The sequence below is a fragment of the Pteropus alecto genome, unplaced genomic scaffold (assembly GCF_000325575.1).
Source record: "Pteropus alecto unplaced genomic scaffold, ASM32557v1 scaffold146, whole genome shotgun sequence".
NCBI lineage: Eukaryota > Metazoa > Chordata > Mammalia > Chiroptera > Pteropodidae > Pteropus > Pteropus alecto.
Window position 1 is genome coordinate 676,037 of NW_006442107.1, and position 72,089 is coordinate 748,125.

Below are 72,089 nucleotides of genomic sequence, written 5' to 3' on the forward strand. Positions count from 1 at the left end.
TGATTTATTTTTTAATACATGAGATCATACTATATATTTCTATACTATAATATATCATAGCTATATATATTTTCTCATTCACATATGCGTTTTGGTACAAAGAGAGCTACCTCTTTTATGACGGCTGCCTCGCTTTCCACAGTGTAGATTAGGACTCGCTAAACTACTGCCTGTGGGCTGAATCTTGCCTGCCACCTGTTTTTGTAGATAAAGTATTATTGGAACACAGCCATGCACATATGTTTACATATTGTCTATAGTTGTTTTTATGATACAATAGCAGAATTGAGTAGTTACAACAGGCGCCATCTGGCTTGCAAAACCTAAAGTAATGACCATTTGACCTTCCATATAGTTTGCTGACCCCTGTAGAAGAATCATATTTAATTTAAACATTCTACTTTAACATTTCAATTTTTCACTACTATAAACAATGCTTCAGTGAACATATTTGCACATAAATGATTGTATCAGTGGTCACGTATTTCTGTCAAATTCCTAGGAATAGAATCGCTATGTCAAAAATATGTACTTTTAACATTCTTAATAAACACTATGATTTTCTCTTTAAAAGGTTCACTGATTTCATTTTCAAAAACAGTGTGTAAAAATGTGTCTTTACATTCTCAACAATAGATGTTGCAATCCTTTCAGTCATTTTCCAAATTGAAGAGTGATTTAGTTTTTCCATGGCTTGCCTTCCTGTATCTATTGCCCATTTAAAAAATTACTCTTGGATCTATTAAATTACCAAGGCCTTCAAGTCTTTGTGACTTGTGTTGCAAATATTTTAGTCTGACTTTTAGGTACTTTTTAAAAAATTTTTGCTGTATAGAAGTTTAAAGATTTAAGTGGTCAATTTCTCAATATTTTCCTTCAGGAATTTTGAATTTCCTGAATGGCTTAGATTATAAAATTATCCCAAGATCATAAATTATTATATTTTAAAATTTTAGATATCTAATCATATATAATTCATTTTTATGTTAGGTATAAGAAAATGGCCAAATATAGATTTTCTAAGTAGAAAATTATGTCATTAAAGATTTAAGTGGTCAATTTGTCAATATTTTCCTTCAGGAATTTTGAATTTCCTGAATGGCTTAGATTATAAAATTATCCCAAGATCATAAATTATTATATTTTAAAATTTTAGATATCTAATCATATATAATTCATTTTTATGTTAGGTATAAGAAAATGGCCAAATATAGATTTTCTAAGTAGAAAATTATGTCATCTGCAAAGAAAGTTTTCTTTCTTTCTTTTTTTTTTTCAATAATTCATATCTCTTATTTCCTTTACATGTCTTATAGCATTGGCTGTGTCTTTCAGAACAATGTTGAATAATTCTGGTTATTCTGATCATGTTTGTTCTGACTTTAATAGAAATGCTTTTACAATTTCAGCATATGAAATTTACTGTAGAATGATAGCTTTTATTAAGAAAGTTATCTTCATTTTTTACCTCATTAAAGGATTTTTAAAAAATAAGAAATATTGAATTTTATCAAATATTTTTCTACCATCTGTTGAGAAGATGGTTTTTCTTCTTAATTCTGTGTTAGAAATAATATTAATAAATTCCCTAATGTTGAATTATTCCTGCACTCCTAGAACAAAATCTACTTGCTTGAGCTTTATCATACTTTTAATGCAAATAATTTACTATTTTATTTAGAACCAGTTATCTATATTATTATATAAGATGGCTCTGTACTCTTGTTCTGCTATTCTTTTATTTTGGTTTCAGGAAACTGTTAGCCTTCAGAATTCCTTGGAAAAGTGTCTATCTTTTTTTTTTTTATGTTCTGTAAAAAATTAAGTAGCATATAATCAGCCTTAAAATCATCTATGCCTGATGTCATTTTGGAGGTCAAAGTATGTCCCAAATATGTTTGAACTCATTGTTCAAACACGTTGCTCTTTCTCTACTTATAATTTCCCACCCAATATTTAGTATTTCTCCAAATTTTTCCAAAGGCAATTACACTGAGAATAAGTTTGCATTTAGCAACTCCTCCAGGTATTAGGACCCGCCTTCTGCAGAAGGAAGTGGGGAATTATAAGTAACAAAAACTGTTTTTTCTGTAACATAGTGAAATTTAAACCAAGGCATTTATTCATGCATCACACAAGAGTAAACATGTGTTTGAATGCAATTTACCTTTAGCATATACAGAGTCACATCTGGAATCTGGAGTTAAATAGCACCATATTTCCAGTCTGTTACAGGGAGATGTGAGCCTTCCTTTAGAGATTAATGCTCTAGCCAGCTTCCTAGCTAATACACGCATTAACTTGTCTCTGTTGAGAATAGATCTTTGTCTCTATTTATTTATCTAGTTTCTTACCTCTTCTGAGAGAAAAAAGAGGTCATTTCTTTCTTTCTTTTTTTGTTTGGTTGGAGAATGGGGCTATATAATTTTCTTTTCATTTTGGATTAATCTATATACAATTTTATTTATTATTCCATGGATAGTTGAAAAATGAACAAGGCTTGTTTATACTAGCCAGCTATGTGTGTATGACTTATCATCGTGATTTCAGCAACTTTAAGGGAGAGTCTGGTGACTAAAGACGCCATGTCTCATTCCAGTACGGCATTTTCTTAGGGATCCACAGGCCTCCGGATAGGATTCTCCTGTTTTTTCCTACTGAGCCTGTTATCCAGCTGTCCACTGGACCTTGCTTCCCTCTGCGACTCTCCCCCACTGCTATCTTGTTATCAGCACCATGTTTATCGGTATTCTTCAGAATTCTTATCACCGATTGAACAGTCAAATTTATCTGTGTGTATACCTATTAATTATCTGTCTCTCCATTGAAATGTAAGTGCCACAAAACCAAGGACTTTGTCAATCTTATACTCCACTGTATTCTCAATGCCCAAATCAATGCAGCACGTGATAAAAAAAATAGAGGGCAAATGGAAGGATCTGGAGGCCCAGCACCAGCTGTCCCCCAGAGGGGCCCTCATAAGGCAGCAGGGTCCCGAGATCTGTCGCTTGACAAGGCAGATCATTAACTCCTCCAAGCCTTGCCTGGTGATGGTGCTATGGGACTCCCCAGGTAAAATATGGGGGATGTTACCTGCCAAAGTTCTTGAGGGTGAGTGGGAGCTTTCCTAAGGAGTTTACTCTAAAGAGGAAGAATGACATCTGCAGTCAGCCTACGGATCCTTGAAAAAGGGGCCTGCCTGTCATCTTTACCTATCTCTTCATTCACTGTGCTAAGCTTTTCATATATGAAAGTGTGGCTTAAGAGTGCAGGAATAGTTGTTGGTGTCATAGAACCAGAGGTGTGATTACGACAGGGAACATTCCATATCTGTCTTTGATTACTTGGGTTTGCTTAACCTCAATTAAGGAAATGGAGCATTAACCTGATGAATTCAAGGTGGGCAGATGGAGCTGCCACAGCTGTCTGGTATGCCAGGTGGAGGGAAGGAATTTAGACCTAAGTGAGAGCAACATCTTCTCAGTTAGTAAATGTGCCATCTGCTCCTCTATGACTGTTTAAAAGGAGGCATTTTAACTCTTTCGGGAACTGCTTTCCAGGACAGCCACTGGTAGGCAAGTCACATGAAGGAGTGTGAACAAATTTAAAGGGGACAGTTGACTCTCTTTACACTGACAAGAGCAAGAAAAGAACATGGCTCAGTGTGTGCGTATGGAACATTATCCAGGCTCGCTTGACACCTGTGAAGAGGCAGTAAGAGTTGTCTCATTTTGAGATGGGAAGCTAAGGCAGCTAAGCCAACGACGTAGGCTATGTGATGCAAGACAGAATGTTGGGGAGGGAGGGAAAAAATAACCAGGTGGTTTCAGTTAACCATGAAGAATCTTAATGAACACATAGTAGTATAATTTTCATTTTGCTCTGTTGCTGTGTGTTGCTGCTCAGTCGTGTAGAGTGGAATTTTCCACCTGAACCAATAGATGAACACATGTTTGTTCAGCTAATCCATTTTGCTTTTTTTTTTCTCTGTGTGTCACCTGCTATTCCATTTAACACACTGTTTATTTAAATAAAGCTTTGTGCCAGGTACTATACAGGTTACAAGGACAAATAAGATGAAGTTCCTGTTTATCACATGTTTAACCTAGTGGAGGAATCAGATACATGCATAAATAATTCTAATACACAGGTAGATTTTGGTAAATTCTATGAGAAGTCCTGCTCTTCATGTGCTTTCGGGTTGTCTGAATCTGGGCTAAAGAGTGAGGTGTGAACTCTATCCTTTCCTCATTTAACTTATTTCTGCCAATCCATATTCAATTCTTTAACAGACTTCAACTTAAACTCCCAAATTCTTTGCTTTAACATCTAGAAGAGAAAACAGGAAAATTCTAGGAGAAAGGAAGATGGTTGGCTTTGTTGGCGGGGAAGGGAGGAACAAATTGGGAAGAGGGGGAGCTGCTTATATAGAAAGATCTGCTAATATAAATGAAGAAAAGGGAATTTAAAGCCATTTAGTCCTCAAGTAGATTCTGAGGGAACAATGATGATTGTGCTATGGAGGAGACATACGGGGCGAGCCAGGAGGTGTGTGGCTCAGAGAGATGATGAGTCACAGAGAAGAGTCGGGGAACTCTGATCAGCTCTCTGTCTGGGCACAGGGTCTGGCTCATTTTAATCTCTATTTCTGTCTACTGGCTCACAAAGTAGTGTAGAGTTGACCAATATATGCACTAAAGTCTGATGAGCTCCGCTTTGAAATTTGGGAAGGGCAGTGGGCATGGTGAGTCCTGTTCCTTGGTGATCACTGCCCATAGGAAATCCAGTAACACATTATACTGTAAAGGGTTCTGTCACCAGCCTTCCTTCCCCAGGCAGGATCTTCTGTTCCAGTTGTACAGTCCTCACGTTCTGTCCATGTTTGCTGTGTTTGCTTTGTGCTCTGTGTGTGTTATGGCCTTTGCTTTGGTCATGGAGGTAGTTTTTAAAAACTTGTTTGTGTTGTCAGACTGAAGTCTGAGCTGAAAATGAATCCCCCTTTAGGCTTATATGTGGATGCCATGTTACCTTCTATGTGGCATTTCTACGTCATTCTCTTGTCAACAACTGATCCAGAGTTTACTATTTATCCTATTTTCTTGCCGCTGTCATCAGAGCCACATTTTAAAATGTTTATAGATACAGGAGAGAGGCAATAATAGCAGAGATCTACACTCACTTTCCCCATTGTTATAACTATGCTTCGTACTCAGTTTCTGATGTGGAAAGCTCCAGAGAACAATGATGACATAGATACAACCCACGTGACTGGTTAAGCTGTAGTGTACCAGGGTGTATGTGTTAGCGTCTCAGGATTGTGTCTCTTGAAACATGGGGCTAGGTCCCCCTTAGCCCTTACCTTGCTCATCAGAGTGTGGCTGATTGGTTGTTCTGAGCTGGACAGCTGGCCAAAGTTCAGGAAATATGAACCTTTGTCTTGGAAACCAAAGTTTATAATCTAAGAGAGGATTATTGTTAACAGATGAGTAATCTTTACAGTTCCTGGGGAAGTCCAAGAAATCCTGCTCCCGAGGTCCCATAGGGGACAGATGATTGAGGGGATGAATGATAAAGAAGGGAAGGAAAGGAAGAGGGGAAAATAGAAAAGGAAAAAGAGATCCGAGCTTCTGTTTTTGTTTCCTCTTTCTCCTTCCTCCTCTGCCACCTCTTTTGTAGTCATCTTTCCCCTCTCACCTCTTTCTTTTTAGATGACTTCCTCAGCTTCGATCATATACATACCTTTGGCTTCTCCTGACGTCTCCAGTTTGCCAGCTCTGCCAAACCGAAGTAGACTGCGCTCTCAGCATGATCTCCCAGTCCTCTTCGTCTGGTTCTTTGCTCTTCTTCCTTTCCCTTTGTACTCCAGCCCAAAGCCTGGAAATTAAATTTCTCAAGCTTCTAATCAGCAAGATTCCAGTTAGAAGCTGCAAACGAGAGTCATTTTGGTGTGGTCTGGAAGGCAGACGGAAGAGACAAGCCATTCTCCCTAGCACCTGCTGTGGAAAGGTGTGTGAGTGTCAGCAGATGTGGGGTATGGTGAGTCGTTTCTGGGGTCCTCCTTCAGGACTGCAGGCAGCCGACATCATTATTGGCAGCGTCCAGCTGCTTCTAGGCATGCTCCCGAGGTCCAGCTTTTGGAGCTCCAGGCGGCTGAAACTGTTGGCAGCAGCTCCCCTCTGACTCCTGACTTTTCTGATTTCCTGGAAGCCAGCAGCCCTCCCAGTGTTTACCCAAGCCTCCAACTTCTTGCATTTAATCTCTTCTTAATCCAGATACCTAGAGTGGCTTCTGTTTTTCTGACAAAACCCTGATGGAATCAATTTAGTTTGAATCATGGTATGGAGACTCAGTTACTTACAGAGAGACCAAGAAAGATTGATTACATGGTAATAGTCAAAATTATCATCCTTTAACTCTGAAAATTGTGAAGCCACTACTGTCTCTTTTACTGATAGAGTGAAAGTTTTTATTAAATCCAATCCACTCTGAGAGGCCGTGAGGGGAAATGATGTGTTCCATCATATACTCAGAAGACTAAGCCTCTTTAGAAGGAGGTCTTATTCTGAGTGTCACATGTCCGGAACTCATTGTGCTTGTCTACCGAATTCTAGTTGCAAAGGAAGGAGTAAGAGGGCTTTTGGCTGAAATTGCTATTTAAAAAGACAGTGCTCCAGCTCTGGAAATTTGATTGGTCCAATTGCTTAGAAAAGTGGAATCTTCTGGCTTGTCTTGGTTTTCCTGAATCTTGCCCTTGAATGTCATAACATGGCGTTGCCATCTCCTGGTTATTTCTAGAGTATTTAGTCAGAGTACGTTGTATTCTGTGGTGCCACATAGCTCCAAAATCTCAGGAGCTTAGTTTTTCACAGCTGCTCCTGATCTACTTTTGCCTAGGTAGCTCGCCTGGGCAGTGTTCCTTCAAGCAGTGGCGTGAGGATCAAGGCTTTCCGTGATGTGATGATGTCACTCTCAAAGCTTCCACGGTCAGTGCAGAGGGGCAAGAGAGGGCCGGCATCACACAAATCACACAGTGGGTTTGTTTTCAGGCCTGGATGTCGCAAATACCCTGAAATCTACATTATGTTGGCTTCACACCAGTCATTAGTTCCCACACTAACCTGAAGGAAGGCCTGGAAGTATGGCCTTCCTGTTATTAGCAAGCATCTAGCTATCTCCAGCCAGATTCTGCCAGTCATCACCTTTTGTGTTACGTTTTGCTCTCTTTCTCACAAACTTGACCATACCGTAACATTTTTTTTTGTTCTCCAAAGGGTTCTTTCACTTATGTTTTTTTCTCTATCTAGATCAACTGCACCCACATTTTTCTTATTTGAATGATGTCAGAATGGACCCAGACCATGTGTTTTAATGCTTATTCATGCTGATTATAACAATTAGTGATTTAGGTCCTTTGATCATTTTAACTTTAATTGTATTGTGAGAATAGGAAATCTGATTCTGATGCCTTCTTGTACCTACTGTGTGTGAGATTTTATGACACCTAGTATTAGAGGGCATCAGGTATATTTTAAAAAAACATAGTTTCTATATTTATTTTTTGATTCCTGTATCATGTTAGTGGGCAATCAGGTCATACTTATTAATTGTTTGGTGTAAGCCAAAACAATTGACTCCTACTGTCTCATAAACAATAAACTTTAAATAATAAATGATTGTCAGAATGAGCATAGACCATGGATAAACATGGTGATTGGGACTAATTATGAAAACCTGTGATATAATCTTTTGACCTCTTGCATTGTCTTGTGAGAATAGACAGTCTTACCCTCTGTCACATTAACATCATTCTTAAGCAATTTAATAAACATGGCATGTAAATTGTTCAATTTCATGTCCTTGGACATCTTCAGTCAAAGGTATCTCAAAAGCATTATAGGTAATTAGATTTGGCTCTTAATTAAAAGACATTTTGACTTTACATAGATATTAAAGGAAGAAAACTGCATGCCCTCCAGACTACATTTCAATAACTAGATAAAGAGGCTCTGATATTTTAATTCTACCTTGATACTTCTTGCTCAAAGGTGAATTTTACTCAAGGGTATTGATTCTATTTTATTTCAATGTTCAGTATGTTTGCCATAGAATATTTTGGCTCCACAAAGGACTCATGAGTTGGAAGTCATGTAATAATGTTCTACAACAATGTCAGCTACCTAGAAACAATTATTGTTCTGGTAACATTTCAGGTTTGGGTTCAGTTTTTTGAAATATTTTACAACTATTTTCTTATAAAATTTGGAGTTTTCTTCATGTCAATATTAAAAAATCAAATCTTATTTTCAGTATGGGTAGATAATGAATGTAATAATCTAAAAATGATTTTAAGTTCTTTCAAAAACATTTTTCAAGATGAGGCGTGAAACTTTTCGTATTTACACAATAAAATCATTCTGCTCTTATCTGAGACAGAGTAAGTACCACTCTGTTCTTACTGTGTTTTTCCTCTGACCCCCCATTTTTTTTCATGTTTAACGTGTTCAAACACATTTCTGGTTCAAGTTGTAAAGAAATATCCGGAGTTGCTGGGAACATGTCATGGGAAGAAACTTTCTATTTAATTTTATTCCACTTTCATTTTTAGCTCAGTGGAGGAACCGCTTCTGGCTCTTTCTTCAGCAGTGCAATATTTCCCTCCACCCCCACCCCCCTTCAAATGGGGACTGCTTTTTGATCTTCTAGAGCTCTACAAGGGAATAAATATGCATGGAGATAAAAGGGAATATATGGATAAAATATATTCAGACTTCCTAAAACCTTTGACAATATTTGCATAAAAAGCTTATTAGAAGTTGAGTCACTGTAGCATTGCCTGTATTATTTTTGTCAGTGGTATTAACCAGTTTAAAGTATAGAAAGAAAATAGACTAATAATGAGGTACTTCTCTGAGAGAGAGTGAATTCATAGGAATCAATTCTAGGATAAATTAAAATAATCTCAAAATTAAGTGTAAGCTTTAAAAGTAACACGTTGCTCTTACAGATTCCAAGTTGGTTTGGGTATTTTGAGGCTACGTGAATACTAAGTAAAATTGGCAAATGAGTATGTGTGGATACTTATAAGGGAATATGTTTGGGGCTAAATTCTCACATCTCATTCTGAGGAAATCCTTAGTTAAATGAAATTAAATTGATGTCTATTTTATAGAGTCTTGTGAATATCTGAGTATGGATGGAGTATGCTATGTTTCCCAAATTTATTTGAGCATGGAACTCTTTTGCTTCTGAGCACTTCTAACAATTCAAGGGACGCTAGCAATCTATAGGTCAGAGTTTTGAAAATGCCGATCTAAGTCATTGCCATTGGGTGATCATGATTCTTAGGAGTCATTATAGTAGGTTAATTAAAACAGTTGTCTTGAGCATCTCAACTAGTGTCGAGAGGATATTAAAAGCAAAGTAGTAATTATTATATATTATATGTAACTAAAAATCATGTTTTTTCTGTATCTACTATATCAGGCAAAAGACTTCTAATGGCCATTACTTCCTTAGATTTAATCTTTTTTCCCCCTCCAAGAACTTTGGTTCTTCAGTTTTCTCCTTTCTCCCCATCATTGATCTTGTGCTCACTAGAGGACTATTACCATCTTTATATAGCTGAAACATATGGAAAAAAACCTTCTGTGTCACCAGAGCATCTTCCAGTGGCCTCAACTTTTGATTCCTTTCATATTATATTCAAACTTTTCAAAATACTTGTCTACATAAGCTGACTTAGTTTTCTCACTTTCTATTTATACTTCTCTCAAGAATCCATCTCTAGCCCTAATTGAAACTGCTTTTTTCAAAGTTGCCAGTGAACTACTGACAATGAAAAGAAGCACTATTTATAATCCCGCATGGGTAGCAGGTTACCTGCACTACTCTACTGCTGTCCATCAATCAGTGACTGAGGGCTACTCCCAGAGATGTTGATTCCCTAGAACTTCTGGTCTACCTTGCTCAATTCATGAAAGCCTTAGGTTGCTGGAGTTTGCACTTGGGAACCTGTGTTAGATGTACACAGAACGGTGAGTTCAGAAGTCATGTGGATGGGCATCAACAACATTTGTGACAGCCATGCATCAGGATAAGCCTGCATAATCTTACAATATGAATGACTTTGAACTTCTTGCTTTTAGTCAACTCTCGTTTGCTCAGAAATTAAGTCACACTAATGACTGAACATGATCTGGCTATAGAGACTCAATGAATGCATCTGAGGAAGAAGTTGGAAAATCCTAAAATTTTAAAATGCTTGGATGCCTTTAAATAAGGCACATGACTATAGCATGGTAAATCCTGATGGGGAGAGAAGTTTATATGAGGTTCAAGATAGAACCATCATAATAGTACCAGCATCTGACTGGCTGATTATAATGGGGAATTTAATGTACAAGGTGGTACTGGATATAGCCACTGTAGGCACTAGTACCTGGGTGTGGTTGCCAACATCTCCTCTATCTATTGTCAGAAAAAATTCTACATGGCTGTTTTTTTCTAATTAATGATGTGGAGCAAGTGCTCTGATTGGTGGAGCCTAGGTTAAATGGCCAGGCCCTTGCCGTGAAGGAGTCTGAGAAAGTGATATCTTGCTGCTGCTGCTTCTGAAAGGGGAGGAGGGCTTCGCCTTCCACCAAGACTCAGTAGATAATTTTCCAAATGGAGAAGTAGTTCAGATGTTAGAAAAATGACAGAATGTTCAGAAAATATTCAGAAAGAATGACAATTATCCACTTCTCATTCCATATCGCGACAGGAACTATTTACCATGAAGCAAAAACTGTCCTTCTGCCACTGAATTTTATTCTCTTTGCATGCAACCATTAGAATGTCAGAAATAGGAATTCTGAGGAGAAATAATTTTCCATTTTGTCTATTGCATGTCTATTTTTTAGTTGTTTAAAAAATGTTAGGTCAATCAAAATATGCACCAACATTTTTCTTATAAAACTGAAATCTTATAGGAAATAAGGTGCAGTCTCTGCAGTTATGACTGCAAATATTATATTCATTAAGAGGACGTGGTCAATGATTAAGCAATTAAATAACTTAAAATCTGACAAGGAAGATCATTTTGTGCTTATGGGATGTGGATCCTCTGAAAAAATATCACCGAGACTATCCTTTGGTAAATGTGGAATAAGGAAGGTTTTAGGGCCCTCATTTTCCATTTCCTTCACCTCTATGATAATCACTCTCAGGAAATGATTTCATGAAACTTAATTTATACTAAGCAGACATTTATGTAAATGACCGTTAAAACATAATGGGTACCTTTTAGTCTTTTATGTCTGATTCTGTCCCTAAAGGAGAACAGAACGTTACGAGGAACCATTACTGGTTCTTGACAGTGTGGCTGTGGGAAGTAGATCATGTTGAGTGGGAGAGAACAGGTGACATTATCTGTAGGTACTAAAGAAAGTGAGCTCTGTGTGTCAGACAAATAACTGAATCGCTATGAGTTTTAAAAATGCCTAAAATATGCTACTCTCTTTCATAGTGATGTGTTATAATCCCTATTTTATAGATAAAGAAACCAAGTCTCAGTGGGATTAGATAACTCGTTCTAGGGTATTGTGTTAGACAAAATAATGGCCTCTCAAAGATGTCCACTTCCTAATCGCTACAACCTGTGAGTGTGTTATGTTACATGGCAAAGGAGAATTTGGGTTGTGGATGGAATTATGGTTGCCAATCAACTGATCTTAAAAAAAGAAGGTTATCTTGGGTTATCTGGGTGGACACAAGGTCCCTAGGGTTCTTTAAAGAGGAAGAAGAAGACAGAGAGGGTATGTCAGAGTAACAGAGAGATTTGAAGCTGCTGTGCTGCTGGCTTTGAAGATGGAGGAAGAGGCCATGAACCAAAAAATGCAGGTGGCCCCTAGAAGGTGGGAAAGGAAAATTAATGGATCCTTCTCTAGACCATCCAGAAGGAATCAGCCCTGCTGACACCTTGGTTTTCATTTAGTGAGACCCATTTTGGACTATTGACCTTTAGAACTGAAAGTTAGTAGATTTGTGCTGTTTTCAGCCATGAATGTGTGGTAATTCGTTAAAGCAGCAAGAGAAAACTAATACAGCAACACAACAATTAAATGGATTCAAAGTCCAAATCCTGAATTCTTTTGTTATAATTCGCAGACAAATATTTAAAAGGCACTGTTAAAAGAGGCTCCAGTTTAGTTAAAAAGTCAGTAAAAGAGGCCAAGAACAAGGTGGAAGGGGTCTGAAGAGGTGGAGAATGAAAATCATGATGAGATTATTAGGGTGCTATTAGAAGATTGTATTGAAAGATATTTGGTTCAGAAGCCCTGGGCTAACTGAACCTTGCTTTTGACCTCTCTTTTTAGGGAGTGAACCAAGGTAAAGCAAGCAGACATGCACTACTATGAGCAAGAACATGAGGTCCAGGAAGGCAAGACCTCTGCCTTATTCCCTACTACACCCTAAGAACCAACAATGGGGCCAGAAACAAAATACATGCACAGTGAACGTGGACTATTAATGATTAAGTGAATGGTGCTTTGACCTCAAGCCCTCATATCCAGTGAGATGACCTGGGTGATCTGGATAGGAAATGCTAGGAAAGCCCTAAGCAGCTTTGGATCCTTTCAGGCCATAAGGCCTGCTCTATTTTCATCCAAAAGACCAAGATTGAATTTCATAATAATGTTGGTAGCGAATAGTTAAATCTCATTTGATGTATATTGGCACAGTTTAAAGGGATTTACATTTATTAATTCACATATTATGTATTCATATTTTCATTCATAACCACCATATAATTTAAGTACTATGTTATCCTTGCTCTACAGATGAGGAAAATTTAGGCACAGAAAGTTTAGGATCTTATTCGGAGCTGGGTCTGAATCCCGGCAGCCTGGCTCCAATTTCCTGCTCTTAACTACTTTGCAATGAAATAGGAAAGAGCTGGCTGGCCACTGGGATCAGGTAGGTGAGCGCTGAGCTCTCATATGCCTCCTGGTGATTTTACCTGGCTGTGTGGAGGGGACAGAGCAAAGTGTTGTGGGGGAGGGGGTGACATTCCCTAGAATTGTGCAAGGATTGTCCTCCTACCATTTGACCAAGGGCAGTAAAGAGGAGAAGGATGGTGGTAGAGTAGAGGCAGGATGTAGGTCACATCCCGCCTGGAGTGTGTGTGTGTGTGTGTATGTATTGAGAGAGAGAGAGAGAGAGAGAGAGAGAGAGAGAGAGATGTGGGGGAGAGCAGTAAGAGAATACAAACGAGGGGGCCCACACAAAGGAGAGAGAGCCAGCTGTGCAGAGATGGGCCGGAGAGAGAGCTTCCCATGACTGGAGCAGTGTCTGGCTTTTAAACAACCCTGGCCTCGGGGAGGCAGGAGGGAACCGAAGACTAAAACCTTAGGATCTTGACCTTGCAACATGCAGTCAAAGCTTCGCTCATGAAGGGAGCCGCAACTACCCTTCTAGCGAGCGAATCACAGAAACAAGGCTGGCCTTCACCGGTAGGCCTGGGGAAGGTGCAGATGGAAGCCTCTTCATTTCTCTCACCCCTCCAGCCCCATCCTGCACTCCAAGCGACCCCTGCCTGGGCACGTGGGCAGTGCCACTCCCGAGTCCTTGCTTCACTCTCACCTTCTCAAAGAGCTGCCCCAAGGTCATCCTTCTAGTGGCCTTGCCAGCCTCAGAAGAATGGACTAGGACAGAGGTCTTTGCAGGTCGTGGAAGTGGACATTTGGGCATGGATTTTTCTCTGTCCCAGGAGGGGGAGTGGGTATTGGGAACTCGACCCGGAAGCAGGGCACAGACTCCAAGTGGGCACTTCCCTCTACTCCGTGGACTTGGCCTTTTGTGGGGAGGGGCATGGTCACAGTTGTCTCATAAAGAAATGCTTTCCACACTGAATATGTACACACACTACCTGGAACTTGTTAAAACGAGATTCCTAGGCTCACCAGGAGATGTGGACATTCATTACTAGGAGATATGAGTATGCAGTTATAATAAGCACCCAGGAAATGTGATGCCGCAGGTGCGGCATGCCTGCAGTTTGAAGAGGAAAGCCAAGGACAGGAGCCCTGGATGCCTAGGTCTAAGGACTGCACAGAAATCGCACTAATCTCTGGCCTCAGAGTGGTCCTCTATCTTAGGTCAGCAGTCTAGCTGTAATTTTAGCAAGGAGTCTAGGGCACTTGATGGACTCTTGAAAAATATGTTGGGGTAGACACTCAGCTGTATGTACTGGGCAAAAGGTCACACTTGGAATTAGCCACACAGGTGACTTCATGCTGAATTTTATAGTGAAGGGACCAAGGTGACCAAATGAAACCTGCTTCTTGAGGATCACTGCTGGCTTTGGGAGTGGAAAGGGAGCAAGGTGGAGACCAGAGCTGGCCCTGGTTTTGTGTAGAAGAGATGATGGAAAAGTCTAGAGCAAGATGGCATGTGATGTTTAGAGATACATCTAGATTGTAATAAAGAAAGATCCCTAGAGCTAAAGCCAAAGGAAAGAAGCATTAACTGTTAATTTTGTGGAATTAATCAAGATGAGAAGAGAAACATTTGGGAAAAATTGAGGGCAGGGCAGTGCAGTCCTAGACAGTTGCCATCTGCTTCCATATGGTTGAAACTAGTCGTTCTGGACACTGTAAGAAGTTGCTAAAAAGATTTGTTTGTTTGCCTAAAGACTGACATGTAGCTAAAAGCTGCCACATGGAAGAACTCATATCCGTAGTTATATGTTTTATTCTCTTTAGAAAAATATTAAGAACAAGTAACGCTTTCTCCCCAAAGGAATCACCACTTGAGCTCTGGGTGAGATGGGTTTCCTAGGAAACCCATCTCACGCATAATTCTAGGGCTCAGTTACTTATCTCCTGAAAATGAGTCAGTGGAGCATTTCATCATGGCAACTCCTCCATCCATGCCATTCTCAATTAAGCATGTGCTAAGAATTTGAAAGAAACATTTACTAGTTTATCACAACTTAGAAAGCCTTCGCTTATTAGGAATCTGGCCATAATATGAGGCCAGGAGAATTTTTTCCCAAGCTCCTTTGATCTTACAAGATAGCATATTGATTAAACCTATTGATTCACTTCTAGGATAAATTAAATCTATTGATCAAGATTTCCCTGGATCTTTTACGCTTTTAAAATGGTATTATGATATTATACATATGTATAAAAAGATAACGCTAAAATTAATTTGGCTATGAGAATACTTGGAGGATTTTGGACATCTCTTAACAAGTGCAAAGCAGTATTTTCAGTGGCTCCTTTTTTTAAAATGAACTTTTAAAATGCATAAACCACAAATGTACATATTAATAAATTATTGTAAAATAAACATCTATGTACTTGCCATACGAGTCAACGATATAACCTCCGAAGCCAGCCTCCATTTTTGTTTGGTTTTAGTCAGCATTAAGATATAATTACATAAAGTAAAATTGGCCCATTTTAGGTATATAACGAGTTTTGACAAGTGTACAACAATCATGATATAAAACAAATCTACCATTGCAAAATGTTCCTTTTAATTCCTGAAGCATGTTTTCACTAGATATGGAATTTTGAGTTGACAGGATTTTTCTTTCAGTTCTTGAAAACATATGTTACTTCTTTTTGGCTTCATGGTTTCTGATCAGAAATATAGCTTTTCCTTTATAGATGAAGTTTCATTTTTCCCTGGCTGCTTTCCAGATTATTTTTCTTTATCTTTAATTTTCATGCATTTGACTATGATGTATCTTGATGAATATTTTTTAAGATTTATTCTATTTGGGGTTTGCTTAGCTTATTGAATCTTTAGGTTTATTATTTTTCCAAATTTGTGGAGTTTTTAGCTATCGTTTCTTTGGATCCATTTTTTAATCCTGCCCTCTTTCTCCTTTTCTTTTGAGACTTTGATGATACAAATGTTAGGATCTGTTCATTTTTTCCCCAATCTGTTTTCTCTCTTGTTTATATTGAGTAATTTCTAGTGTTTTATTTTCAAGTCCACTGGTTCTTTCCTCTGTTCCCTCCATTCTGTAGTTGAGCCCATCTATTGAGTTTTTTTAAATTTGTTATCGTATTTTTTAGTTCTAAAACTTCCATTTTGTTCTTCTTTATATTATCTATGTCTTTGCTGAGATTTTCTATTTGTTCATTTGTTTCATGTGTGTTTGTAATTTTCGCCAAGGCATTTTTATGATGACTACTTGTTAATTTTTGTCAATTCTAATATTGCTATTATTTTGGTGTCGGCATCTATTGATTATCTTTTTTTTTTTTTAATTCAAAGTGAGACTTTTCTGGTTCTTGGTATGACAAATTATTTTCAGTTGAAACCTGAACATTTTGGGTATCACATTTTGAGACTCTTGAACTTATTTAAACCTTTTGTTTTACCTGGCTTCTCTTGGCACTGCTCCAGTGGGATAATAGGGGGGTGGGTGGGTACCACCTTGTTAATGGCAATGGCAGGTGGATGTAGAACTCCAAGATTGCCACTTGACTCTTGTTGATAGCAAGTGGTAATATGGGCTTTTGTACTGCCAGGCAGGCATGAGCATTCCATTTCACCACTAGGTCTCTGCTGATACCACCCTGGCTGACTAGGGCAGGAGTACCTCATCACTGCTCCCCCTCGTGGCCCCCAGGGAGTGGTCTCATCACCGCTGGATAGTGGTGAAAGTCCAGGGTCTTTATTCAGCCTCCTCTAGCATTGCCCAGCAGGAGGGGGAGAAGTGCTTTGTTATTAACCAGCCACAGTGAAAGTTGCAGCTTCCTACTCACCTTTTCTGACATCACTCACATGGGGAAAGAGGATGAGGGGGAATTGGAACATGGCATTATAATCTGATGAGTGTTGAAGTCTAGGTTCCCTACTCAGCCTTTGTTGACATGAGTTGGAGAAAGGCCATGATTTTTTTCCCCCCCGTAGTAGTATTTGGCTGCAGTAAGTGGTTATAGCCTAAAAGGGTTTCTTTTCTTTCTTTTTTTTCTTATCGCTAGACTGTCCTCCTGTCCTTTGGCTAAAGAGAGTAAGTAAGCTTTTGTTGCCTTTCTCTGTCTATATTTGACATTTCTAGGTTGCTGGCTTCCTCAGCTCCAAGTCTGGAATGTATGAGGCAAAAAAGAAAGTCCTGGCCACTTGCCCTTATGTCATTCCTTGGGTCCTAAGTTTCCTTACTTGTTTGCTGTCTTCTCTCTACTTTTTAGAATCTTCTCATGTTTTATATATAATATCCATGGCTTTTGGTTGTACTCTGTAGAAAGAATAGGAAAAAGTACCTATACTATATCTTCCAGGAGCAAAAGTCCTGCAGCTGATCTTCATATATTGATTTTGTATCATATAACCTTGCAGAATTGACTTATTAGTTTTAGCAGCTTTTTGTATATTCCTTAGGTTTTTTCCACAAACAATCATATTACTTGTGAATAAAGACAGTTTTTCTTATACACCTGCCTTTATATTGCTTTTCTTACTGCACTTATTGGAGCCTCCACTAGCAAACAGACATCCTAGACTTGTTCCAGACCTTAGGATAAAACATTTTGACCTTACTATTAAACATTATTTTAGTGCTGGGTTTTTCAAAGATATCCTCCATCGGGTTGAGGAAATTTCCTTTTATTCATAGTTTTCTGAAAGTTTTTTTTTGTTGTTGTTACTGATATACATTAAATTTTCTCAAAGGCTTTTCTCAACATCTCTTGAGATGATCATGTTCTTTCCTCTCTGTTAGTGTTAATGTTGTTAATTCCATTGATTGACTTTTAACGGTAAACAAACCTTGCATTCCTGGGATAAATCTTGCTCAGTCTTGATAGATTATCTCACAAACACACGCTCACACACACACATTGCTGGATACAATCCTAAATTTGTTAAAAAATTTTTGCATCTAGTTTCAAGAAGAATTCTTATGTGTAATTTCTTTTAATATCTATTCACTCTGTGAGTTTCCCTTTGACTTATGTTATTTGAAGTTTGTCGTTTTAATTTCCAAATACTTAGAGATTTTCTATATGTGTTTTTAATTTTGATTTTTAAGTAAATTCTATTGGGAGGTCACAGAACATACTGTTTATAATTTTAATTATTTTTAATCTAAATTTTTGGCCCAGAATGAATACTAGTTGTGTAAAATTTTGTGTGCCTTTGAAAATGTGCATTCTGCTGTTATTAACATTGATTGATAATCTTTTTTTTTGTATTGTCTATGTTCTCACTCATTTTCTGTCTACTTGATCTATCAATTATTAAGAGAGGGGAGTTAAAATTTCTAGCTATAACTGTGGATTTGTTTACTTCTCTTTTTGGTTCTATTTTTACTTTGTGTACTTTAAAGCTGTTAGTACATACACATTAAAGATGGTTATGCCTCTTAAAATTGACTTCTTTATCTTTGCAAAATAATCCTGTTTATTTGTTGATATTTTTATCTTTGCAAAATAATCCTGTTTATTTGTCCCTGACCCTAGGGTCAGCCAACTGGTTTTGCCTTCCAAAGCCTCAGCTTTTGCCCTTCAGCTGTCTTCCAAAGCCTCAAGGCATGAGCAAGAGCCCTTTCAGATGGTATGGGAACAAGAGCAGTGGTAAACACAGGAGTATCAGAACTTCGGTGCTGTCCTCTTTACCTTTCATCGTTTGACAAATATCATTCCAAATATCCTTCTTTTTCTGCATGGGCATATGTCCTGGGCCAGAAATGGTTCGGGCTTTCTTCTCTGAGCTCTAATCTTTTCCTTTTTCTAGACTAGTTATTTTATCTTTATCTATTAGATATCTGACGCTTTCCAGTATAGCTTTTTGACTTTTGCCTAGCTTTTATAAATTATTTTATTTTATTTTTAGTTGTGGTAAAATATGCCTAACACAAATTTGTATCAACCATAGTTAAGTATGCAGTTCAGTGGTATAAGTACATTTACAGTGTTGTGCAACCAATCTCTAGAACTCTTTTTATCTTGCAAACCTAAAACTCTATATAAATTAAACAACTCCCCAATTTCCTCCTCCCTCAGACCCCGTTAGCCACCATCCTACTAAATGTCTATGAATTTGATTACTCTAGTTACTTCATGCAGGTGGGATCATGCAATATTAGTCTTTTGTGACTCATTTCTTTTACTTAGCATACTATCCTCATGTTTCATCAGTGTTGTAGCAAGAGTAAGAATTTCCTTTCTTTTTATGTACAAATACTATTTCGTTGTATATATATATATACCACATTTTGTTCATCCGTTCCTCTATTGATGGACACTTGGATTGCTTCTACCTTTTGGCTATTGCGAATAGTGCTGCCATGAACATGGGTATTGGTTTTTTTCCCTGACACCAAACACATTGTGTCTTTTCCAACACCTATTGTCCAACTACTCTATTTTCTCACACTAACTGGATGACCAACAATTCAATTCAATCTGACACTAACTACCCAAAGTTTAGTGCAGATCTCACAAATTAACTAGCTCAGTCCTACAAGAATGTTCCCACTGCAGATGCAGCCACAACTAGGGTGCCCAGTCTACGCACATTTTGCTTGGCCAAATACACACTCAGGAGTTCTTGCAACCCATTCTTTGCTAGATCGACTCACAGAGCTCAGGAAAACACTCTACTTAGATATACTGACATTTACCAGTGTATTTATAATATACAATTCAAGATATAATTCAGGGGCACAGACCTTCTACGCCCTCTTTGGTTGCACCCTCCTCCCAGCATCTTGATGTGTTCAGAAATTCCCTGAACCCCTTTGTTTAGGGTCTTTTATGGAAGTTTCATTATATAGGCACAGGTGATTGAATCACTGGCCATTGGCGAGTGAACTCAATCTCCAGCCCTTTTCCCCTAGCTGGAGGTGGGGAAGCAGTATGGCTGAAAGTTCCAGCCCTCTAATCATTGCTTGGTCTTTCTGGCCTCCATCTTGAAACTATCTAGGGGGTCCTATTTTGTGTCATCTCATTATATACACAGGAGATTCTTATCACAAATTCTTAGGGTGTTTGAGGTTCTGTGCCAGAAACCAGGGACAAAGATCAAATATATATCTCTTATTCTACCACAGGTGTACAAATATCTCTTCAAGATCTTGCTTTCAATTCTCTTGGATGCATGCGCAGAAGTGAAATTGCTGCATAATGTCGTAATTTTATTTTTAATAGTTTGAGGTCTGGCCATACTGTTTTTCACAGTGGCTGCACCACTAGTGCACAGGGGCTTTTGTTGTTGCTGTTGTTGTTGTTGTTTCTTTACTTGCCTTCAGTGGGATGGTTGGTCCTGACCACCTGGTCAGTCATAACTAGAAGCCATTTTGATATTTTTTCCAAATGACATACACAAGTTACTAACCTGAGAATGTTGGTTCAATTGGCTTCTGAAACAGCAAGAGTGTATTTGAATGTTTTGAAATATTTTATAAGGATATAAAATCTTATTATCAGTAGATAATTAAAGGAATAAAGGACTCCAGTCTTTATCTAGTTTGACTTCTCTACTTTAAAGAGGAGTAAAAAACTTCACAAAGAAATTTAGGTTTTATGTGATTGCCAATTCTCTTTATTAAGAAGTGGTACAGGTGAAATTGGCTTATAGTTTTCATTTGCTGGCTCTATTTGTTAGTCTTAGACAATAACTAAACACTGTACAAGCTCTGAGCTAGAGGGAACATAATCTATAAACCAGAACATTTTGATTCTGCTAACATGCATAAAAAGTAGTAAAGCTTATGAACCAGGCCAAGCCTGAGATAAAATATTTCCACTTCCAACACAAGCTCCAAAATAAAGACTATTTGGCAAAAGGTTTTAATATACTTTGTGACATTCTGCAAAGTCTTAAAAAGAGACTAAAAATAGTCTCTTGATCATTTCCCTTTCTGATGGATACTTTGGTATCCACAATCTACTAATGTGTTTAGATACAAAATCTTAAAACCAAGAAGATCTCATTCTTGTCTATTCTAGATAGGAACTGAGTTCCATTTAGTGCATATCCTAATGTTACAGATGAGGAAATTGAGCACGTGAAAGAGGACACAGAATGGATACCAAAGCAGGATTGAAAGCATTACAGTGAAGTTAGGTTGAGTTGACTTTGAATTACCTACCTTCTATAATACTTTCTGTTAAAAAAAAATCTTCTGGAATTTATTTTGTATTTACCAAGAAACTCTGAAATTTTTCAGTATATTCTTCCTATGGGTAAACAACAGCAACACACAAAAAGATTTAGAAATCACTCCTTCTTTTCCATATTTCCCCTAAATAGATTGTCTACTTCCCTGAAAGTTCCAGTTACTTGGTAAACACTAACAATTATTAAACAACATGATAGTATTGATCACATTCTCAGGATATTCACAGGTAGAAGAGATAACATTGATATCTGGTGTACTTTCTCATAAACTAGAAAACTATCTGAATGAAAATAATTTATAGAACTAAAAAGTCTCAAGGATACTGTATATGTGCACACATATGTGTGATGTTTATATATATGATTAAAACAACTCCAAAGTTGGGGAAAGCTTAAAATTTCTTTCCTTCAAAGAGATATGAGGAGTAAATTACTCAAGTAATTTTTCCCTGGTAAAGCTCCCCTATGTATTTATTAAGGAAAATTGCTAAGCAACGTGAAATCATCATGGTACATTTATGCTGTCCTGTACTGAGGTGCCATGGTTATCCTGAGGGAAGGATATGGGCAATTCCCACAAGATCAGGGCACTTAACCAGTGCTTTTGAACTTCACATAAGCCCTAGGAAGTCAGTTTTTGACCCAAAACATCTCAAGTGTGCATCACCTTGTTCTCGAAGGGCTTGGTGTGCATGCTGCCCATTTTACAGCAGCACTTACCACGTACATGCCATTTTAGGAAGCAGACAGAAAAGTTTTCTGGAATAAATATAAATGCTCCAGAGTCTGGCTAAAATGACCCATGATTAATTTTAGTGCCATTCTCACAGAAAACTCCAAACCCTAAGGAAAGAACATAAATAGTTCAGTGTAAAATTATTCAGCTTTTTAAAGCCACGGTTGGGTGATCAGCACAGGCTCTCTATAATGGTGTGTTAGAATGAAAAAGTCAGAGACTATTTCCCAAGATATTTTCTTTACAGTAAAATGAAATAGAATAGAGAAGATATTATGGGTCTATAATAATGTACACTATCCTAATGGGAAACAGAAAAATGTAGTACTTTCCAACCCCCTTTTACATCTTGACTTACATCAAAATTTCAAACTATTTTAATTGTATACCTGGTTCCTTCTGGCCAGAGGTGATTTTCCTGCATCCCTGATGGCCACCCCAAAACCTAAGGGATCAGTATCTCAGAGATTATCACAACTCCTTTCCAGTCCACCAGAATCCCACAGCTCTGGTATGGTTCATTGGGAAGATCTCATCAGAGTTAATACTGTATAATACTTCCTATGTGCCAAGCATTGGTTTAGGAGCTTTAAATATCTTAACTCATTTAATTTTACAAACCCATGATACATATAATATTATTATCATTCCCATTTAGCTAAAACATAAAGAAACTAAAGAATTACCCAAATTGCTGGTAAGTGATAGAGCTGGGATTTGAACTCAAGCAGTCTAGCTCCAAAGTTTGTGTTCTTAACCATTGTTTTAGATCTAGAAGAGATTAAGAAAGACCTCAATGAGCTATAATTGGGCTCTCACCAGTCATAGAGGGGCCAATACTTCTCGAGCCCAAAAGTACTTGGATATATGTAGTGAACTACACATCAGTTCTGACAGCATTGCTCAGTGTGGGTGTTAGGACTATAAGGAAAAGGGTGCTTTGGGGTAAAGTATTCAGTAAAGTAGTAATGACAGAGGAAGTAAGGGTTCAAAAGAAAAGGATCTACAAACAGGAAAAGTTTACTATAAAATTTGTTGCCACTAAAATAGGTTTAAAATTTTAAGAGAATTTCTGAAAGTTGGTGACTTTCAGCCAGGTATATTGTTTGTATTTATGGTAGCTTCCTATCTGAATCTGCTCAGAGCAGCGTTACCTCTTTAGTTCCACCATTTCTGGCTTAGATCACTAAGCATTGAGGTTAAAAAGAACAGACTTCCAGTTTCTAGTCTGGCATGGAAAAAGCTTATAAGCTGCCATTCTGTTCTAACAATGAGTAAAAACCTGAACAAACTGAAAAATCAACAACTCCTCTTAGCTCTGTCGAAAAGTGAGGTCATGGGGTACACCACTGTTTCCTAAACTGGAGAGACTGGCAAGTGAATATAGAGTCAAAGCTCACCAGAGTAGAAACATCTGCAAGAACCATTACTGGAAGGAAAACTTGAAATATAATTGACAAATTGAAGGGGCTCAGAGTAGACGACTCTGAGAGTTAAAAACTCCAGGGGACCCGGCATAGGCAGTGGCCACACTTTTGTGAGTTTTACATTCAGAAGCTCTACCAGGTCCTTACCTTGTCAGAAGACTGACACTACTCATTTCGAGACTTGCTACAAAACTACAGTAATCCAAACAGTGTGATAATGGTGAAAGAAAAAACAAATAGATTAATGGAATAGAATTGAGAACCTAGAAATAGACCTGCATAAATATAGTCCAGTAATCTTTAACAAAGGAGCAAAGGCAACACAATGGAACAAAAATAGCCTTTACAACTAGATATTCACATGCAAAAAAAAAATATATCTAGAAACAGTCTTTTCATCCTTCACTAAAATTTACTCAAAATGGATTATAGACCTAAATGTCAAATGCAAAACAATAAATCTTCTAGACTATAACGTAAGAGAAAATGTAACTACCTTGAGTATGGTGATGACTTTTTAAGTACAACACCAAAAAGTACAATTTATGAAAAAATAATTTGTAAGCTAAACATTAAAATGAAAAACATCTGCACCATGCAAGACAATGTTGAGAGAATGAGAAGATAATCCATCAAGTGGAAGAAAATATTTGCAAAAGACACATCTGATAATGGACTATTGACCAAAGTACACAAAGAACTCTAAATACTCAAAAATTAGAAAACAAAATGATTTAAAAAAAATGAGCAAATGACCTGAACAGCGACATCACTAAAGAAGATATATGGATAGCAATTAAGCATATGAAAAGATATTCTATATCATATGTCATTAAAAAATGCAAAGTAAAATAACAATGAGATACGGTTAAGTACCTATTAGGATGGCCAAAATCCAAAACACTGACAATGCCAAATGCACACGAGGATGTAGAACAACAGAAACTCTAATTCATGGTTGTTGGGAATGTAAATGTCACAGCTACTTTGGAACACAGTGTGGTGGTTTCTTAACTAAACATACTAACGCCATACAATCCAGCAATTTGTGTTCCTTGGCATTTACTCAAATGAACTGAAAATGTATGGTCACACAAAAACCTGCACATGAATACTTATAGTAGCTTTATTCACAGTTGCCAAAACTTGAGTAGGAGAATGGATAAACTGGGATACATCTAGACAATAGAATATTATCCAGCACTGACGAGAAATGAGCTATCAAACCATGAAAAGTCATGGTGCAGGCTTAAATGATTATTACTAAGTGAAAGAAGCTGATCTGAAAAAGCTACATATAGTATGATTCCATCTATATGACGTTTTGGAAAAGGCAAAACTAAAGGAACAGCAAAAAAATTAGTGGTTGACAAAGTTAGGGGGAGGGAAGAATGAATAGGCTGAGCACAGAGATTTTTAGGGCAGTGAAACTCTTGTATGATGCTAATATTGTGGATATGTGTTACTATATATTGGTCAAAACCCATAGAAACCAAGAGTGAACTTTTATATAAACTATGGACTTTGAGTGATAATGATGTATCAATGTATATGTATCATTTTTAACAAAACATATCACTGTGGTGCAGGTTGTCCATAATGGGGGAGGTATTATGTGGGGGAAGTGACAGTTTATGGGGATGCTCTATACTTTCCACTCAGTTTTGCTGGAACCAAAAACTGCACTAAAAATAAATTTCATTAAAAACAACAACAGCAACAAAACAAAAAACTTATCAAATCCTTATATTGCTTTTCCAGAAAAGCAGAACTCCTCATTAAAGTAGTAAATATGTGCTGTTTTCATCATCCATATTTGCTTATTTTCATCAATAGCTCCCCAAATTTGTTCTCTTTGAAACAAAATTAAAGCAATATGGCCCCTAGGCATAAATTAAAAATCTCCTTTTTAATTTTTACAGCAGAGATGGCAAATGAATTTTCTCTTTAGGACTAACTCTGCTGGACTCAGCGTGGTAGCAGGAGGACTTTTAAAGCTATGCCTAGGCTCAGCAGAAGAAAAATGCAGGAACTAGTATCTGTTATGGAACAGAGGAACGATGGTATCAGTACTTTTCATGGTGAATGTAATCTCTAAGTAAACATTTTGTTATTGTCAGAGGCCTCCGGTAGCCAATAGACCATTTACAACTACTCTCCTTCTAGACTGCTAATGTTGTGAAGCTTCTAAACTCCTTTGCTCTAGGTCACTTGCTCCAGAATTTAGGATATCAAGTGACAAATTTCCTTCCTCTATTTGTCTTTTTGTAGAAATGATATTTGTATTTCTGTAATTACAATGATCTCTTGGAAATTACAATTTTTCTAAAACGATCTTGACTTCCAACTTGATTTCTAAATAGCTTGTTTTATCGTTGCCTTATCCTTTTATTTCAGTGAGAAGTTAAGGGAAAATTCACTTTGGACACTTTTCCTACAGGGAGAAAAGTGAATAAATAGACAGTATGAAATCTGCCATGTTGATGGACTCTCTGGTTAGTTCCTGACTCTGCTCTCCCTTTTGTGCTTATCATGTGTATGAAAAATATTCAGAACACAGTAAAACAATTTACTTATTTATTTGTCTCTGAATTTTTACTAGGTTTTCTCAACTGAAACTTAGATTTATGAATAGACTTTGTCCCTTTCCTTTTTCTAAACGGTTTATCAGTGTGTATGTTTATCTATCTATCTATCTATCTATCTATCTATCTATCTATCTATCTATCTATCTATCTGTTACTCTTACCTTTTCATTCCTCACCAATATTTGCCTGACAACAGCCCAGAAGAGGGAAAACAGAAAACGCTTTTGTGCTTTTGATGCAGTAAAGTGTGAAAGTATTGGACAGTCTTCTTATGGACAGCATGAAACTTTTTATCTTGCTTCTAGGATATTTCAATTCGGTTTCATTAAAATGTTTTTCTATACTTGTACCATTTTCAGTAACTCAGAAATGCTTTATGGAAACAATTAATATAAGCATATTAGATAAAACCCAGTTTTAGCCACATTCTCAGCTATTGGCTTTCCTTTAAATGCTCATTTTAAAAATATATTATTTGTTCAGCCACAGATGTTAGAAAAAGATTTTGAATATACTTTGCTCGGACCACCTGAACCTTACCATTTCCTCAGGATGAAAGCAGGAGAATTCCAAGGTCAACCCCGACAGCCCTTTGTTATGGAGGATGCACTGTGCTCAGAGAATATCAGCTATGAGTTTGCACTTCTCAGTGCACAGATATGGTCTCTATGGGATTTTGCATGGTCTTAGTAGGGCTATCTTTATTCTGTCTTCACCTTTCATTCATTATCTTTGAAAAAGTGATCCTGAAATCTCTCTTAGACAAATTAACACCTTGACTGCTGGTGTGTACACAATTGCTCTCAAGGGTATTTGCTTTGGAAAGCAACAATTTTCAATGTTCTGCAGAATTAGAAAAAACACTTTAAGATGTAAAACATTTTGGTTATATCATTTAGATGCAAAATGAATATATGTATCTCCTATATAGTTCACATTCCTATACATTTTTATAGATGTGTGTATGTATGACATTATATATATATATGTACACACATACATACATATATATACATACACGCATATGTTCTAAGTGTCTCATCTCAGCTGGTGATCTTTTACCCCAAGTATATTTATTGAATGTAATATGTAAATCAGAGGTGATCTGTTCCAACTTATTTCTTTTAATTTAGACCAGGACATGGGGTAAAGCTGAGTTCCGATTAATAGATTTTGGATTAACAAGCACCAATCATAGAGTTTATTCCATTCTTTTTTATCCAAGGTTCTGTTTTGACAGTCTGTTTTAAAGTCAATATCATTGTCTTTGTCTCCGTCTCTCTTCTATATCTTTGACATGCATGAAGTGTTCTGCTTTATACCACCTCCCACCCCACTTATTCTTTGACCAGTTTCTATCTGTTATCTCAGATTTTGGCTTTGATACCAATAGTCTCCCCAGAGGGCCCACCTCAGCATGGGATGAGTGCTCCTTCTACAGGTTCTCATGGCATCTCCCATTCTCCTTTATCCTGGCACTTACCATACCACACCACATTGAAATTCTCAGTTTATTTCTATATCTCCCTTTATTAGAATATTAGCTCCTTCGGAACAAACACAGTGACTTGTTCATTATTTTAGCCCACAAATCCATCAGTGTTCCCCATCTATTCAGTGCCTAATATATATTTGTTAAATTAATGAAAGAAGAATCTGGTTTTGATTAGGTTCATCCTAATTTTTTTTTGCCCTATCATCAAGTCAGCAATACAGATGGCACAGTTTACTTTAGAAATGCAAGCCAACTGATTCAGAATTGTGATTTTAGCCACGTTGGTTTTGAGATAATTGAAAGTGTTATCTGTTATTTTTGCCTATTGATATTCATGTGTCGCTTTCATAAAAACCTAAAAGAAACTGTACTAATATTTGGAATGCTTATTCCTGTCTGTTCTCAAAACCATATGCCTTGATATCGGTTACTATCTCTCCCATCTGTTCACAGACAAGGCTGTTTCTGATGAAGAGAGAACAAAATAGTTTCTGAGGGCAGAGTCTGCACTGAACCAAAATCAGACAGACCAGAATGTCCCCTTCAGGGACAAACCCCTGACAATATTGATGATGGAAATGTACCAGCAGTCAGAATCATGCCCCACCTCCAACCCTATGTCATATTTATACCTATAATCTAGCTTGTTTCTCAAAGACTAGATTCATGTTTACTTTAAAAGGAAAAGTACTTGATTCTTTTAATGGCAACGAATTGTTTATTAAAGGAAAAACAGGTTTGATGAAACCATCAATGTAATTGAACAAGGAAGCTGTTAGACTGAGATGGCTCCAACGCTTTGGCAGCCTACGAAAGCAAACTCAAACCCGGGCCAGAGTCGATGCTCTTGTATCTGAGGAGATTAAACTTAAGAACAACCAGTCACAAATAGCCAACTAGACTTTTTCAAATAAGACAACTGCCTAAGCCATAGCCACTTAAATAATTTCCTTGCTTTGCTTTTTTGTTTTTCTCTATAAACTCTTCTTCCCTAGCTCCCATGGGTGGGGTCTTCCTAACTGCATTCAGTTTAGTGTAGCTGAATTCAAATCATTGTATACTCTAAGAAACTCTTGAAAATTTCAACGTGCCACAGTTTATCTTTTAACAGAACTAAGCCTAGCTTTCTTTTAAATTAAAAATTGGGCGAATATGGGCAGACACCATTCCAAGGGTGTGACCCCAAGATGTGACTCTAGAAACACTTGTCTATGACTGTGAACAGAAGTAATGATCACGAATGGTGAGTGCGTTAACGGATAATAATAAATCCCCTTGCCTCAAAGTTTCAAAGATATAAAAGGCTCGAAGGAGTTATGAAAATAAAAACTCTATACCTTGGACATAAAGTATTTAGTGAGAGTAAAACAGGATGTGATTGGTCATTCACCTTCGCAGAGTTTAGCTGATTAGAACAGCTGGGCATTCTTGTAATAGTGTCTTCTTGCAATGAAACATCAAAGGTGTAGGTTTTGATTGGGTTGGGAGATACAGTGAGGAAGGCTAATAGTTCTTGGGCCCCTGAGCCCTGGGTATTTAGAAGAAGTGGAGGGTGGGGGGCTGCTATTAAAAAGGCAGATTTGAGCACCAGGAAGGAAAGTAGGGGATGAAGAGGGGCTTCTATTGGTGGCTTGGGATTGGATAGGCCAGCCTGCGTGCTTAAAATAATGTTACAGCCCAATAGGATAAAGTTCTAGTCTCTTGGCAACAAGTACAAAGACCTCTGTGAATAATTCTATTATTTTTAAAGCATCTCTGGACATTGTTATTAAAATGGAAAAAAAAATTAAAGGAAACACTGACCTTCTGCATTGCACCCTATATAAGCTTGAAGCAGAGATAATGTTTTGCATTTTCTCTTTCTGATTAGACTTTAGTTTTGTGGATATGCTTTCCAGTTCTTTGTACAGTGTTGCCTTTTATGAAACATGCAGGATAGAATTAAAGATAGTCATATCTCATAGCCTCACCTCTCCACGGTTACAGAAGTGTGACCACACAGAATAGATGTGCAGACATTTTGAAGTGCACAAATTCTGTCTTGTCAACATCCCAACCTCTCCCAAGGCTCCTGCCAAGAAAATGCATCTAAGCGAGAAGGGTGGACCCACAGGCCAGCTAAATGCTGTCACTGGTCCAGTTTAATCAGACATCTTGCTGCTAATTTACATTTGGAGATTTTTTTTTTAGCTCATTAAGTAAATTGGAATAAAAACCTGGCTTGTCATTCTGTGTTTCTGCGTAACTACTTGAAGTGAAATGTAGCTTTGCAAACAAGAATTATTTAAGTTTTTATTATTCACAAGTGTGTATGTACGTGTTTTTAAAAGATTAGTTTATTATTTCTATTTTTCTGAGCCAGGGCTGAAGATATATCGCATGTGTGTGTATTGGGTGTGCTATTTGTGCATGTGTGTTCGAGTGACTGTCTCAGATTATGAGGTGAGGGAAAAAGATAGGAAAATGGTTTGTCCAGGAGACCACTTGGAGAACTTTCTATGTGTCCCATTGGTCTTGGGCCAAAAGTATTGAACTGCTATGGCAGCTGAACAAAGAGCAGCACTGTCCAAAAGAGGGGCTTTGTGGGCCAGATAGACCCCAAGTATAGAGAGCTGGCTTAGATCCTAAGAGGGCCACCCACTGGGGTGAGGGGACCATGACAGAACAGATATGGACAGTCTTTTGAAAGAGTAAGATATTAGCTGGAATACAGAAGCATCCTCTCGCACCAAGGGCATGCTGGGTAAGAGAATCCCAGACACTGAGGCATGAGGAGAGCCTCGGGGGAGCTATAAGGGCCCTAACACTGTGGTGTCACTAGATATAGCAAATAAAAATACAAAAAAAAAAAAAAAAATCCCCAACAACCCCACAACGCCCAATTAAATTTGATTTCAGACAAACAATGAATGTTTTCCTGAAGTTCAAATTTAACTGGGTGTCCTGTGTTTCATCTGATAATTCTGCTTCTGAGAAAAAGTCAGTTCAAAATCTGTCAGGCTGAGAGAGCACCTCGCTGGCTCAAGACAGTATTCTTCAAGTAAGAAATTTACTGCCGTGCTTCTGTCCTTTGTGACCTGGAAGGACCAGAAGCTGAGTTAGAAAGAAAAGCGAAATAAAACACACAAGGAAAAAGAGAAAATCAGCCAACTGCTCTCTCCCCCTCACCCCCAAGGTGGCATATTTGAGTTGGGAAAGGAGGGCAACTAAGAAGAATTTTGATTACTTCTCTGTGATGGATCCATTAATTACAGATGTGAGGATCTTTAATTTCTGAAGAAGAAAAGTCATAGCACTGCTCACACTTTTACGCAGGGCTAGGGGAAGACAAGGACCTGCGAAACACTAAGGGACCATAGAAGAGGGAAAAAAAGTTGTTTTGTTAAATTTAACAATACTGTATTGTACATTTGAAAGTTCCTAAGAGAGTAGATCATAAAAGTTCTCATCGTAGGAAAATAATTGCAAATATGAGGGAATGGCAGTTAGCGAAACTTGTGTGGCAAACATTTCTTAATATATATGTATATATTATATGTCAAATCATTATGCTATACACTTAAATTAATGCATGGGTATAAGTCAATTCCATCTCAAATTAGTTGGGGGGAAAAGTTACTTTGCGATTATTTCTCCATGAGTCCTTCATGTTTATTATGATGGTTACATTATTATTGTTGTCATAATTGTCGGTGCCCATGGAACAGGATATTAAGTTAACTATTTCTAGAGTTTTAGAGCACTGGAAACCCAAAGATAAAAACTATAGGTTACAAATTTTCCACATTCTGAAGAGAGGGGCTGCACGTAAGAGGTGGCCCCAAACTTTCACCCGTCTCTAGGACATACAAGAGAATACCAAGAATTCACTGAGAGACAGAGTGAGAATTTCTTTGAAAACAATTGTGAGAATGCTGCGTTTCGCCTTCCCCTGCCTCAAACTGTGAAAGGATCTTTTAAGAGAACCACTCTTACCTGGGAGAGCTTAGCAAGCCCAGCAGAGAGAGGCCTTATGCACTGTACCTTTGGAACTGCAGGCTGAAAGGGGTGTCGTAGGGGATCAGATGGAGAGAATAACATTTGCCTCAGGGATAGGGACCATGTAGAGTCCCTACTGGGAAAGAATCAGACCCATCAGCCAAAGAATTAGCATCAGGGCATCTGTCACCAATAGGTCATTGAGAATAGATTATAGTCAAGATGATTATCGCCCCCTTACTTCTCTTACCCTGACTCTGGAGGAATGAAGCAGAAAGTGCCTATTTTAAAATAAGGCCCAACATTCTTTGATACACTCCCAAGCAAAAAATGGAGTCTGTGTTGCTTTTCTGGGCTCTGCAACTGCTTGACATTAATATGGTGGAAGTGACATTGGTTCAGTTTCTGGGTGCAGGTGTTCAGTGACTGGCAGCTACCACTTCCTTTCTTATAGATACTTGCTCTTGGAACCCAGCCACCAATTCCACGGGAAAGCCAAGCAGCCACATGGAGAGGGCTTGTGTAGGTGTCAAAGCTATAGGATAGCTGTGGTCCCAGCCAATGGCCAGTGTTAACCTCCAGATATCTGAGTGAGACAACCTCCAGACGATTCCAGCACCAATCTTGAAATTGTCCCCAGCCTTTGAGTCACCCTGGCTGGTGTCACATGGAGGAGAGATGACATATTTGTAAGTGAAATAAATGACTGCTATGTTAAGCCTCTAAATTTGGGGTGATTTGTTACACAGCAATAGATAACCAGAATGAGAAGCCAGAATGAGCAACTAATGAGGTTGAACAGGAAGAGAAAAAAACTGGTCCCTTCCTTCCTGGAAGGGAGGCCTTAGGATGTAAGAAGAGTATTTTGGCTTTGATTTGGTGAACTTTTTAAAAATTGACAAGCAAACTGCCCCAAATCCTGAAAGGGACAGAAAAAGCTAAGGAATTTGCTTGAGAGACTTTCTTCAGTGTCCGGGAAAGGATTTGGGAATTTGTTCTTTTGGGACTCTTTCTGTTCAAGTGTATAACTAAGATTTAATTATATTTTTCAATTTTAGAAAAGAAATAACCCATCAAATAAAGAGTAAGAGCTTGTATTGTGGGGTAAAATACTGTTATGGAATTAATATAAGAAATGGCATTCTAATTGCTTTCTCTTTCAAAGTAGTTAAATAGGCTATTTCTTGAACATAGTCATATTAAAAGTAACTGTCAGAACTTTATTGAAATTAAGATTTAGCATGGGCGGGGTCACTTTGTATTCACTACTTCATACTAAACATTTATAAGTAGCTATAATAAAATGAGTATAAATGATATTGTATTTTATTTCTATGCAGTAGCATATTTATGAGAAATAGACATAACAACAATAATAATTAATATAACATTAATTGAGTCTTAATATATTTGAAGAGCACTTTAGAGACTTACGAAATTTCTTTCACTATATTTTCTCAGTTGTCCCTCTCAACAAGACCATTGGACAGAAGGAATAGGAATCATCATACTTAACTGAAAGATGCAGAAATTGAGATGAGGGCAAGTTAAGTGATTCGCCAATATCATAAAGCTGGGAAATAGTGAAATTTGAACCAGAATTCTCGTCTTTTGATCAGGCTGATGTTTTCTCTCTCTCTCTCTCTCATGTCATGTGATTGCAGAATATCCCTAAATAGAAGAAGATTATGTGAAAAATTGAAGTGATAAAGAGTATTTAAAGCAAAAATAAACCATTAGGTTTTGACAGGCTATTTCTGGTTCTAAAATCCAAATTATCTCTGTGATACTGTGACTTGGGATCTGAGAAACATGAGTGACTTTAAAAGTCATGAAGAGCAATTCCCTTATTGAGAGAATGAATTAATAAATGACATTTAAAGAGCATAGTAATATGCTGGGTTCTGGAGTACGAGGAATAATGAGTTAAGGTCACTGACTTTGCAGGCTGTGAGGAGCTCGTGATGTGGCTGAAACCAGCTTGACTTCTCAGGGAAGAGGATTCTGAGTTAAATCTTCAGTGATGAGTCTAGGCAAGAGAGGAGAAGACCAGTGGGAAGGGCCTCTCAGGTGGAGAGAACAAAGAAGACTAATGTCCAGAGTATTTAAATGACTTTCCAAAGATCATACAGTTAGCGACACATTATGACCTGAATTCAATATGGCTTTCTAAGTAGACCACTTATCTATCTCTCTTCTCCAGTTCACTTTGCAAATGTACAAATAATTTTGTTCACGTATAATATCTGCAGATATTATAAGGATGTCCATCAGAGAGGCTATTCTTTAATATTACTCTTAAAGTTTTAGCAAGTGCAGTAAGACTAAATGAAAGAATAACCAATACAGAGGAACCTTCTTAAATAAGTATTTAAGTTATGTGAATTCAGCTCTATGTGCTCAGAAAAAAAGAGAGAGTAACAACTGGAATACTGCTGTGTATTTCATCTAATGTCAAGAGTTTGAGTCGAGAGACAGAGCCTACTTCTTTGCTCAGTTTCATTTACTGCATTCCTATTAACTTTCCCTGATGACTGTGATTCTAACATCTAAAGACAAATACTTTTTGAATAGTGCAACCGCAGTTTACATGGGCTGTGGTCAGATTTTCCTTCTTTGTTAAAACAATTGTCATTTCCAAAGGAAACAATTATCTTGCTTGTAGTGGCCCATGTTGTGAAATTCATCTGGAAAATGGTTGAGAATAGTTAAGAAAATATTGACAAAGAATAATGAGGTGGGAATACTTGAGTGGCTAGATATAGAAGAGTCACATCAATAAATGGAATAGAATAAAGATATAAATATCAACAAAAATTTGCAAATGAAAAAATTATCATTTCAACTCAGTGGAGAATGAATGGATTTTTCAACAAATATAATGGTATAACTAGCTAAATATGTGAAAATAATGAATTTTCATTGGCTAAAGACAAAATGGATAGGTATGACCATATCAAAACTTAAAACTTTTTACTGTCAAGAGTATTGGAATGTAAAGTAAATTAAAATGGACTAAGAAAGATATTTGCAACATGTATGAGAACCATAGAGCATATAGGATGTTTATCAGTTTATTTGTGTCTCTGCATACATCTCTGAAAATTAAATAAACAGGCAGAGGTTGTATGAACTTCTTATGACCCCCATCACTCCCCGTCCCAACTCCCTTGCCATGACTAATTTAACAAGAGATGTGCATCTAGCTCAAAGCAAGACAATCCAAGAGTCAGGTTTTCAGTAATACTGTAATTTTTAGCCTATGAAGTTAACCAAGACTTTTTTTTTTTAAGGAGTCAATATTGAGAAAGAATGGAGAAAATAGGTATTTCTGTACTACTGCTTGTACGAGCATAAATTGGCTGAACTTTTCTAAAAGTAAATTTTACATACGTTTGATAGAGTCCCTCTACTTCTTGACCCTAAGACTAAGCACTGATTAAGTTACAATGATATAGGTAGAATGATATAAAACTTATAAAAATTTTATGATGACTTTCTTTTCATATAGTGGTTATCTATTACTACATAAAATGTATGGGTGATTGCTCAAAAGTAGAAAACATAAGAAAGTAAAATTAGAAAGTAAACAATATTCATAGTGCTACTGCTCAGAGATTTTCACTCTTGATATATAAGATCAAAGATAGTTCATGTTATTGAGGTAGCTATCTAGTAGATAAATCCAAAGACCTTTTCCTTGGATTCTTACCCTGATCTGGATCACCTAGCAGTGTGTGTCACATTGACCAAGTTCTTGGCTGCTGTGCCCTATTTATCTCCTGGATTCCTTCTAAATTTTAGGATTTTCTTTCTCGTTCTCACTGACAACTAACTTTTCTTTTGCCATTTAAAAATATTTGGTTTAAGTGGACTAACTTGTATTTATCCTGATTGTCTCATTTTTGAAATAATTTCCTTTACTTTTTTTTTTTTTTCTGATTTCCTCTCCTGTCATCAGTTCTAGGCTCAATCACCACTGAGCTGAATGCTTCTTGGACATGTCATGCTTTCTCTCACCTTGGGGCTTTTCGAAGGCTGGTCTCTCTTCCTAGAAATCTTTTTAATTATCTTCATTTTCTTTTCATTGACATCGCCATGGAAAGTTATTATAGCAATAATGTATAAAGCCTGTGTCCATATTCTTGCAATGTAATACTGCTATTCCTCTCATCAAGAGATAGAATCCATATTTCCAGCTCCTTGAATCTTGGATGGTCTTATGGCTTGCTTTGATCAGTAGAGTATGGTGGGAGAGCTGTTCTGTGAGCTCCAGAACATAAGAGTTGAAAGCTGTAAAACTTCTGCTTTCAACCTCTCAAAATACTGAGATGCCATGCTATGAAGCCTGGTTTAAATTACTGGAGGATAAGAGGCCACATGAAGAACTGGGGTAATCCTACAAATGGCCAGCATTATTTGGCCATTTGTAGGATTACCCCAGTTCTTCATGTGACCTCTTATCACATCAATGAGGTCATCTGGATCTCCCAGTAGGGAGGTTGGATTAGCATAGTCACATGTGTGCTTTCAGGATAAATCAGCAAAAGGACTGCTGGAATTGCCAACCTACAGAAAAAGAAATCTTAGTCGTTTTAAGCCATAGAATTTTGGAATGGTGTCTTAGGCAGCAATAGATGACGATATAATCATTTTCCTTAAGGAAAGTGTCTTTGAGTACACTCCCTATTCCCCAGCCTTTAACTACCTATTAATAATAAATAAATATATTTATTATGTTTAGTTAGCTTTGTTTTGCTTCTTGACAACTCTACTACCCCATCGACAAGTCTTATACTATATAGTTATTGCCTGTTTACTTGTTTGTGTCCTTGACTAAAGTGACGCCCCAGGAGGGACAAAAAATGGTTGTGCCCATAACACCTGGTAGAATGCCTAACAAATAATACAGACTTAAATCATTTTTTGAAATATATAAACATGTATTCTTGAGCCATATTATATTTTGTAATCTGCTTTTATATTAAACAGTGGAGCAAGAACATATTTCCAGGGCAATCAGTAGTCTCTGCAACATTATTTTTAATAACACTAGGCTACCCCTTTGTTGAGATGTATCATAATTCATTCAAACAAATACCCTAGTTTTGTCATGTAGGTTGTTATCAATTTTTTTTTACTGTTATAAAAAATACTTTGGTGGACATTCTGTAAATCTTTGCATATCCTTAATTATTTTTTTATAATAAATTACTAAAAGTGAAATTGCATTGTCAAAGGTTGTAGGTATAAAATATTCATAGCTTGTTCATGATCATTTTAAAAGAAAAAAAAATTTAAGTGAGCAAAAAGGAAAGATAAAAATCATTAGGATTATTGATGACTTTACAAACTTATTCATCTTTTCTTCTTTTTCTAAAATAAACAGCTATTACTTATGTATTTTGGGTAAAAAATATATAGAAAATTACAAAAAGGTATAAGGTAAAAAGTAATTCTTCTCTTATGCCTGTTCTTTACCCTCCTGATTCTTTTCTCCAAGGCATTTGCTGTTACAAGCTTCTTGTGTACCATCCAAATATTCTACACACACATCGGTTTTCATGCATGTCTGTCCTCCCCTTTCTTCCTCTCACCATCTCTTTCTTTCACCCTCCTTCTTTTTCTTCCTTCGTTTCCTTCCTTCTTCACAATGGAAGCATTTTATATACATTTCCCACCCTTTTTTCACTTAATATATCTTGGGAGATTGTTTTATATCAATATATAAAGAGCAGCTTTATTCTTCATCTTTAATCAACCAAGCCAGATTTATGTTATCACTCCATATAATTCTGTGTATTTTCCTTATTTTGTGTCTTTTGTTTTAATTGTTTTTAAAGAGAGTAATATATACTCAAGGTTTAACAATCAAAAGAGCACACAACAGGTTGGTTAGTGAATAAGCTTGCTCCTGTTCCCCATCACTTCCTAAAGCACTTAGTTTGGTTTCTTATGTATTTTCCAATATTTCTTTATGTAAATGTGAGCAAATAATAATCAATTAATTTTCTGTTATTCTTATATAAAAAAGAGTATACTACATAAGTCAGAATTCTTGTAGAAAACAGAATTCTACTATGATAATTCAACTGAACAGAAATACTGAGACAAATGCAGACATCGATAGTGTTAAGGGAGCAGAAATGGAGGCCGAGAACCCCCAGAGGACATTGGGAGACTTCACTTGCCTGAGACCTGAAGGGGCAAAGTGTCTAGACAGTTAACAGAGCCAAGTGTGAGCCAGAACCGCAGAGGAGGCTTGCCTTGCAGTCAGGTGTTATAGTTACGGGGAGATGCAGCTGCCCTAAGTTTGATAGCAAGGTGGAGAGGAAGTGGGAAAGAAACACCCTGGCCTCTTTCTCCTCTCACCCACCTATCTGTGGCTCCTACTGGCCAAAGTGAGACAGCAAGGGGGCCTTTTGATGCAATTCCTGTGCTCAGGCTCCCAGGGCCCAGAGCATGACAGAGAAGCATGTAGTGTAAGTTATATAGATCTGGTTACAGATAAAAGGGAAATAACCAGATATATACTGTAGGCACTGTTGAGAACCTTGTTCCTTTCTATTTCTTATCTCTTAAAGATCTCTCCATATTAGGACATAGGGAACTTTCTCTTTCCTTTTACAGATGCTGAGTATTCCATTTTTATCAATTTACCATAATGTATTTAGGCTGTCCTCATAATAAACACTTAATTTTTTGCCAACTTTCGGAATGGTGCAACAAAATATAAAATATAAAAGTGCTTGTTCCCCTGTAGCCTCAGACAGTGTTGGTGAATTTTGGCATATTTGACAAAAATGATAGGTGAATAGTATAATCTCAGAATAAACTTTTTTGCATTTCTCTTATTCTGAGTGAAATTCAATATTCTTTTTGTGTAAGTGATGCTATATTTCTCTTCATAGGAACTGTTTGTTTGTGAGATTTGCCTGTTTTTTGACTGAATTATCATTTTGTTTTTAAGAACTCCTTTATCCATTAGGGGCATTAGTCCTGAGTAGTATTAGGTGAAGATATATATATGTTTTTCTTCTTTCACTTTGCTTCTTTTAAAATACAGATTTGATTTTGTCTTTATTGTTGACATCACATTTATCAATTTTTTTTTGCCTTCTATATTTTTGAATATGGTTAAAAGGCCTCCTATACTCTAAGGTTATAAATAAAATTGCCGCAGCTTTTTTGCCAAGTGTTTTTTTATGATTTCATTGATTACATTTCAGTTAAATTTCTTTTTGCAGTTTATCCTATCCACCCTTCCCCCACTGATTCGTCTCCTCACATACCAGAACCAAACTGTTTTAATTATACTGACTTTAACATGTTTTAATACATGATAAGACAAGTCTCACATCATTGATTTTTTTTTTTTTCAGAATTTCCTTGGCTATCTTTGTTTGTTTATTCTTCTATGATAATTTTATAATCAATTGGCTTATAAAAGGCCCATCTTTGTGCTTTTTTACCTGAATCTCATTTCACCTGAAATTAATATCCTCATTCCTTATTCATCCTGTTTATATTTTCTTGAAATGCCTTTTCCTATCCTTTCTTTTTCATTTCTGAATCACTTTGCTTTGGGCATATCTCTTGTATATAACACAGAATTGGGTTTTCATATGTGATCTACTTAGAAAATCTGTTTTTTAAAAGATGAGTTATGCTCATTTTATTTACTGATATGGGAGATGTATTCAGTATGAATTCTATGTGCTTATTATTTCTATGTAATGTAAGGGTCTTACACTATATAGTTCATTTTATTTACTTTTGACGCTTGTAATTTTTCTGGGGTAATTTTTGGGGTAATTTTTTTTTTGTTTTTGTTTAAAAATAAACCTCAGTATAATGTCCTTAGTTCTTTCTTTCTTTAAACAAATTCAGTTCCTTATTATGAGCAAAATTTAACTGGCTTACATAATTTTTCTTTGGCTATATTTCCTCTTCTTTATCACCCAGTTTTAGTCAATAGGATGGTTTAAGTTTAACATTCACCTTTGTATTTTGAAATATGCATATTCTTCCAAACGGTGAGCTGATTTTACCACTTCTTTTTCCCCTCTCTTTTATTTTTTTCTAAGTTATATCATTCCTGCATTGTCAGATTATTTTATGACCCTTCCTCCCGCCTTTGTTTCTGTCTTAGTTTTGCACTTAAATATGTTCAGTTTCACTGCCAACCCTTCTGTCAAAGTTTTGCCTGCCATTTTGCTTGGCTAAAATTTTCCATCTATTGATAGTTTTCTCAAGAAGGGCTCATGTTAGCAATAGTCTCTGATTTATTACATGATTGAAACTGTCGGCAGCTTTTATGCTTCACAAACTAGAAGGTGAAAGTAAAATCTTTGTCTCATATTTTCAGAGATATAAAATCCTTGGTGGTCTATAAATTCCTTCATTCATGCTTTCTTTCCTCAAGTATCTTGTAAGTTTTCCTTCCCTGACTTGTGGTATTGAATTTGCTGAGTAGAAGCTTAATGCTCGCTTAATTTTCTTTTTCTTATACATATAACTTGAAATGTTTGCCTGGTTGCCCAAAGGATTTTTTTTTTTTTTTTTATAGTTAAACTACTTTATTATGATAACCTCTTTACTAGCATGCATTTTTGTGTTGACTGACCTAAGTCAGTTTTCACTGATATATGGTATTCGTTTTTAATCTATAGTTTAAAGTCTTCTTTTATTCCAGGAAAATTTTCTTGTACTTTAAAATTTGTGCTCTGCATTCAATTGGTTTTCATCTTTTAGAAAATCTAAATATGCCTATGTTAGAACTCTATTTTTTATTTACTATATATGATTTTCTTATCAATCATTTTTATTTTTTAAAAAGTCTGCTTTATTTTGTTAATTTTATAATTCCATTTTGTATGTCTTTTAATGTTTCATCCACAGCATTCCTTGTTTCTGGTTCACTTTCTAATTTCGTCTTTAAACCTATAATGATTTTCCCTTTTTCTTCTATTTTTTCTGATGTCTGTTTATTCCTTTTCCATTTCCTCCTGTTATCTGGCTGTCATCTCCTTTTGTGATCTTTCTTTATAGCTATAATTGCTTCATTAAATGTTTAAAAATGTATGGTAAAGTTTTTTTTTTTTTTTACAATTTTGTTTCCTTTTATGACAACGCTTTTTTCCTGGTGAGCTCTCATCACTAACAGGAAAGTTTTGATGCATATTTATGCATATTTTTCTTTCTGTATGGATTCTATGTGTATATGGTCTTTGCAATGCTGGCCAAAGCCCAACCTACACTCTGAAAGAATTAAATTTAAGAAAGGTTACCTAGTATGAGAGACCTCCTGAGAACCAGGGATATGTAATAATATGTATACTGCATTTCAAATATTTCAGGCAGAGAGAACTAATGGACAGGGTATTAATGAGAACCTAATCCTTCATTTATAATTTTACATATTTGATAACTTCGGGCTTCACACATTTCAAGCATCTTTGTCTTCTATTTACACATTTCTATTCAAATCATGAAATGATATTACATGAAGGTAAGTATAATAAAATGAAGTTGGACTAGAAAGAAATTTGGTCTTAATACACTAAAGTTAAAATATCTTACTTTTATAAATTTCACAAAGCCATATAATCATATATACACATTGCTAGATGTGTTCCTTGGGCCTTGGAATAGTCCCATAACAGTGAAGATCTCTAAAGCTTAAGCTTCATTAGCTTCATGGTAAAACCACATCTGCTTCAGAGAGAAACAACTTTCTAGAATGACAGTGATGTCAAACATCTGAGCTTGTAGATCCATAAACTAACAACGGGTTGTATGGGTTCAATTATTTGAAAGGGATACATTTCTAACATTCACGATCATTCTTTTTTGATGATGTAATTATTAACTTTAAATGGAAAGGGTAGAGTACAGCACAGGGAATATAGTAATATTATAATAACTATATATGGTGTCAGATAGGTACTAGACTTATTGGGGGAATCACTTCATAAGTTGTATAAATGTCTAAACTATGTTGTATACCTGAAACTAATATTGTATGTCAACTGTAATTGAAAAATTAAAAAAATTTTAAAAACGATATTAATTTTAGTTTCTGCTTCTACTGACTTTGAAAGTCTTGAGAGAAGGTAGAAAGATCCCCGCCCCTTCCAATTCAGAGAAGCCATCAGCACTTATCATGCAACTGATTTCTATTCTGGTGCAATCAGTCTAGCTAATGTCAAGTACCACTGACAAGAGCGTTCGTTACTCTGTCACCTGGAGGCTTTTGAAGGGTTGGTGCAATGACTTGGTTTGGAAAAAACAAAACAAACAAAAATAAACTCCTCTAGTCTGAACTTTCCTGTAACTTGAATGACCTCTTGGGACTGTAACTCAGTGACACAGACAGTGAGGCCCTTCGTATTTGAAGGTGACATCACCGACTGACCTACAGGGAGTGGGTAGGAGTGAACCCTGCCTGGCTGGAGATGAACACTGTTGCTTTCTGTTTTTAGCACCAGAATGGTAGACTTGACCCTATGGGGCTAGTTATCTGTTCATCGTCTACCTCCACTCTCCTCTCGCCCCTCACCTCTGAATTGCTGGACTGAACTTCCCTCGAGGGTATTACTGTGTCTGTCTTCTTCACTGGCTTTCCCCTGTCACCTAACATGTGGATGTCTTGCTAGTAGAAGACCTCACTGCATAGTTAATGATAGCCTACAACACGAGGCTAAATTCTTTAAGGGCTTACTTGAAAGTTTGCTATCAGACTTCATGGCATTAAAAGGCCTCTAATAATATTGTGGTCCATAGGACAAAAAGTGCTGTATCACTGTTGTGTCCAGGAATCATTGGAAATGAGGAAGATCCATTTATAACTGTTTCCTGACTTCAGATAGCAACAGAAGATTGTGCAAAAGAACATGAAGGATAAAAGTACATAATTTCCCTCTTACTTTATTATCTATTCTTGTTTTACAGTGCCCCGACTACTGCTCCTCAGGCTTTTATCTCTTCCATCTTATGTCTTCGTTGCTGGCTATGAAGTTCTTTCACCCAGGCCCTGCTACCTTCCAAATCATGCCTTGTCTAGGTTTGTTATCATTTCTTAGGAACCCAGAGTGAGAGAGGAAAATGTAGACAGCCCAGGATCTAGTTTAACATTTCTCTGCTGCCATCATTCTCTTATTCTATCTTTGTATATCTGTGTCTATGAAAAGAGCACTAAAACCTCATCTTGGCATAGTAACCTCATTCTAAAGTTAAAATATCTTACTGAAGATTAGTTTTTTTTTTCTCTAAATTTCACAAACTCTCACTGATTGAATGAAGAGATACACATATTGAGCAGAGAGTATTGTTTCCTTTGATACTCCTTGGCTTCACATTTCCTTGGTATTCTATCAGGAATTTTTAGCAACAAACCCATTGTTGTGTGAAATGACATTTGCAGAGACCTCTCTACTTGAAAGACTATGTATCTGACACATTTTGACCAATTACTGATTCTTCTCTTCACCTGGCTGTGCTGAAGAAGCTGTTGGACAGAGCACATCTTGTAATTAGGTAAATTTGAGTGGGTTTGTCTGAAAGTAGCCTAATAAATGACACTCTGCTTGTCATGGTGAAATCTCCTTTAAGCATGGGAGGCAGGGGCTTGTATTTACTTGTCCTGTTAATCAGAAGCAGTATGGGTATGCTTAATTTGACCTTTAAGCAGACATAGCTCAGGCTCAACTGTCTTTCTTTGTATAACTATTTGGCAAACTTTTTTTCTCTTTTAGCCAGTACTGATTCCTGATCCCCTAACAGACTCAATCTTTAAGCAGTGGTGAAATTTTAGGATGTCAAAGCTATGTAACATTTAATGAGTACCAACCATGGAGAAGAAACAGGGTCAATTGAAACTATAATTTTCTAGAACCTTATTTCTAACTCCAGGACAGCCATTTTACAAGTGAATTTGGCCACTGTGTGCACAGCATGATTTCATAATGTTCTCAGGAGAGCCCTCCCTGATTTAGCTCTCCTTCTGCAAGCCTCTTTTATGTGCTGGCTGCCAGACGAAATTTTATTTCAGCTGCTGGCACAGGTATCTCTGGGAAGGATTGTGCAAAGATATTCTCAGATTTTGCTTTCTCAGAGCAAAAGGTCAAAGAGCAGATTTTAGGAGGTTTAGGGAAAAAAAAATATGGAGCAATATGAGACACATAAGCATGAGGCAGAAATGGATCATGGGGACAGTTTTTACTAGAGTCAGTCCTAGCAAACACAACATAAAATCTAGTTTTTCTATATGCCTCCATGGGACAGTGATGATGAGACTCTGTCACAGAAAGTCATACCAGGTCAAGAGTATCTTCTGTACTCTCAACATTGTCCCACTCTATGCAGGTAGAATGAATATGCATGAGACCTAGATGGAAATGATCTCTGAACACCGTCTGAGCAGCACTGATAGCATAGCCTTTGGTTTCCAGACTATTGAATGCGCTGCGATATTTGGGTAAAGTAAACTCTGTTTAAATATCTACTGATAGCAACATCTGGTCGATGATCTATAATGTTGTGCGGGGTTAGTTCTTCTCTTTTCTGCATAGCATTCTTGGCAATGCTTCTGTTGGAGCAATGTTTTATCCTTCACACTATTTAGAGAGAAAAGTGCCTTTTTAATTGGTATACAGGATAGAATTGATATTACCTTGAGCAGGATGAATGAGGCAGTGACACTTTTAATATTAAACATCTCCCTCTGAGAGCAGTTAAGGGTGTTACTCATTAATCATTTACTTTCCAGAATCACACAGAGCTTAAGTTCAGATTAACGCTGTGCTTTGAGCAATAAAGAAGAATAGAAGTTATCATACGAATTTCTATCTCAGGTTGATGGAATATCTATGGATGTCAGAAGTAGGGCTCTTGTGATCTTAAAGGGATCTTGACAATTTACCAAAAGGTCTTTCTTGCTTCATGCTACCTGAAACAATGGGTTAAAATCTGCTTGTCTGCAAATACGTTTTTTTTTAATCTTAAGTAAATAACCAAATTATCTCCATAAATTTTAAGTTCTTTTATTAAGTACAAATAAAGAAATACTTATAGAACACATTCGGCTATATTTGTCTGTACCTAACCTAACTCAAATATCATAATATTTTATGATATCTGTATTGGATCATGGAGGGGTGTTTTCTTCATTCTTTATTGGATTGGGCCTACTAGAAGTGGCTAGAATTGATCAATTCTTTTAGGACCATCATTTAACTGCTGTGCTGACATCAAGGGGGCTGGAAATAGCTCTCGAAAGATATTTCTTTTATGGAGCGACTCCAGGGATGAACCAAGATATTTCTTTAAGACAGTTGTGCAGAGATAAGTGAAGTTGGTCAGCACATCAAGGCAAAAAGATCTTAAGAAGGGGACTTCAAAGTTATTGCTTTGAATTCTTCAAGAAAGTTGATAATGAAGAACTGGCAATTTTATAAAAGATCATCTGAGTCTCTTGCCGCTTGATAAGTCTCTATATTATTTTACCCTATCGATGTCATTATCATTTTCATAATTTAACATTTGTGCCCTGGAAAGACAAATCAGTGTGCAAATCAGTGCTGCTTTTACTGCACTGTGAACTTCCTGAAGATTAGTTTTTTTTTTCTGTTGTAATTTACTGTTGTAATTTACTGTTGTAATTTTACCATGTAGTTCAGTGCCTAAGACACAGTTACTGCTTAGTAAGTGGTTGTCAAAGGAATTAAAGTTGGAAAGAAGTTATGATTTAGTTATGGAGCAAGTCAAATTAACACTACAAAAAACGTGAGCAAGTGTCCAGTGAGATTCATAGAATAGAAAGGTTAGCGGTTCGGAAGAGAAAAAGATGTGGGGGACTTAAAAGGAATTCGTGAAGGAAGTGTAACTTGAGCTAAGCCTTGAATATAGTTAGAATTAAGGCTGTAATGCGTGGAACAGACTCTTTCTGTGTCCTTTTGCCTGCTTTTGTGGTGGCTTCCTTTTCTTGGTGGACAGTATTGATCTGAATGAGAATCTAAGGGAGAAATTTATGGTTTAGGAAAAGCAATGGTATCAAGTTTGGTAGTAGAAATACTGAGGTCAGTAAATTTGGGGGAACATATACAAGTCACTAATACATTTTTGGAAGACAGACAAGAGAGAGATTAGCATTCTTTTGACATTTTAGTAATGGGAACCAAGAAAATGGTTAAATTTGAGGTAAGTTAGAATTTTAATAGAGGTTGAATTGTATATGTTCCCAACTAGGTTGCACTGGCAATCAGGTTCCCAACCTTATAATAATGACCATTTAATGGGGGGAAAATCCTATATGCTCATTAAATCTATTGTAATTAGAGACAGAGTAATATGTGGTCTAATTAGCTCCACTTTTGGATATGGTTTAGAGAGGAGTTTGGGGTGGTTGATGAGCTAAATAATTTGTGTATGTACAAAAGAGTTAAGTTAAGCCTGCTTACCTGAAATAGCCTTTGAGTTACTGTAGACCTGGTTTATATCAATGGTTTAATCACAAACAATTAAATCATAAGTCATATAATTATATGTCTACCAGCATTGCTATCTGGAAAGATCGTTAGATGAAAGCTGATTTTTTGATAACTGGAATAAATTGGTTTAGAATTCGTGCACAGGGATGAGGGTAAAAGGTTATCTGCAGGTTTTGGCCATAGAGAAATCAACAGAATGCTAGAGAACCCCCAACAAATCATCACAGAGTTGTCACTCACACCTATTCTGATAATAGGAGTGAAATGGCAGCTGTCTTCTGGGAGTGGGCTACTACCACATTGAAGATAGAAAAAAGAAAGGAGTTCTGCTTTTTTTTTTTTTCCTATTCCCCAAAGGAAAAACTGTCCTGAGGATGTGGAGACTATGTCGAGGATTTTAGACAAATAGATATAATAGTTGAAATCTGCATCATATCATATAAGAAAATGCTTTAAGAGTCATTGATATATTGGGCTGGTTGCAAGTCAAAGGTTTTAACAATGAATACATTGGTTTCAAAGTAAATACATTACATCTCTTTTCTTGTAGGCTACAGAACCAAAGTGAAGTTTCTAAAGCAAACCACTCCTATGGAGCAGTTTAGGCTCCCACACTCTGATTCCTAGGCCAAGCATTTTCATTTGCTCTAGGATAGGTGGCAAGTTGTGCCCCTATACCTTCCAGGTGTCTGGAGGGTAGGGTGTGCCCAAACAGAAGTAGTAAGAATAGAACAGAGAATCAACAATCATCTTCTGTCGTCTACACAAATACATTCCCAGGAAAAGACCTGACATCTGGCTTTATACCTCCATGTAATTTGAAGACATCGTGTTCTAATAGTCCCCATTAATTGCCAAACACTCTACTAAAAAATTACCCCATTTAATCATTTTCAAAGTCCTTGAGATAGTATTCTATACTCACCCTCTTAACTCCTACTTAGTTACTATAATGTAGTGTCAGCCTCCACCACTACATTGAAATAATTATTCATGTCCTTCTTTGCAAATTTAATGGTTCATCTTTCATGTAATTGCCAACTATTGCCTTTTTATTGATCTTTATTCTTCTTTGACTTTGTGCTAAGTGGTTCTTCTTGTTTGTTTTTTGGTATTATTTCTCAGGCTTTTCTGTTAGTTTCTATTACACTTTAAATGTTGGTATTCTTTAAGTTTCTGTCATAATCCTATCAGTATAGTTTCATCTAACTATTTGCCTTAAATAATTTCAACATTCTTGTGGTTTTATCTTGTATCTACACCTTGAAATCATTATTTCGGGGATAGACATCTCCTACCAACTTGATAATTGTACATCTAATAGATCACCAGATATTTCTTTTTGCATGATATATAAGCACCTCAACTCATTATGACCCCAAATGAACTAAACATCTTTCCTCTAAAACTCACTTAAAAATTTCTTTTTCGTGGTGGCTTCACCATTCATTTAGTTATCTTAGATACAAACCTGTGAGTCATTCATAAACGGTGTGTTCCACGTGACTCGCTAACAAGTACAAAGATGTCAAAAGTATAGTAATTCTCCAAGTATAGACCATTCTCCAGTTGCTTTAAGCAGGAAAGTCATTCATCCTAGTTCTTTCCCTGAGCAATGATTCCCGCTAGGTGGGATTGATGAGGTGACCAGTCCCTACTTGACAGCTCTGCAGATCCTATGGTATGTTGTCTGTCACTTTAGCCCTTGTTTGCTCCATAGATTGCTCTCACTCTGCAACTCATCCCTCTCACTTATTCTGCTTCTTGACTGTTACTATTGACCATGTTCAGGACCACACCCTGAATTGCCACTGTCTCCCCAAACCTGCCCTGACAACTCATGTCCTGTGTTCTCCCTCTCTGGCCAGGGTGACTACCTTGTTGAGAGAGTTGTTTTATTTTAACTTTATTTGTTTTGTTTTTAATTGTTGGAGTTGTCTGGTGGTAGGAAGAGAGACTGTCTGGCTCAGGAGACGGCCAGGCAGAGTCTCACCCTTTACCTGGAGTCGCTCTCTGAGTCTGGGTACCCCGTATACAGTATGTTACTCAAGCCGATATATTTCGACAGAATTCTTACTGTCTCATGGTGATGGTCTCTCAGGGACTTCATTCTGTCTCAATCTGAAATGGACTCCTATGTGACACACCCAGTTCTAAAGAATCCATACAGTCTAATAAAATTGCTGCAGTCAAGTGATTTCTCACAGAGCTCTTGAGCCCCATGGCAATCAGTGGATGTGACTAAACATCCATATTCTCACCTTAGTTCATTGTCAACTGGAGACAGGAACAAATAGACGGTACCCCTGCCTAAACACCCAGGACCCATTCTCTTATCTCTGTCTCAGCGAAATATGGGCTTTACAGTTCTGAAGGTAAAAGAGCTCTAAAAACTGAAAGGTTTCCATAATCCACTTGGCAATGAAACATGACCTTGTCTGAGTTCATCTGAGGTGACAAAATTGAGCTGAAACTATCTCACTTTATTGATCCCATTTATTATGAATATTCATATACTTCCCTGAAGAAATATTAATATGTTGGCATGTGGCATGGGTACAGACCTCCCTGCTTGTGTTCTGCAATACATGGCATATATATCACATTATTATTATTAAATCTGAAAATTTCCACATCCTTAAGCACTTCTGTCCACATGAGTTTCAGATAAAGTGATTGTGGCTATGTACGCTAATAATGATTTCTGATTTCTAGCTTTTGACACCTTCCACATTAATCCGTCATCAAGTTCTGACAATTTTATCTTTATTTCTAGAATCTATCTCTTTGCTTCTATTTCTATTCTCACTGATCTAGCCAGAGACCTGGACTTCTGGTGGCTATAATATCAGTCTCTCTTCTATTGGCCAGAATAACCTAGCCCTACCCCAAATTTTGTGTCCCCACTTAGCAAAATAAAAGCCCTGCACTTGACTGAACCTGCACTCTTTATATAAAGTATGACCCTGTGGGAGTTGGACAGTCTTTCCTTTCACTCAAGTTGTCACATCAAAGAATTCCTTCTAAGCACATATACTTGTGCTCCCAAAAGGAGCTTGAAAAATACCAAATGGTGTACTGAACTACACATCCTGTGTATTTTAATGCCTAATAGTGTGTCTGATTGACTTACCCTTTATTTGCAATGATCCTAGTACAGCTTTTCCCTATCTCATTCCCCAGGACTACTGAAAGTTTTCAAACTGGCCTTTCTGCTCATGTTTTATTCCCTTTAAATCCACCTCTCATGGCTGCTAGACAGCACAGATTTGACCACAGCTGGACTTGAAATCTTTAAGTATCTCTCCTCTACCATTAGGTTGATGTCTAAAGTTTTTTACAGGACATGCATTGTTGGCCTTTGCTGATCGAGCCTCTGCCTATCTCTCTTTTTCCATTTCCTTCCTTGAGTTTTAGTCTTCAGCAATTTAAAACTCTGCTGTTTTTATATCTTCTCTCTTGTACTTGTTTCTATTTTTTTCTGAAATGATAAATTCTCCCCACCCCCAATCTTCTGCCACCAATTGCCTGGCTAAATCTACTCATAGTTAAAGACTTAAGGGGTTATTTGTGGACTTTTTTCCCCCCTGGAATTTGTAAGAAGCAAGCTGAATGAATTGCTAAATGTGAAGATATGAGAAAAAAGCCCTTGTTTTAAAAAATTGTCAATTATTTTATTGTGCGTGTGTCTTTATCTTGGACTCTGTATCTGGGAGCATCTTATGAAGTCAAGGATTGAAGTGCTCTTGTGATATTCAAGAGGCATCTCTGAGCGTGCTGCTGCTGGATTGGTGCAGTGAAAATTTCATGATTTCCTGGTGCATTTTGGCGGAGATTACAGTGGACATGCTTGAGCTGAACATGTTTCTTTTTTTCAGAGGAAAGTGGAGAAATTTTCCTTTCTTCTAAGCAAGATTTTTTAGTTTTGATACTTGGGCAGAGTGGCAGAAATCTGTTATTTGCTAACAAATTTCACACTGGATTACACCTGACTCTTATGTCCTTTTTTTCTCATCATTCTAAAATAACATTTACTATTTTTTTTTTCACGTTTCCAATGGTAAAAAAATGGATATGTCACACATTCGGTTTAGCATGATTCAGGGTAGTGAGAGGCCAGGTTCGCACCCATTATAATGGAGACTGCTATTCAGCTCTTCATTTAAACTTAGACTTCCCCATAGTATGGAATTTTAAAGTTGGTTAGATATGTTTTCCAATTTCTACATTTTGCAGAAAATAGAACATTTCTATTGAGTTCAGGGGCTAACACATTCCTTTACTTTATATTTAAATTGGCTATCCATTTAAAGAGATTTCTATAGATTTACTCTTTAGGTAGCTGTAAGAGATTGGAAAACTTTTATTCTACATTAAACACTGCCTTTCAGTAACTATATATAAAACCCACAAATCTCTGTTCCTATGAATATCAAAACTAAACATTAGGATCACCAAAATTATATATCTCAGTGATAGTCTGTAGTGAAGATCATATTTGCAATAGCTCAGACTAATAATTTTGTAAGGTTATTTACAAAAATAAATTAATAAAAATAAAACCCAAAGATATGCAAAATACAAGCCCATTTAAAAATGATATTAAATTCAACAGATGTAGAATTACTCTGTCAAATAGTATAAAAGTTTCTTAAGATACCCTCAGTTTCTGTACTTGTCATGGACCAGTGACTGTTTACAGCCTGATGTCATCTGTGCATCATACAGAGGATAGCAGTACTCAATGAGTTTTATCCCTTAGCTTTTGCCTGGTTTTACAGACCAGGTCAATAATTGCATCTCTATAATTCTGTTCCTTTCTGCTTTACACTAACCTCAAAGCTCTACCCACTCTGAGAATCCTATACAGCGCTGTCCAACAGAAATATAACACTAGCCACATATATAATATTAAATTAGTCACATTAAAAAAAAAAACAGGTAAAATTAATTTTAATAATACATTTTACTTAACCGAATATATCTAAAATATTAACATTTCAACATGTAATCAATATGAAATATTATTGCTGAGATATATTATTTTTTTTTCCTAATAAGAAGTCTTTGGAACCCAGTGTGCAGTTTTTACCTACAGCACATTTCGACTTGAATTAGCCGCATGTTAAGTGCTCGATAGCCACGTGTCTACTACCCAGTAGACAGTGCAGCTGTGGAGACTTCCTCTGAGCTGTCCCAGAGCAAGTGAGACACATCTACTACATCATGTCTTAGAAGGAAGCTGCCTCCATGAGAAGAAAATTTTAAACTCTTTCTGGGGAAAGAAAAGTGTGCTGGATACATTTAGAGAAAAATCCATGGCAAAGGAACTGTTATTTTCTCATTTGTCTATGGTAAAGTCATCTTGAAGTAACTTCAGCTCAGCAATTCTGGAATCTCAGTTTCAAATATACTGATTTCTTGTCCTGAAGTTTTCAGCTCTGTTACATTAAGCACACAGGGTCATGTGCTCTTCCTATTCCAAGTAAGGATAATAGTTTGTATTTTACATATCTTAGTTATTTGAAAACCACAAAAGAGATTTGGAAAGTTATCAGTATGTTTTTAAAGTATTCTTGTTGGCTGTGTCTCACTCTTTGTCTTCTCTCTACTTCAGATTTTTTTTTTTATTAAAGCGTAGTTGACATATAATATTATATTAGTTTCAGGTCTACAACATAGTCATTTGATATTTATATACGTTATGAAGTGATCAACATGATAAGTCTAGTAGCCATCTGTTACCATACAAAGTTATTAAAATATTATTAACTATATTCCCTATGCTGTACATTACATTCCCATGACTTATTTATTTTATAACTGGAAATCCATACTTCTTAATCCCCTTTACCTTTTTGGTCCATCCCCCCACCCCTACCTCCTTCAGTTTTGTCCTATAGGGATAATGTCCTCAAAACCTGCCACTTCCATATTAATTGTTGTTGTTGTTTTGAGATAATGATGGCCAAACTGTCTGATATGGCAGTGAATTACGTGGGGAGAACATCTCTGCTGCCCGGCAGAACTGCATTTACGTGCACTTAATCTCCTTAATGACATTCACAGAGACAGTTTCAGCTCAGACCCCTCATCATCGCTGCAGGCTCATCAATCCTCTTGACTCTGTTTCAAGTTATGTCCATGCGGGAAGAGAAATACTTCTAATCACACATTCATAATATTTTGAGCTGTCAAATATTTATAGTTAACCTCTTGTTAGCTTTTCCTGTACAGTAAAACACAGACACCCACAAGTATTTGTTCTGTATTATTCCAATTTAGTTCCACTCTAGAGTAAAAAAGACAGAACCAAATTATACTTGATCAAAGAGAGGGATGATATACACTTGGTCAGAGAGAAGGATAATAGGTTAATTAGATGATACACCTTTATTTCATGGGCTCTGAAAGGAGAGCAAGATGCTGGATACTATGGCTAGATTTATTTATATCCTCTTTCTTCAACCTCGGTCTATTTTTAATATCTCTCTGGATCATATTGTCATAGGATGGGGTCTTTAGAAGAAGATAAATTTTGCCAGTGCTAAATAGAGAGGTGTCTAATTTTAGGATTTTGGTTTGATAAGAATGAAGTTTCAGTGAGAACTCAGGACAAAATCAAATCTCAGTTTGTTAAGGAAACCCAATGTTTGAACTTGGGAGACCAAGTACACAGCCTAAGTGTAAAGGCTCGTGGAGAATGGGGTCTCGTGTGAGTAATAAGGAAGGTAAAATGGTGGTCTTAGGTGATTGTCACAGACACTAGAGGGTGTTATGGTTCATCTTTATGAAGGATGGTATCTGGTTCAAGGGCAGGTCTACCGACTGAGGCAAGTAGAGTCTGAGGCAAAGCTGATCTCTCTCCTCTATGGGCCTTTCTTCTAAGCAAAGAAGAGTTAAAGTCTCTTGGGGTTCTACGGTGGGGGGCTCTGGCTTTTGTGGGATGTTATTGAGGTTGGAGAGACACTTCCAGGATTATTTCTCCATCCAGCAGCATCCACTGTGTCAGAGCTTGATATTGGCATGGTGTCTTTGAAACATTTGTCCTTTCAACTCCCCATCTCAGGGAAATATATAGTATTTAGAATGAGAAAGTTCTCTCTATCTACGTGACCTAGGTAGGATACTTAGAGAAGCAATTTTATGGAGTTCTTTAAGGGTTTGATTTTGTTCCACAAGAAATAAAAAAGATTAATATTGTTTGCAAACTATAAGTCATTGTTCTTGGAATATGCCAGGCATATAGCCAGGGCTGGGAAAAATAATAAAATGTGAGAAACACAGACCCAACTTTGAGAAACTTATAGATAAGAAGAGGGGAAAATACATATAAATATCTGCATATCTATCTGTAATAGGTGCTACTATAAAAATATCTAGAAGACATAGCAGGGACATAAAGGATGGTGGTCATTATTTTACTTGTGGCAGAAAGTGACACTGGAGCAGGGTGGTCATGGTGGCATGTGAGCACCAGCATGCTCTTTTGGGAAATACTGAGTAGTTTATTATGACTGCAGTGTAGAATATAAGGCATGGAGAATGGTGAGATACTTACTACCTCCAAATACCTCACATCCACCTTCTGTCATCTCCAGTGCCACCACTGTAAATGAAGGTATTTTTTACTGTCACATGTACTACTCCAAGAGCTTCCTACCTAGTGTTCTCATATCTACATGCTTTCCCCAGCAAGTCTCCACAGAGAAGCCAGGATGGTTTCTTAAATACACTGTCTACCCTCAGCTCCCATTTTTAAAAAATTCTTTAAAAGCCTATACCCAATTTATACTACGTTTCTACCGAAGGTTACATTGTCTTTCTATCTGGCCCTCATCTACTCCAAACTCTTTCTTGACTCAGGATATTTGCATATGGTGTTCTTTTTCTCTGAACTTCTTTTTTTGTTTATTAAAAGACACCCTCAATGGAGTGCCTAAGAAAACAGAAAATGAGGGAAGATATTTGTTTAAATGTAACAGACAAAACCCTCATATCTAAAATACATAAAGAACTCTTCCAAACAATGCCAAAGAAGTGAGTAAATAATTTGAGCAGCCAATTTACAAAAGGGAATATTTCAATGGCTGATTAAAACATATAATATCTTAAAATTTCATACACTTCCCATTTCACTGGTAAAAAAAATAGTTCGACAATGTCAGGATGAAAAGATAGTGGACTTAGAACCACATTACTAATGGGAGTGTAAATTTGTGTAACCATTTGTGAAAAGTTTGGTATTTTCTCTTAAATTTGGCATTTTTTCCTAAATTTATTTATAAACTCTGTGATTCAGCAATTCTTTTCTAGGTATATCCCCAAAAGACAATCTTACATATGTACAGGAGGAGATATTTTTAAAGCCTTTTATAGCAGCCTTGTTTACAGTAGCAAAAATATGAAAATAAATCAAACGTCACCCATCAGAATAAAGATGAATATATTGTGGATATGCCCACAGTGGAATATCATAGTATATTAATGAACTATAGTGGTAGGAAGCATGAGAGATTTATGTTAGCAATATAATATTTGTTGACTCTTAGCTGCATAACTTAATTTAAAAAGGAACTCTTAACATGCAAGACAGCTTTTTAATAAAGTTTAAAATAGCTAAAATCACACATATACTACAGAAACACACTTTTTAGTTACTCATATAAATGCAATAAATATTCACCCTAAATAACCTAAAAAAGAAATTATAGGCAAGGGGATGATGAAACCAGAATTCAGAATAATAATTATTTCTGGTGCTGGTGGGGAGCCAGGAGGATGGATTGTGGGGGGAACCACATGGTAAATTGTTATTCATTATAAATATTTAACTTCGGTTTTGGGTCGTGGTGATTTTTACATTATTGAAAAATAATTAAATAAACTAAATAAAAGTCATTCATACGTAAGAATGAGAATGTTTCATGAAGGATGGATTATAGTTAATCTAATTTTGTGCCCCTGAAGTCCAAAAGATAATAAAATTAGAAGAAATGTACTGCAAGAAAACAGTGATTTTTTCCCCCATAATCTTTGATTAAGCAAAAAAGATAGAAGTAATGTAGAAAAAGGTTGATAAACCTAACTAAATAAAAATGAAAAACTTTTGTTCAACAAAATATATATAATATCAAAAGACCTAACAAACTAGAGGAAATATTTACAACATATTTGACAGAGAAAAGACAAATTTTCTTAATATTAAAAAAAAGTTCTTGAAAATCAATTAAAAAGAACAATGACTCAGTGGATAAATGGAGTAAGTACATGAGCATGCAGTTCACAAAATATACATGGCTTATAAACATCTGTAAAGATGCTGATTTCACTGGATATAAGGAAGACACAAAATACTATATTTTAGGTTATCTAATTGACTGAGATTGAAAAGTTTGAAAATAAAGGGTGAAACATAAATCTTCTACCTTTGGAAAGCAATTTGGCACCAAAATTCAAAACTTTAAATATATATACTATCAGGCCAAAAAATTCACACCAAATGTGTATACTCACACTTGTGAGAAATAATATATTTTAAATGATAGAGTAAAAGATGGAAAGCTTCTGAAATGTGGCTGCTGAAAACCGAGTCATATCTTCATTTGCTGCTATTGAAATCTTTGCAATAATTGAAAAAACTTAGGTGTAAAACAATGTGTAGAATTTGTTTCTTTATGTATGAAAGTCAAATGAAAAACACCCAGAACTACTCTATGTAATACAGTAGCCAATAATCACATCTGATGATTAAGTCCTTGAAATGCTGCTAGTCTGAATTGAGATATAATGTAACATACACACTGGATATAGAAAATTTAGTATAAAAAAGGTAAAATATCTTGCTAATGCTATTATATTGATTACATGTTATATTTTTGTAATAACATGTTATAATGTTATATTGATTACATGTTGAAATGCTAACATTTAAAATATATTGGGTTAAATAGAATATGCTATTGAAATTAACTTAATCTTCTTTCAATTTTTTAATGCCACTACTAAAACACTTAAAATTGCATATGTGGCTTACGTGGCATTTCAATTTAGATGGTAGTGATCTAACAAATACACAAGAAAGAAAATCAGTTACATCTGAGAACTGGGATTAGAAATTTAAGATGAGGTGAGGACTCACTTTTTATTGTTTACCCTTTTATACCTTGTGATTTTTTTAATTCCATAAATGAACTATTTTTGTAATAAACACATGTATATATAAGACATATTTGCTAAGAAGTTGAATAAAAGATCTAGTTGCAGCCTTGGTTTTCATGGGTTACATAGTCCTTGGTCTGCTATTTGCTGGATTATTTAAACAAATAAATATAAACGATGGTGGCTTTTTAAATGGCCATCTCATACTATCTTGGCACTTTAAAAATTAAGTAGGGTTTGCAACAGTGGTCTTTAAGATTAGCCTGAGAGAGAACTGTTGCTCCTTCCCCCTGAACTATTCTTACACTTCAATTTATCCTTGTCCAGACTGACCAGAAGAGAAATGAGAAAGGCAGAGGGACGGGAAAGGACAATGAAAAAGAAAATCAGTACATATACTATTTCTGACACTCTGAGAAGGTTAATAATACAAGAGATTTACAATCTCACCAAAATAAAGGTCGAGCAGACTTTCATGTCCATCCTTAATACCCCTAAAATCTGGATGTAAGCTTATCTCTCTGAGTGTGAGTTTATCTGAGAAAGACCAAGAAAATGTAGAAAGTGTGAAAAACCATAATTTCCCCAGGTCCCTCATGGACCACATAAGAGATGTTTCTGAGATTTGAAAAAAGCCATGCGTCTGCCATTTAAAAGTCACATCTAAATATACTTGCTACCTTCTAAGTAATCTTTTATTTTTAATTATAATATTATTTATGAGTTTTCACTCACTAGGAATTCTATGTCACTTTAAAAGCGATGGTATGAAACACAATACATCAGGAGAAAGACAGGTACTGATGAAATACGGTCCTGAATGTCATCATCCTGGTGATGTATATTAAAATAGGGATGGAAGAGTGAAGTTGAGAGGAGTCTGTGTGCTGTGCATTCTTGAATAATCCCCACGAAAACCGTGATTGAATTATTATCCATGTTCGACATCACATAACCAGAAAGTATTTGCCTGCAGAGGGAAGCATTTTGCAAGGTAAATAGGACTATACCTCCAACACACTGGATCACATCCATTTTAAAGGACAAATATCAAAGAAAGCATAAGAAAAAATCAAATAGATTGCATTGGAGTAAAAATAATCCAAGTCCCATCATCATAACTCAAGTAATTTTTAACTACTTAGATATAATGGGCTGGTACAGATAGGCTGTGTGTATGGTACCAATTATTTAGAAAGTTCTGTAGGTGAAGTTGAATTTTTTTTTTAGCTCTGAGAATGCTGGCTATATGTTTCTGTAATTATATAGTAGATTTCTCACACATTTTCATATTAATGATCACCTGGTATTTAACTTTCAACAGTGACATTATTAAATCTGAGGTGACAGCCCTTCACTTGTGACATTTAATTTACTTTTCAATTTTCCTTCTCTTCTTGGTCCTTTAAATGGTTCTTAAAGGCAAACAACTGAGGAGGCAGTGTCAACCCCACAGGCACGATGATTTTTCTTGATAAATATCTTCAAAATAAAATATCCAAATCCAAGTTTCAGTTAATACCTTCTCGAGCAGTATACAGTTATTTTGAAGTGGTGTCCTCTACACACAAAATAGCAGTGATCGGATGCTGAATTATCTTTTTATGAGTTGCTTAAGAGAGAGTGCTTTAGAATATGCTTGCTGTTAGTCATGCCAAAGGCTATTATTTACACAGCAAATCTCCTTGCTGTCTGCTTTTTCCTGTTGGTAAAGTTACAAAAGGTTACCTTTTTACATGAAGGTGAGCTGAAAAACAAATCTCATTTACTTATTTACTTTTCTGCAGATAAATCTTTTTTTTTCCAGCCCTTTGCATACACTTTAGAATTAAAAAGAATACCCATGATTTTTTTCACTTAAGAATTAAAAAGAATACTCACAATGTTTTTCAAATAATGAAGAAAATATTTTTAAAAGAAACATGTAAAATGAGTAACGGAATATAATTTATGGGATTTTGGGACTTTCAAATCAGAGAATTTTATTTTGGGGGTCATTAAATTCTAGTGAAATCAAAACTGGATATAGAAACCAATAAGCATATTCTCATGATTTTATAAAGTATATACTACATTCAGTGGTAAACGTTTTTGATGATCGCTCAGCTAATATCTTTTACATGAACAATAGCCCTCCATGAGGCCCTGTAAAAATTGTTTTCTTTTTGCCACAAAGGTTATAAATGTTCATGTATTTGGCACGACTCCTTTAATTAACATATTGTTCATAAGCCACTTATCTGTTATTGTATAGAACTCATTCTAAAGGTAGGAGAAGAAGAATATTAGTTTGGGGACTCAATGCCAATGACTTTTATTTTTCTGCTGGTTAATAGAATATTGTTGAAAGGACAATTAGAGGGCATGTTTCTAATATGAAAGGTAATGGAAGGATCCATTTTGCAGTATTAACTCATAATTCACTTGGCTTTCGGAATATTGCTCTCTCTTTTCTTTCCCCCCCATATTTCTAACCATTCTATCCTGGGGTAGAGGCTGTTGCCTTGCCCATAATCCATCCATTTGGTGTGCTCTAGCCCAGCGATCCTCAACCTTTTTGGCACCAGGGACCAGTACTCTAATGAGAATCTATTGCCTGATCATCTGAGGTGGAGCTGAGTCGGTGATGCTGGGGAGAGGCTGCAAATACAGATGAAGCCTCTCTTGCTGGCCCGCCTGCCACTCACCTCCTGCTGTGCGGCTCGGTGCCTAACAGGCCATTGACCTGTACTGGTCCTCTGCCTGGGGGTTGGGAACCCCTGCTAGCTTGGTCCTCTGCCTGGGGGTTGGAGTTTTCTCTGGCTGCTGGAGACCACTCAGCCCACAATCATAGAAGGCTAAAAGTATCAAGGAATAACTGCCTCCTCAGAGTGGCTCCCAGCTAAAGGTTGATGGTAGCTGGTTTCTTAGGCTCACCAGTCAAATACCTGCTTCTGGGGAAACTCAAACTAAAGCACATCTCTATCATCTTTTCTTGATCCTGATCTTCCGGACATCTAAATGTTAGAATAGCCAAGGGCTTAGTCCTTGGACTACTTTTCCTCACTGAACTTATTTCCTAAGTAAATTCAGTCAAACCCAGGATTTCAAACATCGTCCAAAATTACACCTCAAGTTCTGCCTTCACACTTATAGACTGATCACACTCTTCCTATAAATAGGCCAGTTTTCATTGTTTCTCTCATAATATGACAACTAGAATTAAATCTGGTATTTCTGATATGGTTTAACCAATGTGGGACCTCTGTCTCTGTCTCTGCCTCTGTCTCTGTCTCTGTCTCTGCCTCTGCCTCTGCCTCTGTCTGTCTGTCTGTCTCTCTCTCTCTCTCACACACACACACACATACACAATTTTATCAGGATGTATGCATTGCTTGCAAGTACTTGTATCGAACTTCTTTGAATATGTCAGCAATGTTATTGTTTTGTTGTTATTTTTAATAAAACTGGACAATCATAACTAGAGAAAAATCAAACATTTTGACAGATTTTCACAGAAGGTCTTGTTTTTTAAGTGTAATTTTAAGATACTTTCTGAATTCAGGAAAGGGCATTGTGAGAGGATCAAAAAAGTAATATAAATTTGTATAAAGACAAAGAATGCCATGGTGTTTATTTTGAGTAGTTTCTCTTTGTGACATTCATCTCAGTGGCCTATTGCCCTGTTCATCCTTTCTCTAGAGGAATCTACAAGTCTGAGTGAGGTGTGAAACAGATTTACTTTTATTCGTTAGAACGGAAAAGCTTTTTATTCCCCTGTCAACTAGACCTAGGTAAGCAACAGTTGTTCTTTTTGCTTATGAAGATGGATTTGCTTTGCTTTAGGAATTGTCAGGCCTTAACAGGGGACAATTAATTCAGTTCAACTGAGAGAGCAAGAGACATGAGCATGAGGAGGACATGCTCTAAGTACAATTGTTCACATAATAAGATCAACCATTTCCTGGGTGCAAGTGAAAACGACAATAATTTTGAGCTCTTATGTATGTATGGCATTTACAGTTTTCAAAGCAATTTTGCAAACCATCTCCTCCTTCCCTCCTTCCCTCCTTCCCTCTCTCCTTTCTTTCCTTCCTTCCTTTTTTTCCTTTCTTCCTTCCTTCTTTCCTTCCTTTTTATCAAGTACTTAATATGTACTAGGAACTATGCTAGATACAAAATAAGACATTTTCCTTTACTGTCAGTAGGAGCAAATCAAAATTATAGAGCCTGCTTTTTTTACTGCCCTGTTCACATGGTCATGTTCACTTGTAAGGTGACCGCTATAAACCCTATAAGAACCTACCCCTTTTCCAGAACAAGGTTGGTTTTATTGATACCCCTCTGCAAGTCAATAGGTATATACCCAATTTTGTGTGCATTTTGGATATAAGCCAATTATTTCTCAATTGTCTAGCAGAAGATGACCTAAAACAAAGATTTTCATCAAAATTAGAATCAGAAACACAATATAAAAACTAAACTAAACTCAGAGCACACAGTGCAGAAGGTTACCTGTGTTGCAAAATTGAAACTGGTGTTTTAAACAAAATTTCATTTATCAGTGAGAATTCAGCTGGAAGAGATTTTTATTTCGATGCTTAACATGAAAATATTACCCAACATAGTATATGACTAGCCATTAATTAGAAATTAGTTTGTAAAATTAGCTTTATAATGCAAAGAGTTTTAATGTGATGATATTGATAGAATATGAATATTGGTTATAATATTGGTTATAAAATTTCTAAAGATTTCTGAACTTCTTATAACCTATGCAATTCACTGACTTTAATTCTACGATGTGGTCTATTGAATATTGGATCTTCACCATTATTAATTTTAAACACAGAAGAATAAGATAAGTTTTTCATGTATATTTGAGGACTTTAACATTAAGATGACAAGAGCTAATATAACTTAATTTCAAGATTAATGAATGAGGCCACATTGAAATGAAGCTTTTCAGATTGAGTTGTGAACCCAACTGTTTCAGGGAACTGTTATTCTTATCTCAGCTTAACAAAAAAAAAGTGGAGGCATAATATCAGTAACCCAAGACCCACGGATGAGACCCCTCTCACACTAGTACATTCTGGGGTTTGCATTTATTTGGGCTTTAGGGGTCACTTAATGAGAAAAGGCCATTATTTTCAAATTCTAAGACCAATGAAATCTTTGAGTTTCTAAGGCTTATTTTGGGGTATGAACATTTATAACCTTTAACTGCAGAAATATGGGACTTAGCAGGGTCAGCATCATTTTAAGGAACTCATAGCTAAGCATTAGTGGCCAGATTTATTTTCCTCATCTAATGATGTGAGAATCTAAATGGGTTTTAATATCCTACTTTCACTGCTAACATGCTGCATTACCTGTTTCTGTAGGAAGTGTAGGAGAACACGATGCATCTATTTGATATATGATCAGTCTCTGGGAGCTTGGCTTATTAATTACTTGACAGGGAAGCTGTAGGAATAATTGAAATGTGTAGGGCTGCGGTGTTCTTTTGGTGGGTGATCAGGCTTCGTGATATTTTAAACCTTGAAAGAAATTGGATGGATTTTAGTCTGTTCATTATGCCTTTTTTGTGGTTTCTAAAGACTGGTCCCAAAACTATCGACCAATATGGATTTGTGGAGAGAAACATTGTTGAAAGCATTCAATATAAGTCAAATATTTTCTAATATTTTCTAAGCCCCACTATGTGCCATTTCCTGTATTAGCTATTTCGAATTGTGTAAACAAAAGCCTGAGTACCTACTATACATATTTCATTGACTTGAATTGGGAATATGGAAATAGTAAAATAATAATAATAATAATAATAAAAGTTTACTGTCAAAATAAAAATGTAGCAAGTGTTTTACGAAAGCAGACAGGTAATCAGAGAAGAATTTGTTGGTGTAATGTGACCTCCATCCAGGTACGGACCATCTGGCATGATTTTCAGAGCCCAGACGCTGGATTCTGACTGCCTGGACTTAGATCCATGGTCTGCATTCACCAGCTCTGTTGTCTTTGTCAAGTACCTAGTGGCTGGATGGCAACATTATATGGTTATGAGCATTAAATAGATGAATCGAAAGTGGTGTCATGCTAGCAGTTACCATTATGACATCCCATTCAGTGATGTTGCCTTGCAAATGGCTTGGTCTTTTTTATTTACTCTACTTTTGCAAAACATATCAAACTGCCATGTTTGGCCAGACAATATATGAAATCGAGCTTTGCTTTTTTGGAGGCTGGGGTGGGTGGGGACCATACCATATCTAATCCAAGAGCTTTCAAAGATAATATTTGTCTTTATAAATTTTTCTGAATGTCAAAGTCATGTTTTTTATTGAAAAATATTCAAACAATATAGAACTGTCCTAAGGCAGAGCTTTCTTTGTGGAAATACAAATACACCTGTGTTTGCACAAATCATTATACTGATCAGTAGTTTGCTTTTTTGAAAAAAGCAGCTTTATTAGGTTATTATTTGTATACTATCAAGTTCACAAAGTGAATTCAAAGATTTTTTAGTAAATTGATAGAGTTAACTGTACAGTCATCACCACAATTCAGTTTTAGAATTTTCCATCACCTCACAGAGATTCCTTATGTCCATTTGTGGATAACCTCTGTTTTCAGTCTGGCTCCAGGCAACCATTGATCTCTGTCTGTCTCTATAGATTTGCTTTTTCCAGAATATTTCATAAAAATGGAATCACATAATATGTTTAGCTATCTTTTTAAACTTAGTATAATGTTTCTGAAGTTCGAACATGTAGTATGTATTGCAGATTTGCTTTTATAATTTAATATGGCATCGACATCTGATTTTCTTTTATCTCTAGTATGAAAGTTTTATATCTTTTCCTTTCCTATACTTATTTAAAAAAACAGATTTTAATGCTTAGAGATAATTTTACAGTTTTTACACAACTCTCCCCAAATACTTCACTTCTTGCTTTATGTACACAGCCTAGTCTTATTCTTAAATCTCAGATTTTGTTCGCATCATTTGGAATTTTAGTGCATACTCGTTTAATTACCAGTATTTTCCAATTGTTGAATCTCTCCTTTTTTTGAGATTTGTTGTCATTAGTCTGGTTTATTTTTATTTTGGCTGCGGGTCTCCCATGAGTATTTTTTCCCACAGGAAATTAATTTTGTATCATATTATTTCTGAATATCTTACGCTTCAAAATATCATTCTTATACTCTAATAGGAATTAGCAAGTCTAAAGTCCCATGATGACCTTCTGCTCTGGGGAATCATAAAGTTTAGTGCTAGTGTGTAGCGAGGGAAAGCTGAGGAGAGGCAGGTGTGGACAGTCGTGTTTGGACACAGAGGACCTTACAATAGAGTTTGTGTTGCATTTCTTTGTCACCTGGGAGCCCCTTTCATAAGACCCTGTCAGTGTCCCCTACCCGCTGTTCCCTTGGACTCCACCACTTTGTGCTCTTTCACTCCCAATATCTAGCGCCGGTGTCTGTCGTCAAGGGTTGTCCCCGTGACCAGAGCCTGCCTGGACGGTTTGTTCTTAGAGCCTGAGAATATTTGTGTCCCTGGAGAAGCTCTTACCTAATGACCGACAGGTGTGGGAGTATAAATAGCCCTCTCTCCTGTCCTGACGGGGGTGACTCTGAGGAGGGACCAATACTGTCTCTAGCTTCCCTGTCGGGTTCAAAGAAAGTTACCTTTGGTGGGACTCACTTCATCTTCTGCCCTTGCATGGGCTTCCTTTTCCCCCCAGGCCCACTGTCCCACTCTTTCAACGTTTCCTGGGAATACATTCAAATAAATTTATTTCACATGAATTTTCATCTTGGAGTCTTAGGGACCCAACTCAAAACCCACTGAAGGATTTAAGCAGAGAACTGGAATATCTGTTATATTAGTTGAGCTGAGCCTCATAAATGCTTTTCTTTTTGTGTGTGTTTCAAAAATGCTTCCAATAGGATTTTCTTCCTTTGCTTAACTCTTTATTTTTAACAGACTTTATTTTTTAAAGCAGTTTTAGGTTCACAGCAAATGAAGCAGAAAGCACAGAGTTCCCATACATCCCCTACACCCCCTCCCATATGCACAGCCTCCTGCATTATCAATGTCCCCCACCAGAGTGGTATATTTATTACAGCTAATGAACCTACATTGATACATCATTATACACAATCCATAGTTTACATTAGATTTCACTCTTTGTGTTGTACATTCTGTGGGTTTAGACGAGTGTATAAATGACATGTATCTGCCACTATGGTACCATGAACAGTAGTTTCTGTGCTCTACCTAGTTATCCCTCCCTCCCCCATGCTCCTGGCAAGCACTAATCTTTTTGGTGTTGCCATAACTGCCTTTTATAGAATGTCGTATGATTGGAATCATACATATGTAGCCTTTCCAGGTTGGCTTCTTTCAGTTAATAATATGCATTTTGGGTTCCTCCATGTCTTTTCATGGCTCAATAGCTCTTTTTCCCCCCACTTTTCTTTCATGGTTATTTCTTTTGGATTGCCCATTTCTTTTTAACATCAAATAATATTCCATCGTCTGGATGTATCATAGTTCATTTATACATTTGCCTACTGGAGAACATATTGGTTCTAAGTTTTGGCATTTTTGAATAAAACTGCTATAAACATCAGTGTGCAGGTTTTTGTGTGAACATGAGTTTTCAACTCTTTCAGGTACAAACCCAAGAGTGAGATTGCTAGATCATATGGAAATAGTATGCTTAGTCTTATAAGCAACCACTAAACTGTCTTCCAAAGTGACTGCACCATTTTGTATTCCCAGCATTGTGTGAGAGTCCATTTGATCCAGTATTTAATGTCAGTGTTTTGGATTTTACTTACTCTAATCGATGTGTAGCTGTATTTCATTGATTTTTCCGTTTGTTTTTTCCTTTTCTTTATATATATATTTTTTCTTTTTCTTTTTGCTACCATGGCTTTCTTTAATAGCTTTGCATGTATACCTGCTTGAGATAATAAAGCTTGCTCGTTTCTGACAAACTAGAAATTTTTCTTAACCAGAAATGATGTTATCTTTACTGGAAAAGATAGTTTTGGTGATTAGTGGAATTGGTGAGAAGTGGTCAGATTCAGGATACATTTTGTTTTTTTAATTTGCTGCTGGATCTGTTTGATGAGAGAAAAAAATGGAATTACAAATAACGTAGAGTTTTTTATTTTGCAGTTAAGTGAATGGTGTTGCTGATTTGTGACAGAATGGATTTGGAACAGGCATTAAGGGTGAAAGAGATATAAAGACTTCTAGTTAGGCCTTGTTGTATTTGTGATGTCTATTACACATCCAAGCACATAGGTCAAATGGGCAGTTGGATCTGTACTTTATAGGATCTATAGGTCTAAGATGTAAATTTAGGAATCATTAAGATATGAATGAATTTTAGGCCACTGGAAATGATAAAATTATCTAGGGAGAGGTTGCAGATAGAAAAAAATGTAAGAGCAGAACCAAGTCTTAAATTTAAAGAAGAGAATGAGACCAGGATTCGGCAACTTTGTGGAACAAAAGAAATCAGACAAAAATTTCCCAGAATTAAAAAAGAATACAAATATTCAGATTGAAGGGCTCAGGTGGTGCTAAGCACAATGAATGTGTAAAGAGACACATAAAGAAACAATTAGTGACATTTTAGAACACCAAAGACAAGGAGAACATCCCAAAAAGTGGGTCATGGAAAGGTTAAACAAAAGTTGCCAAGGAGGAGTGAGATTACATTTCTGACCAACAGCACTGTATACTCAACGATAATAGCTGCTAAATCAAAGGGTGATAGCAGAATGACATAATTTTCAGACCCACTAAGAAGCTCAGGTATCCTTTCATAGAAAGTTTCTTGAGGATACGCTCCAGAAAAATAAGAGCAAATCAAGGCAAAAGATACAGGATGCAGAAAACAGAGGATCCAAACCAGAGTGCTGTGATGGGAAGTCTGTACGCTAGGCCTGGAAAGCAAGTAATTCATATTATGGAAAGGGAAGGAAGATTTTAAAAGGGAGATATCTGGAAGGCAAAGAAAGGACAAATAAAGGGATAGTAATATGATTATGAATCTAGAAATGTTTCAGAATATGCTAAAAGAAATTGGTTAATAGTCAAAAAGAAAAAGGGGAATCCAATTAAACTGATTGCAAGTACATTCTACTTTAAGTGGAGAATGTGACACTGGAAAAGGAAGTGGAGTCAGCAGCCTTTTATACAGCTCGTTATTGAAAGAGCCACAATAAATGTGTGAGGCAGTTAGGTAGACATGAGTGACGGGGAAATGCAGGCCCAACCTAGGACCACCCTGAAACACCTATTTTATGGTTAAAAATTACCATTATAAGGAAGTAAAACACCACAAAATAGCTACTGGTTTAGTCTGGCCACAGGTGATTGTGCAGTTAGTATACATACTGTCCATCCTTGACCTTAGCCTCTTATACCATCATTATAATATCATACCTATGCCCAGAAGTTCGTGAATATAATTATAGCAGACTGAATTCTGCATGCACAGTAAACGGGGGTTATATAACAGCAAAATGTCCATCAAAATGACCTCACGTGCCAATTATCTGGCACTGCCCCTGTTACCACTCATCACAGCCACAATATAAGGTTTACTTCCTGAATTCTACAGCGCTGCAGCCACCTCTGGCATACACTGTTTCTTGAAATGTACTTTAATAAATCTTACTTTTCCTCAATTTTGCTATCTATAATTCTTTACTGGATTAGCGGAAAGAACCAAGGTCACCTCAGTGCCACTGGGGCAACAACGGATTTAGATCGCCCCCAACGGTAACAAATGAAATATCACTTATTGACTTTCATCTTTTAGAATCAGCCTATAGACAAATCATAGGAAACTGTACTGAGATTCTAGAACAAATTGTAAACAGCATCAACTCTGCTATTAATACAAGTAAAGATAGAGCCGACAGACATAGGAGATAGAAGGAGGGAGGAGAGAAGGGTGAAAACTTTGGTGTTCTGTCATCTTATAAAGTGGGGAACCAAGACGCATTTTTTTTTTTTATAATTTATGGGCCAAGAAAGTGAGTTTTAACTAATTTTATTGTTATTTTTGTAGAGATCTTCAGAGCAGAAACTATGGCGATAAAACTATATATAGAGAGAGAAAGAGTTAAGGAAGTGGGGAATGGTATAAGTGAGGAAAGTCCTCATCTATCATAGCAGAGGCCAAGAGCCAGGAAATGGCGTATAAACATGTTAATTAAGTATTTGGAGGCGAGCCACAAAAAAACAAAGAGTAAGCAGTTAAAAGTGTTTGTGAACAGGAGGCTTGGAGTAGAGAATTGTTGGTTTTCTTTGTAAGCCCTTCTGTTTTTTTTTTTTCCCCTGGATCGTATTCATTAATAACTTTGAATAAAAAGAAAATTAAATGGAAATTTAAATTATAAATAGGAAATTGTTATAAAATAAGGATAATAATTGGGAAGATACTGAAAAGAAAATTTATAACCAAAAAATGCACAGAAGACCCGGGGTCTGTGTTTAAAAATACCACAATCGGAAGCTTAGACCTAGAAACATTCTTTGAACTGAAATCCTATAGGACTAATTTGCAACAAAGAAAAAAATTGTAAGAAAAAAAGTTTTTGAAAATGAAATGGAGAGGATGGAAATATTGCAAAGTTGCAGGGCAGAAATTAGGTCTATAGGCAGTCTCTTCCACACCCCATTTTCATTGTCAAAGTTTATAAAGTCCTTTGAAATGACTTCAGAACTGATATTAAAATATAATTAAAATATACAAAAACAAGTAAGCACCAAGGAATTATTGGAACTAAGTGAAGATGTGGATTAAAAGAAGATAATACTTTAGGTAAAGAGTTTCTTAGTTCTTTATGAAGAAGTGATTAAAGAGGTTCTCTTTGTCTTTTGAAGAAGCTAGATGAAAAGCACTGGATCAAATAGTAGCAAATAAAAAGGGAGATTCAGATCAGGGATGGAAATATTTGTCACAAGTGCTGCCAATTTCTCTTCTCTAGCCTCAGAAACAGCCTCAGAAACTTCCTCTACAGTTTTCCAGAAGAGCCACTGGAATCGGTATTCGAAATGAAAGCTATGATCTAGGTAAACCTAACTGAAAACTGGGTATAACTAATTCACTTAGCTTCCATTGAATTTATTTAAAATTTAGACCAAAACTTTACAGGTTTAAAAGAAAGAACATTTCATTGTTTGGGGCTGCACAAACAGGAAATATTTTCTAGTAGATGGAAAAAGTGCTCGGAACATTGGCGGAACTACAGACACTTCAGACAGGGCTATCCAATGACCTGTGTTCATTTAAGGTAACTAGATACTATAGTCAGTGGCTGAGATAGGAAAAAGCACTAATAACTCATTATACAGGATAAATTGAGGTTAAAGACATTAAGGGACATATCCGAGATCGGAAATCAAATTAATAGAAAAGTTGACCTTAGATCTCAGTTACCTAATGTCCTGGTCTAGAGTCCTCACACGAAATTATACAACATTCGCATCACAACATGTGAAATCTGTTTAAGATCCTAACACTAGTGGCATTAGATTTAAAGAGCCAGTTGAGGTAACTGGAAAATTTCTACATTGATCGCTGTTATCTTTACTTACATCTTGGTCTCTAAAGAACTGGTGGCCTTTATATTTTTCCTTCAGATGGCAGTACTACAAAATTAGACTATGTGGCAGAGATTTCTAAGTATCCTTTAATATTAAAATGAACATATGTCCTATTTTCCCTAGAAAAGTTCTGGTTTGTGCTTGTTGTCCAAGTGTAATTAATAATAACAGCCTGCGTCTCTCTTAATAGTGTCCTGTGTTGGGAGACAGTTCTCCATGGGTCTCTTGCATTTCCCTGCGTCCTATGAGTGAGGCAATGACTCCTTTATTCTGGATTATCTTTTTAAGGATGTTTATGTAATAAACAGATTTTGAAGATAGAGAATGTGCCTCTCTCTAGAGAAAAAGACAGACAGGTTATTGCCATTGTAAAAAAAATTGGGTTCCCTAAATTCAAAGTTTTTCTTTTGTAATGCAACCAACTATGTATGCAGGCATCCATCTGGGCCCAATCAGCATGGCCCCTAAGGGACTTGGGAAGGCAAGGTAAACTGATGCACATATGGTGATACTCATGCTACTTGTAGTGCCATGAATAAGAAACCTTTGTCCCAGACCCAGGAGTTTCATGTCTTTGTCAGTATCTATGAGACTGTGCGAGGTAAATTTGTTATCTTGCAAGTGGTATAAAATCTCAGACACTTCGGAGTTCTTACTAATCTAGTTAGTGCAATAAGTTATATGGTCTACTGAATTAAATGTTCTCCTTTCCTTCTTTAATGAGAGAGTACCTGAGCTTTGGCTGGACACCCTGGTAGAGACACACTTCCCATCTTCTTTTTCATGGCCATGTGATCAAGTTCTGGCCAATGAGATGTGAGCCAAAGAGCCACTTCCAGATCAAGTTATAAAAGCAATGAATATACATTGCCCTTGACCTTTCTTCCTTTCATCTGGCTGGGATACAGACTTAATGGTGGCAGCTTAAGAAGACACCGTAGACTCTGGGTAGAAGCCATCTGCTCAAAATGGCAAGACCATCCTATTAACCCTGGACTGTAAAGGAGATATAAACTTTTATTTAAGTCAATGTATTTTTGGCTCTCTTTAATCACAGCTTAAATGTACTCTAAGAAAAGTGGTGAATTTAGAGATCACTGTTATTACTTTTAATAAATGAAGAAATCAAGACCTAAAAAAAATCAATAAATAACTTAATAGCAATTACAGAGTTAATAAAATTAAAGCCCAAACTCTCAGTTGGTTCCCTGCTCCCCTGTTCCTCACTTACCCATAACCAGTATTAGCAGATATTATTGAATATACAAGCACAAGGTGTCCAGAGAAAGTAGGAATATGGGGAAATCTTTGCAGTGAGTAAAAAGTAAACATATGATAACTGATACCAGTTATCCAGATCCAGTTGAAGAAATGCATATAGAGAAATAATTTGAGCTTCATAGCTAACAATTGAGGTAAGAAATTGCCAGGATAAAAAGTACCTGGTGGAGGATAAATGATTTAGACTAAAGTGACGTAGTCAGCAGCTTCTTTCAATTTTCATTGTTATGTCCCTGAAGTCCAATTCATTGCCTTCTTGGAATGGCTTCATTAAGCAAGTGGAATTTGAAGAGGGATCTGAGAGAGTTGAAACAGTTCTCATGGAAAATGGTCAAGGGAAAAATGGCTAGGAACTGACTTCATAAATCAAGCAGTATCTCTATATAAGACACTTCATGAAACGCTTGTGGGTGTGGTGGAGATACAGTGATTTCTAAGGCAATGCGTGTAACCTAAAAGAACATGCTCTTTTTTAAGGCTTACAATACCAACATTAAAAATAGCAATAAAATTTTATAGGGAGGAAGGAAATAGGCAATTTCATGGTGAATATGGGGCTCGAGGTACACCTTGAAAAATAGAATGTTGGGAAGTTGAAGTCTTGTTAAGTGTTGAATAGTTGCCAAATTGTTTTTCATTTAATTGGAATGTCTTAATAACAAGTATTTTGTTATTGTTTTTTAATTTCTTTTTTGGAAGGGTTAGTAAAAATCCCTTCCTTAATTTTGTCTCCTTGGTATCTCATGGTTTAATAGATTGAGGTGGGGAGTGCCCTGAGGACATAAAATATCTGAAGATGAAATGGAAAAACTTTGATACATAGCATTGTTCTTGGGATAGACATTCAAAATTCTTAAGTGCCATATATAATACTGAAATGGGAAAGATTATTGTGGGCTATGATTTGTCAGATATGTTCCCCTGGAGCAAATGTGGAGTTAGGCAAGTCTTTAAAGAAATTGAGAATTAATGTAGCACAAAGAAGCCCTTGGGCTAGTTTTCTTAAAGTTTTCTGCACCTCTGCTACTACTCTTTTTTTTTTTTTTAAATTTAGTTGTGTAAAATACACATAACAAAATTTACTATCTTAACCATTTTTAAATGTATAGTTCAGTAGTGTTAAATTCATATCGTTGTATGAACAAGCTCCAGAATTTTGTCATCTTGCAAAACTGAAATCCTATATCCATTAAACAATAGCTCCTCATTAACCCCTCGCTTATCCCTGGCAGCTACCATTCTGCTTTCTTTCTATAAATTTGACTACTCTAGATATTTCATAAAAGTGGAATCATAAAACATTTGTCTTTTTTTTTTTTTGGCGTTTTCTTTTTGTGACTGATTTATTTCACTTAGCATCGTTTTCTCAAGGTTCATCCATGTTATAGCATATGTCAAAATTCCTTTTCTTTTTAAGTCTGAATAATATTCCATTGTATGTATATACTACATTTGTTTATTCATTCATCAATCAATGGACTCTTGGCTATTATGAATAAATGCTGCTATGAACATGGATATGCAAAAATCTTGTTGGAGTCCTGCTTTCTATTCTTTTGAATATATATTCAGAAGTAGAATTGCTGAATCATATGCTAATTTTATGTTTAATTTTTTGAGAAAATGCCATATTGTTTTTCACAGCAGCTGCACCATTTTACATTCCTACTAACAGTGCAAAAAGGTTTTACTTCTCCACATCTCCATCAACACTCATTATTTTCTTTTTGTTTATTTGTTTGTTAGCCTTTCTATTATGCCTGTGAGGTGACATCGTGCTTTTGATTTGCATTTCCCACATGACCAGTGATGTTGAACATTTTTTTATATGCATGTTGACCATTTGTATCCCTTCTTTGAAGAAATGTCTATTCAAGCTCTTTGCTCATTTTTTAAATTGAGATATTTGGGAGTTTTTTGTCATTGTTATTGAGTTGTAGATGTTCTTTAGGTATTCTGGATTTTAACCCTTTAACATATATGTGATTTACGAATATTTTTCCCATTCCATAGGTTGGTTTTTCTCTCTGTTGTGTCCTTTGATGCACAGTTTTTAATTATGATGCAGTTCAGTTTAGCTATTTTTAGTTTTTTTTTAATTGTGCTCTTAGTGTCACATTTAAGAAATCAATGGCAAATCATAATAAAGTTTTCCTCTTTGTTTTCTTTTAATAATTTCATAGTTTAAG